Here is a 72089-nt window from a genome sequence, read left to right on the forward strand (position 1 = left end):
AAAAGTCACGTTTGGTAAAAAAAAGCAGACTACGCAGCTTCTTTCTTTATTTGGATCGTTGGTTCGCTTAGAACTTATACTTTATTCGCATACCTACGTGCTTATCTCTGCTTATTCTTCTACCATTTTATCGCTCTTACCTACAATCATTTCGATTATCGGAAAAATATGTGTCCACGCTTTGTAGTATGCAGTCGCATACAAACACAAACATATACAAGCAGGAGCGATAACTACGAAGCGTAGCATAAAGAGGAGACAGAGAATAGGAAATACTGTATACCTATATTCCGTTTCATTCTCAAAAGAGGCAGGCTAAATCCTACATAATTATCTCTATTTCTCTTTTCATTTAGTATTGTAGCTATTTCGTAGCTTCGTTACGTAGCGCTTAAATGATCCCTTCCCCATAAAAAATACACAAATGCTGGCGATTCTAAGAATAAACCTAAAAGAATAGAAAAACAATTTTGACTGTATATAAAAAAATATTTTAAGGAACATTTTAAATGTAAGAAGACAAAACAAAATTTATGATTTTGTCTGCACATTAAAGAATCTTTTGATTATTTTGAGTACTCTTGAATGAATTTGCTTCTTCTTAACGCGCTCTTACATTCATTCCTAGACCCCTTTTTCACTACACACAAACAAACAAAAACGCGATGCTAGAAATTGAATTTAAAAAAAAGGAAAAAAAAATCTTAAACTTAAGTTAGAAAAATATTTCTTTATAAAAGTAAACTTTAATTTAAAAAAATTTTTTTTAAATAATCTCCTTTGTAAATTTTAGAAATAAATATCTTGTTATTCACCCTGCTTTTTAGACGAAAAATCGTATATTTACAGGTGTTGTAAAAAGAAACTTAAGAATTTTTAGGAATTGGAATATCTCTTTTGATTATTCGTATTTATTTTGAATTTCCCCGTATAACCTTAGCGCGTTCAGATACACCCTTCTTTCTCGCAAATACAAAAAAACCGCGATGCAAGAAATAAATTTAAAAAAATAGAAAAACATGTTGGACTGAAGATGGATAAATATTTTATGGTACATTATTCATGTAAAAAGACAAAGAGAAATTTAAGGCTTCGTCCTTATGTTAAATAATCTTTGGATTATACGTTAAAGGGATTAAGGTTTAATAAATTTAAAATATCTTTTTAATTGCAAAAAGAAATAAGGATAACCTTTAACTGATCCAAAAATATGAGAATATTCTTATGATTAAGGGTTCTACTACAAAATCTAAGACAACTCTCAATATACGCTATAGCTATAAGAGTAAAGAATATGTGGTAAAAATTATAGAGGGATCGGACTAGTAGTTTCAGAGATTTTATCAACAAGGCATTGGAAAGCGTCGTTTTGAGAAAAACGCGTTTAAAGTTTTTTCAAGGAAAAATCGAGAAAAAATTTTACCTGTTCTTAGTCAGCGATACTTGCATTATACATTATACCTTCTTCTTCTTCATAACGTTCATTTTCATCCAAAATAGTGTTTCTGCGTTGCGTCTTGGCTTCTTTAGAGGCATTAGTGCTACGGCGGTTTGCTATTCGTATGCGTTCTCTGTCACGTTCAGAAGCAAAGTGCATAGCGCTCGGGCCATATTTTGACTCCCATTACGAACATAATTTTCAAAACTGTTTGAAATCCTTCATTGAAAATACAAGCAGCTGTTTGACAAGCGATTTGAACAAGAATATTTCCGCTAAAGACGTGTTTAGGAGCCATTGCCCAAAAGCAGTTGTTGAACGACTCATTGTTGTTCTGCGTGTTTCCATCAAGGCACCTTTCCAATAATTCTTGCTTTGCTAAATCTTCGTAGATTGGTTTTAGAATGTCTTGAACATCTTTTGAAAGAGCAGGAGGATGTTTGAAACTTTTAACTATCTTGTCTCTCACAGCTTTCTTGTACTTGCACCAAGAGTCAGAACAGTACGAATGCTGAGGGTTGCTATCAGTTGAGATCTTATGATAATATCCCTCCCAGATCTCTCTGCACATTTCCTTAGAAGAATCGGGATGCCTTTGAATTGCTAAACTATAGCTACCGTTTTATTAGCTGCCGTTTTTCGTGCTAGCGTTCTTTTCTCATTCTTCTTTACAGTTTCTCTCGTCTGAGTGAGAATATTTTTCGCGTAACTAGCACACTTAAAAATTATTTTCGCAATAGCAAGCAACATTCTAAATTTTTCACAACAAAGTCTTCTCAATAAGGTGTTGTACTGAGCAAAAACTTGAAGGCTTTAGAGTCACTATCTCCTATATAAAAGCAATAACGCACAGCGCGCGGTATCAAACCGAGCGGAGTAAGGTAAAGGTCGCAAAAAAGTACAGTTACAATGCTCTGATCTTTATACAATTTTAGTATGATACTTCTAGATATGTGTACATTCGAAAAATGTAAAAAAAAAAATTGATTTTTTGAAAATTCTAATTATAGTAGACACCCTACATATTTTACTTTATAAGGCGTTTTATTTTGCAATAAGATTACTACCTGTAATTATATGATATCTACGTACGCACGTGCGTACGTTAATGCGTTCATATACCTGAATATTTGAATGAGTAAGCATGTATTTAAACAAAAAAAAGGGAAGTTTGAAAAGAAGGAAAGAGAATTTTAATAAAATCAACTATTTTTAGAATTATTTATGAAAGTTTATTCTAGAGTAAATGCATTGATTAGTAAGCTACATCAAATTTTTTAATTACTTCCTGTTTGTTCTTATACATGTAGTCTTTTTTATGGTATCGTTTTTGACGCAAATCTTTTTGTTGTAGTTGGAATTGCTTGGACGAGAAAAATCTTTATAATTCAATCTGATTTAGTACAGAAAAGTCCAGGTATAGACCAGTTAGTATGTGTTTACTAAATTAAAATCGAAGTTGAGGATGAGATACAAATGCTAAAATCGTTTAAAAACTTCTATTTTTGTTCTAGTATTTGCTGTTGGACAGATCTAAAAGGGTGTTTTGTTGTAAAATAATTTTATGAGACTACTGTAATCCATGATCAACTAGTTTGTCAAAGGGCAAATACAAGAAAATGATAGAATTTTTACCATAATTAATAAAATTCTTTTGTTCGCAGGTCAAAGTTATCAAATCGTCTAAGGCCTTATTACATGGTTTTATTAGATCTATGATAGCATTATGATCAATCGGATATCCTAAAAGAAATTGACCGTTAATACAGGATACATATTGAATAAATCGATAATACTCTATTTGGTGATCTTGTAGATGTTGTTGAACCTGTTGTTGTTTAGACGTAATTACCATTGCACTCTTTTGTTCCAATCTTTTCCTCTTTAATGCCGGTCCTTCCTCTTCGCTTATCGATTGTAAAGATTCAATAGCTCCCAAAATAGTATTACCGTTTTGAAATTGGGATGACCCGTATCTGCTAAAAAGCAAGCAACTATTTGCGGAATTAGCAGCAGTATCCGCTGCTTGTTTAATCGCTCATAGCTTTTCTTGGTTTTTGAACCAGCCTCTAAACGTCGACTCTGGTATTTGCAGATCTCGTCTTACTGCCGCCTTGCTTTCACCATCGTTAATTCTTTTAATTGCATAAAGTTTCTCTTCTGTTAGATATTTCTGCTTCGTACTTTTCAATGGTTTCGATGTTGTACCCCTGTTTGAGGGGCTCCTTTCGTTATTCGTACTCATCTTAATTGTTTGCGAAAACATTGTTTAAAAAAAATATCTTTTACTGTTAACTATATATAAATAAATATATAAGTATATAGATTTATTTATTTACTAACTGAAGGACAATGTAAAAAACTAAATAACTAGCAGTTATTTTCTATTGAAACTGCTTGACTGTGTTTTAGTCTTAGTTTCTGTCTTTCTCTTTCTTCAATTTGTTCCTTTTCTGCCTTAAGATCACAAAAAAAAATTACAATTCACCGATAATGGAAGAAAATGTTCTCAGCAGAACAAAAAAACTCAATTTATATAGACTTCTTGAATTTAAACGAAATAAAAACTCGATAACAGATGTCTCTTAGACTAGTGATCGTTAAGAAATCATTGACCACGAAATTTCTTTGTCGACTGTTTGGCTAAAACTATATTGCTCGCGTTGTTCAACTTGAATCTTTATACCAAATATTTTTACCAGGGTTTGTCCCCATCTTTACTACTCTATTTTCTATTGGTCAAGTATCCCAACTACATAACACTCTAACCCTATTACAAGTGTAAGTTCTCCCACCAGCTTCAAAGAAATACTCTTACCCTATCGCGAGTCTCAGTAGCTTAGCTCCCACCTATTATCATCGATGAATACAATCTTTTATCTCACTCTATCTTATTCAGCCGCAAGGTTCACGCCCACTTTCCCTTTACGACACCGCCCTATTCTAGCACATTAACTCTCCTTTCCTTTTCCTTTTTTTTCTCATCATCTCTTACTCTCTCAAACTCTTTCTTCGTCTTTCTCTACAAATACTGCTCTTAAAATACCACCGTATTGTCGTCTTTGTAATTAAAATATCAAATCTTAACTTTTTTAACAGCCCCTGAATACGATAGGCTCAGTTGTCCATTCACGTGCCTCTCTATATACATTTGCATCTGTTAATTTCTGCTTTTTTTGCGAAATCTCTTCCAAACTTTTAATTTTTTCTTTTAAAGCTTAATTTCCTAATTTTTTTTACTGGCTTTATACTTTACACCTTTGAACCTGTTGACGAATTACGATGATATTGATAAGATTGATAAACATATCACAACAATGGTCTTAATAACTTTATTTTCCTCGAGTAGGTATCTGTTATTTTTTTTTTTAAGAGCAAGTATTTTTAATAAAATTGGAAAAGGTTTAAATCGTTTGTTTTCTAACAAATTTTTGAGATAATATTATTAGTAGTTTCTATTTTTAAATAATCGATTGTATGTTCGACAACTGTTTTTTTTTAACTTTGAATTTACAGGTAATTTTTAAATAATAAACATTTGAATTAATACGACTTTCTTAGTTTCTTTTCATTTTTAGAAATATGTGGATTAATTTACCGTCGAAGAAGATCGTTTAAAAGTATCTAAGTTCTGTATAAAAGAAATATTATTTTAATTTTATTAAAAATTTATTATTATATATATTAAATAATTTTAAATTTATTAATAAAGAATACATTGTATTTTTCCATGTCATGTCCAACAAATATGTTTGTCTTTATTGCTTTTGAACACGCATTTCTAGACACAGTTCTCTCTTCACATATATAAACATAGTTGCGATTTGACAAATTGTTTAGAAATAAAAAGTAAAAATCTAAATGTGAAGAAATATAAAAAAAATTTTATTGTACCTTATCCGTTTGAAAGGAAAAAGAGAAATTTAAGACCTCGTCAGTATATTAAAGAATCTTTTAAAGATTCTGAGTATGCTTAAAAGATTTTGATTTTTCTTAATACGTTCTAACATACATTCTTAGATCCCTTTTTCACTACACACACATTTAAAAAAAAACAAGATTCTAGAAATTGATTTTTAAAAAAAGATAAATAAATCCTACGCCTAAGCTAGCAAAATATTTCATTATAAAAATCAATACATTAAGAAATTAATTTTTTTCCTTTAAATACTCTCCTAATTATAATTTATAAAGAAATATTCAGGTTCTCACAACGCTTAATAGACGGAAAGATCAAAGAAATAAACAGCTTTTTTTCAAATAAATAAAAGAAAGTAATATTATCTTGGAATTTAAGAACATCCTTTGATGATTTTTAGTTTTTTTTTAATTACCGCGTTTAAACTTGACGCGTTCATATACAAAAATACACCAACTCTTCTGAAAATATTAAAAGAGCCGCGATTCAAAAATAGATCTAAAAGAATAAAGAACCATCTTTCAATGAAAATAGACAAATACTTTAGGGAACATTTTTCATGTCAGAAAAAAAGAGAAATTTATGACATCGTCCGACAATTAAATAATCTATTCATGATTCTGAATAATCTCTATTAAATTCGTTTATGCTTAAAACGTTCGTACACGCATTACAAAAGCACTTTCACCAGCACACATATGAAAATGAGCCGCGATGCTAATAAGTGATTAAAAAAAAAAAGAAAAAAAACGTGGAACTTAATGTAGAAAAATATTTTTTTTGAAACAAATATCCTTTCTGGTAATAAACTTGTTTGTCTAGAATAATATATTCTTTCATATAATATACATTAAAAAAGTAAAATTTTCAGAATGTGTTTAGACAGGAAGAGTCTTTTTAAAACTTTAATAAATAAGAAAAGCAAATGAAATATTTTGGCCAAATAATAAAGAATATATTTTATTTTTCCGTGTAATCTGCAAAAGATATGTTCTTCTTTATTGCATTTTAACAAGCATTTCTAGACACAGTTCTATCTTAACACATACAAAAGTAGCTGCGATTCTACAAATTGTTTAGAAATAAAAAGTAAAAATCTATGAAGAAATATAAAAAATATTCTATTGTACATTATCCGTTTAAAAGAAAAAAGAGTAATTTGAGACCTCGTCGGCATATTAAAGAATCTTTTGATAATTCTGAGTATGCTTGAAAGATTTTTATTCTTCTTAACACGTTCTAAAATGCATTCCTAGATCCCTTTTTTACTACACACACATTAAAAAAAAACAAGATTCTAGAAATTGATTTTTAAAAAAATATAAATAAATCCTACGCCTAAGCTAGCAGAATATTTCATTATAAAAATCAATACATTAGGTAATTAATTTTTTTCCTTTAAATACTCTCCTAATTATAATTTATAAAGAAATATTCAGGTCCTCACAACGCTTAATGGACGTAAAAATCAAAGAAATAAACAGCTTTTTTTCAAATAAATAAAAGAAAGTAATATTATCTTGGAATTTAAGAACATCCTTTGATGATTTTTAGTTATTTCAAATTAACGCGTTTAAACTTGACGTGTTCAGATACAAAAATACAATAACTTTTCTGAAAATATTAAAAGAGCCGCGATTCAATAAATACATCTAAAAGATTGGAAAACCATCTTTGAATGAATATAGACAAATACTTTAGGGAACATTTTTCATGTCAGAAAAAAGAGAGATTTAAGACATCGTCCGACTATTAAATAGTCTATTCATGATTCTGAATAATCTCTATTAAATTCGTTTATGCTTAAAACGTTCGTACACGCATTACAAAAGCGCTTTCACCATCACAAATAAAAGAGCCGCGATGCTAATAAGTGATTAAAAAAAAAAAAAGAAAAAAACGTTGAACTTAAGGGGACCTGCTACTCTGCAATTTAAAAAAATTTTTTTTTTTTTTTTTTACATTTTTCGAATGTATATATATGTAGAAATATTGTGTTAAAATTTCAAAAAGATCCGATGTCACTAACTACATTTTTGGTGCCTGAACGTAACTACCTCGGACCGCTTTCCTGAGCGTTCGGCGCGCACGGACGACTCTTATCTTGTTCAATCCCTTTCTCTTTCATTGTTTATTCAAGCAGTTTTTTTTATTGTAATCTGTATAATCCTTCGTATTGTCAGGTATATTTTTCGGGGATCAGACATAGAGAAATATATAACTGTCTGAAGATGATGATATATAGATTATTAAATTATGATGATGTTAATGGGCTAATAATTTGAATAATACGTGGCCCATTGCTGGGCCCATTAATCGGCCAATGATCAACTACCATTAATGGGCCGATGATAACTACCATTAATGGGCCGATGATAACTACCATTAATAGGCCGATGATAACTGCCATTAATGGGCCGATAATAACTGCCATTAATAGGCCGATGATAACTGCCATTAATGGGCCGATAATAAATGCCGGTAATGGGCCGATAATAACTGCCATTAATGGGCCGATAATAACTGCCGGTAATGGGCCGATAATAAATGCCGGTAATGGGCCGATAATAAATGCAGGTAATGGGCCGATAATAAATGCCGGTAATGGGCCGATAATAAATGCCGGTAATGGGCCGATAATAAATGCTGGTAATGGGCCGATAATAAATGCCGGTAATGGGCCGATAATAAATGCCGGTAATGGGCCGATAATAACTGCCGGTAATGGGCCGATGATCAACTATTATTAATCGGCCAATGATCAATTACCATTAATGGGCCGGGGTTATCATTTGGATATTGAGCCCTCTATGGGCTATAAGAAAACGTCAATGATCGGCCGTTAGTTGTCATCCTTTGCCCGGCGATTGGCCATCCAAGGGCCTGTTTTCAAACTTTGTATGGGGAATTATTAATATCACTCGACTTGAAAAAAAAATAAATAAATAAAAGAATAACTCCACCCCAACTTTTCACCTTTACCAACCCCTACCTTAACTTCTTCTTCATATTCTTCTTCTTCCTCTTCCTTTTCCGCGTTGTGTTTGCACTTCCCTTATTATTTTCATTTCAATTCTCATTCTAATATCTTCGACAAGGAAACATTTTTATTTCATAAAAAGAAAAAGAAATGAGAAATGTTTCATTGATCATTGAAGTTGAATTTTATAAAATAACAGATTCCCATGTTCTCAACCCTTTTCAAAGTTTGTTTGCATTTTAATTTATTTTCAATTCAATTTGTTCGTACACTTTCGACGGAGACTGTATCTTTCCTTACAAATAGAAAGGTATCATAATATCTCACGATTCATAAAAAAAAAAAAAAAGATAATAATAATTACCATACGTGTTCCATCGACTGGTGTAAGTACCTCAAAACTAAGGCACTGAAGCAAAAATACAAGCATCCTCCGGCACTTTCTAAAGATGTACAGAAAGTGCTAAAGCCTATTTATGAGAATCTGACTAAGACAGAACTGCTGGAAAGATGTTTAGGTGGACATACGCAGAATAATAATGAAAGCTTTAATAACTGTGTATGGAACATGGCACCTAAACACCTGTTTAATGGCAAAAAAGTTGTTGAAATTGCGTGCAAAGTTTCAGCATGTATCTTTAACGAAGGATTTCAAACAGTGATGAAGATAATGGAAACGATGGGCATGAAACTTGGGCCAGGAGCGATCGACTTTGCTAAAAGACGCGACGACCGACGTATCGAATCTGCGAACCGTCGAAGCTCTGAGTGCTCAAAAGATACCAGATCAAAGTGGAAGAAGGCAAGACTGGAAGAAATTGAAGAATATGAACAAGAAGAAGGTCTATTGTACGGTCCAGGCATCGCAGATTAAGTTTAGGTAAGAATTTTTAACGATTTTGAGTAGAAAAAAACTTTAAACGCGTTTATCTCGAAACTATGTTTTGAAATACTAGCTCCATCGTATCTCACGAACCAGTAAACCGATTCTTATAAAATTTAATCCACATATTCTACACATGAGCTGTAACAAAGTGACGGAGAGTTTTTTTCTTATATTTTAATTTTTACTATTTATTTTTAGTCAAAAACAATAAAAAAAAGGTCAAATTTACGTTTTTTTTGTAATTTGTCCACCATTTTTTTATTTATTGATAAAATTTTTATATAAAACTGTCACTTTGTAGCTGAAGTCATACAGAATATAAAACCATTTTACTTTCATGTTTCAGGTAAGCCATTCTCAAGTTCTGATGGAGCTACCAAAGCACTAAAGTTTTAAGGTGTTTTTTATACTACTGTTTTTGCAATAAAAAATTAATTAAAATGAAAAAATAAAAATTCATTTATATAGTTTAAGACTCAATTTAACAAACCCAACAACTTTTAGATCGATATCTTTTATAGTTTTCTTGGAAAAAATTCGCGAAAATAGCCTTTTTTTTAGGTGCTCAGAGTAGAAGGTCCCCTTAACGTAGAAAAATTTTTTAGGAAACATATATCCTTTTTGGTAATAAACTTGCTTGTCTAGAATAATATATTCTTTCATATAATATACATTAAAAAAGTAAAATTTCCGGAATGTGGTCTAGACAGAAAGAGTCTGTTTAAAACTTTAATAAATAAGAAAAGCAAATGAAATATTTTGGCCGAATAATAAAGAATATATTGTATTTTTCCGTGTAATCTGCAGAAAATATGTTCTTCTTTATTGCATTTGAACAAGCATTTCTAGACCAGTTCTATCTTAACACATACAAAAGTAGCTGCGATTCTACAAATTGTTTAGAAATAAAAAGTAAAAATCTATGAAGAAATATAAAAAATATTCTATTGTACATTATCCGTTTAAAAGAAAAAAGAGTAATTTGAGACCTCGTCGGCATATTAAAGAATCTTTTGATAATTCTGAGTATGCTTGAAAGATTTTTATTCTTCTTAACACGTTCTAAAATGCATTCCTAGATCCCTTTTTTACTTCACACAAGCAAACAAAAACGCGATGTTAGAAATTGTATTTAAAAAAAAGTAAAAACAAACTTTAACCTAAGGGGACACGATACCTTCAAGTGTAAAAAACAAAGCGGTTTTTTGTGAATTTTTTTTGCAGCAAGTTTTTTTCATTTCAATACAAATTCTTGGTATATTTAAGTTACATATCTTAACTATATTCACAATTTTTTGTGTGTAAAAATATTGTAAAGTTTGTTGTCTGTGGCCACTTATCTAAGAGTCCAAAAAAATGGTTGTTTTGTGTGGCATTCACTGGGAAATGTTCGGTAATCAGAAACGAAAAAAACCGAGTGTTATAATTCAGTAGAGATGTTAGCGCAGGATATTAACGAAAGACAATTTTAATTTTTTTATTTTTTATTAAAATAGTCGACTTGTTGCGAAAAAATTGACATTTTTGCAGAAAAATCGCTGAGTTTTTTACGAAAAAAAGGCAGTTTTTCGAAAAATCCTTTTGTTCATTCCCTAGATACGTGTATCTAGTATTACTGTACAAAATTTTGTAAGGATCGGATAAACGGTCTGGACGCAGCGTGGGTCACCGTTGTAAAAACGCGAATAGGAGAAATTAACGTTTAAAGTTTTGGTAACTTATTAGAAGCGCTACGGCGCGCTCCGTTTAAAATACTACAGTTTCGTAAATAAGGCGCGGATCTTTACCAAAATTTAAAGAGATATTTTTGAAATAATATTCTTTCAGAATATCGAAAAAAAAATCGATTTTTTAATTGACGTGTCCCCTTTAGCTAGAAATATATTTCTTTATAAAAGTAAACTTTATAGAAAAAATATTTTTTTTTTTTAATAATCTCCTTAGAAATTTTTAGGAATAAATATCTTGGTTTTCACCCTGCTTTTTAGACGAAAAATCGTATATTTACAGGTGTTGTAAAAAACAACTTAAGAATTTCTTGGAATTTAAAAATATCTTTTGATTTGTGGAAGTTGAAGGTGTTCCGTCCAAAGGCCGCGCAGCGTGGCTAGTTATTGACCACTGCAACTGACCAATCACCGTCGCCGGACTAGGGCCAATGGAAACTTCCTTTTTTACACTAGTGATCCACACAGAGAACAGAAGTGACCAATAGAAATAATTGAACAAGCACACGAACGAAAGAGACACAGAGAATTTTAACGGTTAAAGCGAGATATCTTCAAATTCACGGGAGTGAAGAGAATATCGACTGACTGGAATAATGTGCCGCACACGAATGGACGAAATCGATCCAGCTTTCGCTGAATCCTAGATCATCGGGGCGCGGAGGACGACGCGCCGAGATCACGCCACGTTGATCCGCCAATCAAGGCCTCGGGTCGAGATCCCGCCACAAGCTCCGGCCAATCCGGCGCTGCCACCCTCTGGACCGGCTACGTGGCCGAGCGGATTTTTCCCCAACCGGAAGCGCGCATTTCCGGCGGTTGCTAGTGACCTGAAGGTTGGTGCCGGTATACAGAGAGGTGTCAGCACCGTCCTGGTGAGAAGCGCCGCAACCTGATGAGTCGACCGAGAGGTGTCAGCACCGAGGAGGTGTGGGACGCCACAGTCACTCCCCCCCTCTGGACCGGACGCCCTAGGCGAACGGAAGACTATGTTCTTCGTAGAATGTTCGGTCGATGACGTCTTCGAAGTTGGCCGCTGCTGGAGGTCGCAGGAGGTGATCGAGTGGTGGCGGTAGAAGTTGTTGGTGGCGAGTTGATGACAGGTCTGGAGGTCGAAGGCGAAGTCTGCACCGTAGGTGGAGGTCCGGAAGCAGCCGTAGGACGAGGATACGACGACGAAGCCGGAGCCGATGTCTGTGCTGGCGCGTTGAAGGTGTCGAGGTACGCTGGTTTTAGCGCGTCCGTTGAGACAGTCCGTCCCGAGCCGTTGACCTCGATGACGTAGACCTTGTCATCTATGCGTCGAAGGACCCGATGAGGTCCGCTGTAAGGCTGTTCTAGGGGTCTTCTGACGGTGTCTACTCGAAGAAAGACGTGCGTACATGTCCGCAGGTCTTTGTAGAAGAAAGGACGACGTCGAGAGTGGTCAGAAGCCGAAGTGGCACTCAGGGCTCCCTTCAGGGACCGAAGACGGCCGATGAAGGAGGTGTGGTCGACAGGCGAGCTGCACGGCGCGAAGAAGGCGCCGGGGATCCTCAGCGGCGTGCCGAAAACCATCTCCGCTGGCGAAGCCTGCAGATCCTCTTTGTAGGCGTTCCGGAGGCCGAGAAGCACGAGTGGGAGTGCGTCAGGCCAAGGAGCCGGGGCGCACATAAGCGCCTATTTGAGCGTGCGATGAAATCTCTCAATCATGCCGTTAGCTTGCGGATGGTGTGGCGTCGTCCTGATCCTCGTGGTTCCCGAGACTTGAGCAAGCGCAGCAAAGAGAGAAGACTCGAACTGAGTGCCCTGGTCGGATGTGATGGTGAGCAGGCATCCTTTGTCCGCGATCCATGCCGACGTAAAAGCCTTAGCGACGGTCTCTGCCCGTATGTCCTCGAGCGGAACAGCTGCTGGCCATCTGGTGAAACGGTCGATGATAGTAAGGCAATATCGGTAATTCTTTACCTGAGGCAGCGTGACGATGTCGACGTGGACATGCTCGAAACGGCTCTCCGTAGCCTGGAAGCGGGAGAGCGCGGCACGATTGTGCCTGGAGACTTTCGAGCGCTGGCACGGAAGACAGGAACGTGCCCAGACGGTGACGTCCTTGCGAAGACCGGGCCAGACAAACTGCTGTGAGATGTCCCGTACCGTGGCACGGACACCGGGATGGGCGAGACCGTGGATGGCCTCAAAGGCGGTTTGCCGAAGAGTCCGAGGCAGGTAAGGCCGGACTCGACCGCCGTGTGAATCGCAGGCCACCTTGATTCCCCCAAGGATGAGGCGTTGGATGTTGAGGGAGGTGCGTGCTGCGAGCGATGGGAGCTCGTCGTCGCGAGCTTGTGCATCCGCGATGGCCTCGAGACTGAGCGCTGAAGGCAAGCTGACCGTGGCGCAGACAGGAGCCGCTGCTGGAGGCGATGAGTTGTCCGAAGGCCGATCCGGGACGGGAGTGTCCTCCAAGGTCCGGGAGAGGGCGTCGGCAACGACGTTGTCTGGGCCGCTGATATGCTCGAACTTGACGTCCAACTGGAGCAGGAAGTCGAGCTGCCGTTGTTGACGTGGAGAGGCCTTATCCGAGGGCTGGCGGGCTGCGTAGATGAGCGGCCGATGATCCGTCACCACCGTGAACGGACGACCCTCCAGGATTCGCCATAAATGACGCACAGCGAGGAAGACGGCCAGGAGCTCCCGATCGTAGGTGCTGTAGCGGGCCTGCGTTGAGGACAGCGTCTGGGAGAAGAAGCCGATGGGCCGCCAGACTTCGTTGACACGCTGCAGCAACGCAGCGCCGACGGCCGAGTTGGAGGCGTCGGTGGCGAGACGAAGCGGGGCGGACGGCGAGAGGAAGGCTGTCTCCGTGGCTGTCGCGAGGCTGCGGCGGGCGTCTTCGAAGGCACGGTCAGCTTCATCGTTACAGATGAGCGGTCGACGACTGCCGACTGGAAGATTTCGGAGGAGCTTGTTGAGCGGAGCCTGGGTGTGTGCGGCATGAGGCAGGCTCCGCCTGAAGAAGTTAAGCATCCCCAGAAAACGCCGCAAGCTCCTTGGCGTTGCGGGTTTTTGGAAGTTCCGAATCGCAAGGACCTTTCGCTCCGGAGGACGAATACCACTTGAAGAGATCCGATAGCCCAAGAAAACGACGCTCGGAAGTCCCAGCTGCAGTTTTTCGACCTTGAATGAAAGTCCGGCCTCCCGCAAGCGAGCGAAGAGGACCCGAAGATGGTGAAGGTGCTCTTCGTGCGAGGAGGATCGGACGCAGAGGTCGTCGATATAACAACGGACGAAAGGGAGATCTCGAAGCAGCGAGTCCATAAACCGCTGAAAGGTTTGGGAGGAGTTGCGAAGGCCGAGCGGCATTCAGAGGAACTCGAATAAGCCAAAAGGCGTGGTTACAGCCGTTTTTTTTATGTCTGACTCCGCCATAGGAACCTGGAAGTAGGCCTCCTGAAGGTCGATGACCGAGAAGACCGAGCTACTGAAACTGTCCTCGAGCAAGTCCTCAATGACGGGAAGAGGGTAGCGGTCAGGCAGCGTGATAGCGTTCAGACGACGGTAGTCGCCTGTCGCACGAAAACCGCCGGTGGCTTTTGCCACGAGGTGGAGGGGCTTGCCCACGGGCTGGAAGACGGTCGAATAACTCCTTGAAGGAGCAGGCGGTCGAAGGTGGACTTAGCCTCGGACAAGCGATCGCCGGCAAGGCGACGCGGACGTTCAAAAACGGGCGGTCCAGCCGTAACAATGCGGTGCACCAAACTGCAGCCCTGAAGCAGAGCCCCGGACTTCGATGGCTGAGCGAGATCAGCGAACTCGGCGAGAAGCGAGTCGTAGGCGGCTCGGTGGCGTAAGTCAGACGAGACTGCGACAGAAGCAACCCCGTGGAGGGCGACTTTCCGGAAGTGCAAGGCCGATTCTTCGGCCGAAGATGGATCAACGAGGCGTCGGCGACGAATGTCGACCAAAAGGCCGGAATGGTTCAAAAAGTCAGCCCCGAGGATGGGCTCGGGCACGTCGGCCACCACGAAGAGCCACTGAAACTCTCGCGAGAGACCAAGCGAAAGCGTCAGCAGGTGGCGACCGCAGGTGCGAATAGGGGTGCCGTTGGCAGCGACAAGACGAAGCTCGTCGGAGGAGAGCGATTCCGAGACGAGACGGCGGGGTAGGAGCGAGACTACCGAGCCGCAGTCGATTAACATAGGCAGCCGTAGCGAGCCCTCGAAAATATGAAGGCGGTAATCCGAAGAGATGGATAATCGGCCACCGATTACCGCCGAATTGTTTGGTGGCGAAGTTAGTTTTTTCCACGTGTGTCCTCTCGGAAACTGCATGGTGGCTTGCAGTTCGCCGCTCGTTCCCTGTAGTGTATATGATAGTGGCACCAACGGTGCGACGGAGGGAGAGTCCTTATAGTCAGAGGCGGTCTCGAAGATTGTAATGGCTTGACAGCTGGCGACGATGCAGACGCCGATCCCGCCGAAGGTGGAGGAGGCGCGATCGACGGTCGTCGCGGAGGCGGTGACGAGCAGGAGATCGTTACTCGGCTGAAAGCCGCTAGAATCTCCTGCTGTTGGTCAATAGACCGATTGATCGCCGAAGTTAAGTTAGACAGCTCGGCACACACTGCATCCAGCTTTTGCTCCGACGTGCCTGGCCAAGCACAGGGATCTCGCGAGGAAGCAGCAGGTTTCGTGTCGGGCGAGGCGCTGCGGGGAGCACGCCGAACCACACAGATGTCAGGTGGGGCATGCTCCATGAGGCTGTCAGCCGTGGCCGCAAGCTCGTCCAGCTTGGCTGAGCGTAGAAGGTGGAGGAGTTGGGTTATGTGGGGGGGAAGAAGATCTAGCCACCGGACCCGGAGCACGTCGTCACCGACGGAACTCCCGGCGAGGTGTCGCATCCGTCGAAGAAGTTGAGACGGCGTTCGGTCCCCCATTGACAACCCCGAAAATAGGCTGTGGAGACGCTGATGCATGGTGTCCCCAAATCTGGCCAATAAGTGCTTCCGCAGGTTGGCGTATTTCTCGAACCTCGGGGGGCGCTGGAGAACATCAAACATCTCCTCCGCCGTTTCGGGATCAAAAGCTGCTACAGCCGCGTGATAGCGGTTCGCATCGGAGACCACGTCATTGTGATGGAAAAGCGACTCCATCTGCACGAGCCAGACCTCCGGACTGCGACGCGAGAACCGCGGCCACGGATAGCTCGCGGGGCGCCGAGCGTCGGGGGGGGGGGGCGGCAGCAGAGGAGATCGCCGGGGCGGGGGCGGAATGGCCCAAGTGTGCTTGAGAGGTCTCTTCAGGACCGGTCCCCTCCAAAACTGAAGCTCCGACTGGTTCGGAAGCCGTCCCAGGAGCCGGGGGGGCCGGGGGGTGGCCAGCTGACCGCTTGGGTCAGTTACAGGCGAATCACGGCGAGCAGACGCGCCGGGCGTATCGCCGGTGACGCGCTGCGAGGCTTCTGACCGCGTGATCGGCATGCTATCGATGAAGAAAAGAGAAAAAGAAAACGAGAAAGAAAAGAAAAGAAAAAAAAAACGAAAAAAAGGAAAGAGAATCACGAAGTGAACAGACGAAAGAAAATCACGAGAGAGAAAGATTAAGACGAGAAGTAACGGTAGAAACGAAAAATAGCGAACGAAAGACGATGGGTACCGAAGATAGCCGAGAGGTACCGAAGACAGCCGGGTTCGTACGAACGATAGGTCGCACACGAGAGGGATCCTGCGATGACGTGGCAGGCCGAGTGTACGAGAGGGGACAAGAGACGAGAGACGAAGGTACAAGAAGACAAGATGGCTGCAGAATTCAAGACCTCGGTCGAAAATGGCCGTTAGCCGTTGCCACAAATCAAAATGGCCGTTATAACGGGCGAGTCAGAAATAGCGATAAGATAGCGTTTTTTTCGGCCGATCACGGGCGAAACCGTAAAGAAAAAAATTTGAGACAGAGAAAAGAAGAAAAAAAAAGAGAGAGACCAATCAGACCTGTTTCTGCTAGATCACGTCGGGGTCACCAATGTGGAAGTTGGAGGTGTTCCGTCCAAAGGCCGCGCAGCGTGGCTAGTTATTGACCACTGCAACTGACCAATCACCGTCGCCGGACTAGGGCCAATGGAAACTTCCTTTTTTACACTAGTGATCCACACAGAGAACAGAAGTGACCAATAGAAATAATTAAACAAGCACACGAACGAAAGAGACACAGAGAATTTTAACGGTTAAAGCGAGATATCTTCAAATTCACGGGAGTGAAGAGAATATCGACTGACTGGAATAATGTGCCGCACACGAATGGACGAAATCGATCCAGCTTTCGCTGAATCCTAGATCATCGGGGCGCGGAGGACGACGCGCCGAGATCACGCCACGTTGATCCGCCAATCAAGGCCTCGGGTCGAGATCCCGCCACAAGCTCCGGCCAAATCCGGCGCTGCCACCCTCTGGACCGGCTACGTGGCCGAGCGGATTTTCCCCAACCGGAAGCGCGCATTTCCGGCGGTTGCTAGTGACCTGAAGGTTGGTGCCGGTATACAGAGAGGTGTCAGCACCGTCCTGGTGAGAAGCGCCGCAACCTGATGAGTCGACCGAGAGGTGTCAGCACCGAGGAGGTGTGGGACGCCACAGATTATTCGTATTTATTTTGAATTTCCCCGTATAACCTTAGCGCGTTCAGATACACCCTTCTTTCTCGTAAATACAAAAAAAACCGCGATGCAAGAAATAAATTTAAAAAAATAGAAAAACATATTGCACTAAAGATAGATAAATATTCTATGGTACATTATCCATGTAAAAAGACAAAGAGAAATTTAAGGCTTCGTCCTTATGTTAAATAATCTTTGGATTATACGTTAAAAGGAATAAGGTTTAATAAATTCAAAATATCTTTTTATTTGCAAAAATAAAAAAGGATAAACTTTAACTGATTCAAAAATAATAGAATATTCTTATGATTAAATATTTTACTTTATAAGGCGTTTTATTTTGCAATAGAATTACTACCTGTAATTATACTTATACTAGGTATGTAATTATACTACCTCGTTCATATACTTGCCTATTTAAATGAGTAAGCAAGTATTTAAAAAATAATAAGGGAATTTTGAAAAGAAGGAAAGAGTATTTTAATAAAATCAACTATTTTTAGAATTATTTATGAAAGTTTATTCTAGAGTAAATGCATTGATTAGAAAGCTACATCAAATTTGTTAATTACGTCCTGTTTGTTTTTATACATGTAGTATTTTTTATGGTATCGTTTTTGACGCAAATCCTTTTGTTGTAGTTGGAATTGCTTGGACGAGAAAAATCTTTATAATTCAATCTGATTTAGTACAGAAAAGTCCAGGTATAGACGAGTTAGTATGTGTTTACTAAATTAAAATCGAAGTTGAGGATGAGATACAATGGCTAAAATCGTTTAAAAACTTCTATTTTTTTCTGGTATTTGCTGTTGGACAGATTTAAAGGGGTATTTTGTTGTTAAATAATTTTATGAGACTACTGTAATCCATGATCAACTAGTTTGTCAAAGGGCAAATACAAGAAAATGATAGAATTTTTAACATAATTAATAAAATTCTTTTGTTCGCAGGTCAAAGTTATCAAATCGTGTAAGGCCTTATTACATCGTTTTATCAAATCTATGATAGCATTATGATCAATCGGATATCCTAAAAGAAATTGACCGTAAATACAGGATACATGTTGAATAAATCGATAATACTCTATTTGGTGATCTTGTAGATGTTGTTGAACCTGTTGTTGTTTAGACGTAATTACCATTGCACTCTTTTGTTCCAATCTTTTCCTCTTTAATGCCGGTCCTTCTTCTTCGCTTATCGATTGTAAAGATCCAATAGCTTTCAAAATAGTATAACCGTTTTGAAATTGGGATGACCCGTATCTGCTAAAAGGCAAGCAACCATTTGCGGAATTAGCAGCAGTATCTGCTGCTTGCTTAATCGCTCGTAGCTTTTCTTTGTTTTTGAAGCAGCCTCTTTACGTCGACTCTGGTATTTGCAGATCTCGTCCTACTGCCGCCTTGCTTTCACCATCGTTCATTCTTTTAATTGCATAAAGTTTTTCTTCTGTTAGATATTTCCGCTTCGTACTTTTCAATGGTTTCGATGTTGTACCCCTGTTTGAGGGGCTCCTTTCGTTATTCGTACTCTTCTTAATTGTTTGCGAAAACATTGTTTAAAAAAAATATCTTTTACTGTTAACTATATATAAATAAATATATAAGTATATAGATTTATTTATTTACCAACTGGAGGACAATGTAAAAAACTAAATAACTAGCAGTTGTTTTCTATTGAAACTGCTTGACTGTGTTTTAGTCTTAGTTTCTGTCTTTCTCTTTCTTCAATTTGTTCCTTTTCTGCCTTAAGATCACAAAAAACAATTACAATTCACCGATAATGGAAGAAAATGTTCTCAGCAGAACAAAAAAACTCAATTTATATAGACTTCTTGAATTTAAACGAAATAAAAACTCGATAACAGATGTCTCTTAGACTAGTGATCGTTAAGAAATCATTGACCACGAAATTTCTTTGTCGACTGTTTGGCTAATACTATATTGCTCGCGGTGTTCAACTTGAATCTTTATACTAAATATTTCTCAGCAGGGTTTGTCCCCATCTTTACTACTCTATTTTCTATTGGTCAAGTATCCCAACTACATAACACTCTAAACCTATTACAAGTGTAAGTTCTCCCACCAGCTTCAAAGAAATACTTTTACCCTATCGCGAGTATCAGTAGCTTAGCCCCCACCTATTATCATCGATAAATACAATCTTTTATCTCACTCTATCTTATTCCGCCGCAAGGTTCAGGCCCTCTTTCCCTTTACGACACCGCCCTATTCTAGCACATTAACTCTCCTTTCCTTTTCTTTTTTTTTTCGCATCATCTCTTACTCTCTCAAACTATTTCTTCGTCTTTCTCTGCAAATACTGCTCTTTAAAAACCACCGTATTGTCGTCTTTGTAATTACAATATCAAATCTTAACTTTTTTTAACAGCCCCTGAATACGATAGGCCCAGTAGTCCATTAACGTGTCTCTCTATATACATTTGCATCTGTTAATTTCTGCTTTTTTTGCGAAATCTCTTTCAAACTTTTAATTCTTTCTTTTAAAGCTTAATTTCCTAATTTTTTTTTACTGGCTTTATACTTTACACTTTTTAACCTGTTGACGAATTACGATAATATTAATAAGATTGATAAACATATCACAACAATGGTCTTAATAACTTTATTTTCCTCGAGTAGGTATCTGTTATTTTTTTTTTTAAGAGCAAGTATTTTTAATAAAATTGGAAAAGGTTTAAATCGTTTGTTTTCTAACAAATTTTTGAGATAATATTATTAGTAGTTTCTATTTTCAAATAATCGATTTTATGTTCGACAACTGTTTTTTTTTAACTTTGAATTTACAGGTAATTTTTAAATAATAAACATTTGAATTAATACGACTTTCTTAGTTTCTTTTCATTTTTAGAAATATGTGGATTAATTTACCGTCGAAGAAGATCGTTTAAAAGTATCTAAGTTCTGTATAAAAGAAATATTATTTTAATTTTATTAAAAATTATCATTAAATATATTAAATAATTTTAAATTTATTAATAAAGAATACATTGTATTTTTCCATGTCATGTCCAACAAATATGTTTGTCTTTATTGCTTTTGAACACGCATTTCTAGACACAGTTCTCTCTTCACATATATAAACATAGCTGCGATTTGACAAATTGTTAGAAATAAAACGTAAAAATCTGTGCAGAAATATAAAAAAATTTTTATTGTACCTTATCCGTTTGAAAGGAAAAAGAGAAATTTAAGACCTCGTCAGTATATTAAAGAATCTTTTAAAGATTCTGAGTATGCTTAAAAGATTTTGATTTTTCTTAATACGTTCTTACATACATTCTTAGATCCCTTTTTCACTACACACACATTTAAAAAAAAAACAAGATTCTAGAAATTGATTTTTAAAAAATGATAAATAAATCCTACGCCTAAGCTAGCAAAATATTTCATTATAAAAATCAATACATTAGGGAATTATTTTTTTCCTTTAAATACTCTCCTAATTATGATTTATAAAGAAATATTCAGGTTCTCACAACGCTTAATGGACGGAAAGATCAAAGAAATAAACAGCTTTTTTTCAAATAAATAAAAGAAAGTAATATTATCTTGGAATTTAAGAACATCCTTTGATGATTGTTAGTTATTTCAAATTAACGCGTTTAAACTTGACGCGTTCAGATACAAAAATACACCTACTCTTCTGAAAATATTAATAATTTATAATAAATATTTTATTAATATTATTGGTACCTGAAAGGCCAGTCTGCTATACAGATGGGGCTAAAGCGAGTTCCAACGCGAAATCAGGGGTTTGGTCTGGAGGGCCTCGGACCGAATTGTCCTACACCCTAACCGGTATCGCCTCTGTTCTTCAGACGGAGCTGTTTGCCATTTTGGCCTGCGCCCACAGTATCCTATGGCGCAAATATTTTTTTCTTAAAACATTTATTTTATTTCTAAGTTTATTACATTTAATAAATTTAAATATGTTAGTAAGTTAACGCAATAGTTGAGAGAGCGTTCGCACTTCTACGTGTTACTCGAAGGACGTACCGATGAGAAGAGAGAAAAAAGAATGAACACTAAGACAAAGGGACAGTGGCCCTAATACAAAGGAATGCCTAATCGAGCCAGAAGGGCGCACACGCATCATTACCCTGTCGATAAGTTATAGATGGATCGCATATCGACTTGTGCACCGGCACACCAATTACCGACAGTATAAAAACAAATATTTTAATATAAAATATTTTTTTCTTTAAACATTTAGTTTATTATATTTATTAAATTTAAATAATTATACATTTATTATTCTTATATACTACTTAATATTTATTATCTATACTATTAATTTTACTTTTCTTTTGGTTGTTATTGTTTATTAATATATATTTTATTATTTTATAAAATTCTTTATATGTATAATTTGCGTATTAAAAATTACGTGTTTTCATGGTTACGACTTATGTTTCTAATAAAATCGCATTCTAGGCGGTAGCCATAGATAGCTGAGTGGTCTAAAGTGCTATGCATTTTAACGGCCTCTGAGAGGTCAACTCGTATCGATGGATCGAGTCCAGTCGGCTACGAACTCATAGGTGCTAGGTCCTTAGACATTCTTTCTGCATTAAGGCGAACCGTAAAAATAAATGAAGAAGAACGGACTACCTATTAACTGAAACCTCTTTAAAAAATAATAAATAGACCGCGAATAAATAATAAATAAATAGTAGAACCTATTAGGGTGCTACATAATTTTTTCTTCCTGAATTTGAAAAAAAAAACTGCACCTAATTAAAGTCTCTTATTAGTACTATTTCTTATATTTTTATTGTAATTAAATAATATATTTAAAAATTATAAATCCCAATATTTTAATATAAAATATTATATTCTCAAAATATTTAATTTTTTTTAATTTTATTATATTTATTATATATTCTTTTTTTAATTTCAAATAATAATACGGGAGTAATCTCAATACAGGGTATGTAAAATACAAGAATCAAAAAAAGAAGACGCAAGGTGGTTAGGTAGCTAGAGCACAATTAATATTTATTGAAGTATTTACGCAGAAGCATTTTCAGCTGATGCTTAGAGCTAATATCATTAACTGATTCAGGCAAAGAATTAAGAAGCCTAATAATCCGAGGAATAATTGGAATTACATTTTTTTACAGAAAGGCAACTTATTGTTTATAGCTCATTTGGTAGCATTTTATATCTGTACGATTCAAAAGGATCATACGGTAATTAGCAGTATTCAAAATTCGCGCGCATCCACCTCCATCGATTAAAGGTCTCGATCGATACTCATGGTGAGCATCGATCAACTACTAGTAACTACCGAAGCGCCCCTCTAGTCACCCCCACCTCACTCCTCCCCACTTCTTACACCCAGTCCGTACGCCCTGCGGGGCAAGTACAAAGGACCTCCGCCCAGTCCATTCTAGAAAGCCTGTGAATACATATCGAAATCAAAGGAGTTAAGTTAAGTTAAGGAACATAAGCGAAGCGAGCGAGAGGTGAGATCTTTCCATTATATACATTTTATATCGACGGTATTTTCCCGCGTGGTAATACCACGCGGTGGACTCTCATTTTTATAATTAAAATACATCCAGGGTTTTTATGCCGCAAGGCTTTTCCCTGACGAGCCAATAAAAAAAGGCATTGTTTCTTTGTTTGGCTCAACCACGTGTTTTATTTTATACCTTAATCTAATCCTTTATTCTCCACTTCATAGCATATAAGTAATGATCAGAGGAATTTTCATTGAAGAATCTTTGGTCAGAACATTTTGGTGCAATCCTGTAAGGTGCGAGTTCCCGACTTCTGATTTACGAAGCAGTGAATAGACTATCACCACGCCGAGCAAACCGATTAGAGAACAACGAAGTCGAGAAAGTCCGCCATCTCGCGAACATCTTCATCGCCCAGCTCAACCATCGTCACGAAAGATCTAGAAACGAGATAAGTAGTTTCAATTATCCGTGTGTGCGCCTATGCGTACACACCTTTGTTCATTAACATATATTTCAAGTGAAACTGCGCCTTCGAATCCAGTAGAAGTTTGCAATTTCGAATATCATTATTCATTTATTGATCTTTTGTAAGAAATTTCACATGAAGCTTTGAATCGACATATGAATAATTTAATTATTAATATCAACGGTAGAAACGTATAGATTCACGAAATAGTTATTTCTTAATCACGCGGAAATCGCTTTATCCTTGTACAAATAACGATAACATTTTCGGCGGTCCCACCGTCACGCCGTATTTCTTTATTTGAACGATCGACTAGAGAACGAAGACGCCGCGACGTGTAGAGGGTTTCTCTATAGTGAAAAAAGATTAGATTAAAATTTTTGCGACTTGCTTCCCTTCATTGAACATTTATCAACGGCTACGTAAACTAATAACTACTTCCGGTTAGCGTGATTCCCTAGTCTTCTAGTAACTTAAGAGGGCGCGATCTTCGGTCGTACCGCCATAGTCGTCTCGCCGGTCACTCCATCTATCGGCATACAGCTAGCGACGATCGCATACCCCCTCCATCGGGCTACCACTGACAATAAACGGACACCCCCTCCAACGATTTACGGCAGCAGGACCGTACTCGCGTGATCAAGAACCCAACGCACGGCCATATACTCGTGCAAAGGAAATTTTTATAATATCATAAATTCATTTGAGTAGATTTCGAAGAGTAGAATAGTTAATAACGGTTCGTGATTGCATCGCAAAAACAGCTCGGACAGCTCGAACAAAAACGGCTAGTTTTAGAATTGGGTTTAACGCACGTCGAAAATCTAATCAATGAAGGAAATCTAAATAAGCAGGAATTAAGAAGGCGCTACGAACGACTTGCACCACTAGTAGAGAAATACGAAACCTTGTATGAAAAGTGCGTTACTGCTATCAACGAAGCAGGAGGAGTCGATAGTTTAACTCCAATCATAGAGAGATATTGCGCGATCGGAGACAAACTTCATTCAAACGATACCGCCACAGTTAACAACCCGAATAACGCTGACGAAAGCAACGATATCATGAAAACCCGCGATCAACAAATACCATTACGGCGTATTGAGATCCCGCAATTCGACGGGAATATAGGGAAATGGATCCCATTTAAATCTAGCTTTTTAACCCTCGTAGACACGCGTAGTGATATATCGGATTTAGAAAAACACGTATACCTTCGCGACTCCCTTCGCGGCGAAGCCCTTCAAACGATCGAGCATTATCAATTAACTGGGGAAAAATATAAGGACGCGTGGGGAGCTTTACTGAAGGCGTTCGATGTGCCACGGATACTATTAGCTCGGGTAATCGACGCGTTAATCGACATATCCCGACCGAAGGCCGGATCAGCAAAGGACGTAACGGCATTCTTGAACGAACTGCGTTCTCACATCTCCACACTCGAGACATATAATGTAAGTTCGGTGGTCTGGCCAGTACACCTGGCTAAACGCGAGTTACCCCCCGAGATGCTGCAAGAATGGAATAAACCGATAGATTCCGACGAATATCCGACTATCGAGCAATTCTTTAATTTTTTAACCCGATATGCGCGTGCGTGTGCTCCGCTGGAAACGTCATCAACATCCGCGAACCTCGAACCCCACGCGAAACGTGGATATCCCGAGAAGGTGAATTTACGACCGCGAAAACGACAGGACACACGTCCGACATGCACATTTCTCACTCGTACCATGACGAAGTGTATTCTTTGTAGACGAGCTGAACACCCTTTATATTGCTGCCCTCGATACAATAATATGACGGAACAAAATAGACTGACAGTGGTCAAACGTCATAGATTATGTCAGAATTGCTTACGGACGCATCGAGGTCCATGCAACGCTTCTCATTGCCAAATATGTGAACGACCCCATCATACATCACTACATAGGAATACTATCCAACGGAAGGCCGCGATAAAGAAGACCCCGACCTCCGCGAAGCAGGAGACCACGTCAACCTCCCAAACTGAACCCACCCCCACGTGACTCACTCCGATCTTTAATAGCAACGCGCGCGGTGTACCGAATCAACTCCTTATGAGCGCGATGTGCCGCGTAAGAAAGGGAGACGGAACTTTCAGACTATGTCGGGCGCTATTAGATACGTGTGCCGCTGCGCACTTCATCACCGAGAAGGTCGCGAGAGACCTACGTTTGCCGATCAAACCATATTCGATCCCTATTTACGCTATCAACGACACCACCACTCAAACGACGGGCATTATCGAGATAAACATTCGATCACTAGATAACGAATATAGTCGAAACCTTTCACTACTCATCGTTTCAAAGATAGCCGATCCGATACCCAGCGAAATCTTCCCGCGAGAACTCATCAAAATCCCGTCCGATCGAAAACTTGCAGATCCCCAGTTCCATTTACCACGACCGGTCGATATCTTGATAGGTTCTGGAGTAACACTAGCGCTCATGACAATAGGACAAGTTTCTTTATCACCAGGACGCGGCGATCTGATACTCCAGAAAACACGATTAGGTTGGGTAGTCGCCGGGGGAATCGAATCTGACGATCGTAAGAGAAATCAAACGTTTTTGGCGACAACCGAATTGAAAGAACAGTTAGAAAAATTTTGGTTATGGGAGGAAGCGAATATAACGCGATCGAACCCGGTAAACGAAATAGACTGTGAAAATCATTATGTCCAAAACACCAAGCGCGATGAGTCAGGACGATATATTGTGCGTTTACCTTTTCGCGAAGAAGGACACGATTACAGTTACCTACGCGGTATAGCTCTACGTCGATTCCATAACCTCCGGAAGAAATTGTACGCGAATACTGAACTTCGGAAGGAATACGAACGAATTATGCAGGAATATATCAATTTAGGACATATGTCGATCGTCGAAGATGAATCCAGAGGGGGTTGCTATCTTCCCCACCACGCCGTTATCAAATCAGCTATAACGACGACAAAAGTACGGGTCGTATTCGACGCTTCCGCGAAAAATGATAAGAGACTTTCTCTCAACGACACCTTATTAGTCGGACCTACAATACAAGACACATTAGTAGAACATTTATTACGATTCCGGACATATCGGTACGTATTAACAGCGGATATTGAGAAAATGTATCGGCAAATATGGATTCATCCAGACTATCGCCAATATCAACGGATATTTTGGTGGCATAACGAACAGATTCGCACGTTCGAACTTAATACGGTAACATTCGGAATAGCGTCAGCACCGTTTCTTGCCATACGAACCATCAAACAACTCGCGAAGGATGAAGGTGCTAATTATCCACTCGGAGCCGAAATACTTAACCGCGATCTATACGTAGACGACCTTATTACGGGAACTGATAATGTCGAAACCCTCGGAAAGATACGCGATCAAACTATTGAAATATTAAAACGAGGCGGTTTTAATACACGACAGTGGGCGTCTAACTTCCGACCGGTACTCGAAAATTTGGACATAAAAAACATCGATGTCGAGCTCTGCTCTGAGGAAAATCCTATTTTAAAGACACTCGGTATTTCATGGAACGCACATCATGATTGTTTAATTTACTCCCTCGCGCCAGTAGATATTCGCGAAAGAATTACCAAGCGACGAATTTTATCCGAAGTCGCAAAGATCTTTGATCCACTCGGACTTCTAGGACCCGTCATTCTAACAGCCAAAATCTTCATCCAAGATTGCTGGAAAATACACATCGACTGGGATGAATCGGTACCCAATACGTTACACACCTCGTGGATAAAGTTCGCAGAACAATGGACATTAATTGACAGTTTAACGATAGAAAGACGCATCACACTCGACGACCCGATTGACGTGCAGGTGCATGGTTTTTGCGACGCGAGTCAATCTGGTTACGGCGGCTGCTTATATGTAAGATCGCGAGATAAATTCGGTAACACATATGTACGTCTACTTTGCGCGAAAGGTCGTGTCGCTCCCCTTAAGAATACCACTATACCACGTTTAGAGCTATGCGGAGCATTAACACTCGCGCGATTACATAGAGAAGTCTGAACTGCCGGCGGATTGAAACCCGACAAGATAACCTTTTGGTCCGATTCGATGATTGTACTGGGTTGGCTGAAAAGAGACTCCAACACGTTAAAATTATACACGGCGAATCGCGTGCGCGAAATACATGAAATCTGTGAAAATATCATATGGCGACATGTGCGATCCGAAGACAACCCAGCGGACGCTTTATCTAGGGGACAACTTCCGCGCGATTTTTTGAGGAACGAGGCATGGTTCCGTGGACCACCCTGGCTCGCGCGACCAGAGACTGAGTGGCCCAACCCGACGGAAGGGGAAATTCTCGAATTACCGGACGTAAAGGAATTGTCGGTATTAACGACGCGAATCGAATCCGGAAATGTATTTCAGCGATTCTCCAACTACGCGCGATTATTGAAAATTATGGCTCGATGCCGACGATGGCTCAAAACTAACTCGTATAAGGGAGAATTGTCGACGGCGAAAATAACAGAAACAGAACGACACGTTTTAAAGATCGTACAAGGCGAACAATTCCACGCCGAAAGGGAAAGATTAGAAACAGCGGGGGAGTCAAGAGCACAAGACTAGCCGCGTTAGATCCGATCCTCGACGAAGAAGGCTTAATTCGAGTGGGGGGCCGACTTCGAAACGCGAATTTAAGTTTCTATGAGAGATGTCCGATATTATTGCCCACACATCATCACGTCACTGATCTCCTTATCCGAAAATTTCACGAACAAAATTTTCACGCTGGCATACAGACTACCCTCTATGCTCTTCGACAACGGTTTTGGCTTCTCGACGGTAAGAATGAAGTGCGAAGAATCGTACGTCATTGCGTGCGTTGCATTCGATTTCGTGCATCCGGCATCCGATATAAAATGGGGGATTTGCCATGCTCTCGAGTGCAGGAAACCACTGCATTCTCCCATGTCGGAGTAGATTTTTTCGGGCCGATCTACGCGAAGGAAAAGAAATACTGTAATAAGGGTCGCGTTAAAATATACGGGTGTATCTTCATTTGTATGACTATAAAAGCGGTACACATTGAATTAGTCAGCGATCTGACTACGGATGCTTTCTTGGCCGCGTTCAGGCGATTTGTGGGTCGAAGAGCTGTTCCAACTCACGTTTATTCTGATAACGGAACCAACTTCGTCGGGGCTAATAACCAGTTAAGGGAGCTATACGCCCTAATGGAATCGAACGAATATAAAAATAAGGTCCGTGATTTCGCGATAGATCATAGGATATCGTGGCATTTCAATCCACCCTTCTCACCTCACTTTGGCGGTTTATGGGAAGCAGCGGTCAAATCTTTCAAACATCACTTTAAACGGGTCGTCGGTGAACTTCTCTTCACGTATGAAGAACTAACTACCTTCGCGATCGAAATCGAAGCTATTTAAATTCACGCCCATTATGCCCCATCTCGTCAGATCCGAATGACGTGACAGCACTAACACCCGCACATTTTTTAGTTGGAAGACCTATTACGACATTACCGGAGGAAGATTATGTTCAAACTCCAGCCAATCGACTGTCCTCCTGGAAACATATCACGAAAGTGCGACAAGATTTCTGGCGACGCTGGCATATTGAGTATCTACGAGAACTGCAGAAACGACAAAGGTGGATACAACCCAAGCAGAAAATCGAAAAGGATACCGTCGTCGTTCTCATCGACAAGAATCAACCTTACATGAGATGGCCGTTAGGCCGGATCGTGAACATACATCCAGGAGAAGACGATGTAGTACGAGTGGTCACCGTGAAGACGGTCCACGGAATTGTCAAGTACAATGTAACAACTATTTTTTCATTGTTAAATCATTGTCTTTAAGACCCAACGGTTCCCTTGTACGTACAAGAAAGTCGCCTGGCCAGCGATAATTCGAGAATGCTGACTAAGTCAGCAAAAATACGCTGAGCGATTCAGCGAATACGTCTAGCGTTATATCATAAGCAATCGAATGAACATGTTCAATAACTTATACAACTAGCGATGTACTTAACTGATTCAATGACCTAGGTTGAAAGTATTGTAAATCGATGATAATAAGCGCACAACACAACACATGTATTAAGAATATCATTGATCGTTACACTCTCAACGGGGGAGTATGTACGATCCAAAAGGATCATACGGTAATTAGCAGTATTCAAAATTCGCGCGCATCCACCTCCATCGATTAAAGGTCTCGATCGATACTCATGGTGAGCATCGATCAACTACTAGTAACTACCGAAGCGCCCCTCTAGTCACTTCCACCTCTCGCCTCCCCACTTCTTACACCCAGTCCGTACGCCCTGCGGGGCCAGTACAAAAGGACCTCCGCCCAGTCCATTCTAGAAAGCCTGTGAATACATATCGAAATCAAAGGAGTTAAGTTAAGTTAAGGAACGTAAGCGAAGCGAGCGAGAGGTGAGATCTTTCCATTAAATACATTTTATATCGACGGTATTTTCCCGCGTGGTAATACCACGCGGTGGACTCTCATTTTTATAATTAAAATACATCCAGGGTTTTTATGCCGCAAGGCTTTTCCCTGACGAGCCAATAAAAAAAGGCATTGTTTCTTTGTTTGGCTCAACCACGTGTTTTATTTTATACCTTAATCTAATCCTTTATTCTCCACTTCATAGCATATAAGTAATGATCAGAGGAATTTTCATTGAAGAATCTTTGGTCAGAACAATATCGTTTTCTGCTATTTTACGTTATATATTTGCGCGTTATAGTTATTATTTATAAGAAGAAAAAAACAAAATATATACGAATAGATTAGAGAAAAACAAGACAGAAAAGAAGATACAAAAAAAAAATAATGAAAAGGTAAATTAATGATAATTTTTTAATCATCTTAATCTCTTCTTTACGAAATTGAATCGAATAAATTGATGAATCACTGAAATTGATTGTACTACTGAAACTGTATCATATTACGTGTATATAATAAACTAAAAAGATATTAGAATATATTTAACATAATGATAATATTTAAAAGGTGTTCCGGTAGAACAAATTTTGTTAAAAAAAAAAGAAAAAAAGGAAAAAAAAACAAATGGATAATAACTCTCAAGTGTCTAATAATATCGTTACATGTGATGTTCAAATTTTTCTACTGTATTACACGATTGATTAAATATAATTGAATACTGAGTAAATATATAAAGTCTTATTAACTTATATATAATATTAAAATTATATATATTATAGTTTGACACACAAATTATGTTTTGTTGTTTCTTCTGTTTTTTTTTTATTTATTTTATTTTTTTTATAAAAAAATTTATAACCTGAGGCATGCATATTAATAAATTTGGATATATATATTCATAAATATAGGTATAAAAACATAAACCAAGGATAACGAAGAATGTTTTATATATATAATTATAATAAAATATAAGTGTGTGTATCAAGAAATAATCTTTTTTTTTTATAGGTGCAATAACTTTTCAATTGTTTTTTTAATTAAAATAACGTTCATAAAATTTGCATATGCATTTGGGAACGTATATACTAATTAATCATTCATTCTCATTTAACAGACATCGTTTGAAAAGTTAGGAAGAAATTTAATTATTTCCTAAATTGTCAAAAAATGGAAAGAATTGTAACGAACGTTAACGAATATGTTTCTCATAGGATGTTTTGTTTTCTATTACACCTTTATACTGTTTTTTATTTATTCATTAATTTTGTATTAAATATTTGCTATACGAAATACGATAACGAAGTGTTGATTTTATAATCGTGTATAGATATCTTTTTTTCAAAATCAACAATAGAAGGAATATTTCTAATGTATTTCATACTCCAAAGATTATTATGATGAGCTTGGTTGTGTGAATTGATAGATTCTAAAACACCATGTAGTTCCTCCTGTTGCTTCCTTGTTTTGTCAGTAGATGCCATGATACCATCAAGCAATTTGGAACCATTGGCTAAGACAGCAAATACATATATATATTTATAGTATGTATAAAGTAAACGTGGTAGTATAACCTCAAAACTTTACCCACGAATATATGAAAAATCACACTTGTCCCAATTAAAATTTATATATCAATTGAAAGAGTCGATTCAACTGTAGACATAGATAAGAGTATTTTTCAATTTCACACAAAAAGTAATTTATAAAGTTTAAGCAAACTAAGGACGATGTGAAGCTAGAGTGTAAAATATATACATAATTATTATTTTATTATTCTTATTTACTATTAATATTTATTATTAATATTATTATTTCCACTTTTTTTTGATGCTATTGTTTATTAATATATATTTGGTGTTCGAGAATGTGAGTGAGAACACTGAAGCATAAGTGGACCAGAGAGTATTGGGTATAATCAAGTTGAAGATAAACAATGTAAAATAAATAGTTGAATATCGATAGCAAGAGCGTCGCACAAAGAAGTAGATTAAGTAATTAAAAAAGGGAAACCAAGAGGCAGTCATCGTTTAGTAGCCGAGCAAAGAAGGCGTTTTATCATCTCGTTGTATTTTTACTTTTTTATATTGAATATATAGCATATCCGTGAAGAGAGGTTTTTCTTTCTAAATCAACCTATTATTAACACCGCGGAAATCGTTTCTTTTTACTTGTTAGATATCCTTTACGAAGACTAATAGGAGAAGGGGAATCCCACATTTGGGGGCCCCTCCGGGATTGTAGAAAGAAAATAGATCTCACGATTGCAATATCAAGTCGTATAAAGCTGTTTTAAGTTGTAAAGTCGCTTTACGGTTACCAACAGTGTGAATCTGATTGAAAAGTTGAAGAAGGGCGCTGCGCGTAAAAGTGGACCACGCGTGAATGCTAGATTATAAGTTGCATAGTAATCGGTAGTGTTGGTGTAACAGTAAGATAGTAAGACGGTAGTAAGTTTTAAAAGTAAGTAAAGAGGCTAGGACGATGGCTCTAGTTAAGGTAAAATATGAAACAAAGGAGAGAGAAGAGGAGAGTGGATGTGAAGAGTGGGACGAAACGATCGTCGAATGCACATCACGAGGAAGACGAAAGCCGGAACAGAAAGGCAAAGGCAAAAATAAAGCAGCTGAAGAAGAAGAAGAAGAAGAAGAAAAAATAATTATATACACAATTGAACAGATTGATTCCATGAAGTTGATAGAGGTAAAGAATGCAGTAAAGAAATTAGGATTATCTACAGTGGGTAACAAGCAGACGCTAAGAGATCGCTTAAAGAACGCGATTGGAATTAAATAAAGTGAAGACGAGGAAGAAGAATCCGAATTCAAAAGCGAACGAGAAGAAGGATCGCATAGAAATTCACAAAACAACAGAAGAAGAGCGGTTGAGGCCACTACGCAGCAATTAGCTTCGTTCAACTTAAGGGATGTAAAAGACAGTCTATCAAACTTCAGCGGAGACAATATGATAACAGTAGATCAGTAGATCAACGACTTTGAAGATACCAGTGCAGTATTGGGTTGAAACGAGTTGCAAAAGATTGTGTACGGAAAGCGTATGCTGAAGGGATCGGCAAGGCAGTTCATCACCTTCGAAAAAGAAATAAAGTCATGGAGCAGTTTGAGGCGTAGTTTAATTAAAGAATTTAAAACCGAGATAAATCAGGCAACGATTCATTCGCAATTATTTAAGCGCAGGCAACAACCAAACGAAAGTAGGTGTAAGTACATTTACAGTATGCGAGAAATCGCGAATCAAGGCAATGTCGATGAAATAGCTCTTATAGAATATATAGCCAACGGTTTACAAGGCGATCGTCGCGATAAGGCGGTTTCGTATGGGTCATGAACACTCACGGAGCTAAAAATCAATATCGAAATATTCGAGAAAAAAAAGAAGGTATTGAACAAGGGATGCGAGATAGAAAGAGATTTCAAAGAAACGTGGCAACGGCGCGCGTTAATTCGTCACCAAAGGTAAAAAGAGATGGTTTGCTACGCATGTAGCCCGATAGAACATAGGTTTCGTGCATGCCCAGATAGAAACAAGGGACTCCAGAGTTTTAAATGTAATGACTACGGATACATAGAACCTTATTGTAATAAGTCGAGCCAACCAGCGGAAAATGTAACGAGCGTCAATTGTCTCCACACTTTTACGGATAGAATTGCGATTAAAATAATTGGTTTATTTGCATATGCGTTATTAGATACGAGAAGCGAAGTAAACTTAATCAATTCAGAGATATAAAATAAGATAGGGAAACCAGCGTTATGTGAAACCGCTCGACGATTTACAGTATTAGGTAACGCGATAACAAAGCTGATAGGGAAATTTGAAGCAAATATCGATATCGAAGGCGATAAGTATGCGACGGATGTATTTTTAGTAGGCCCTTTAGATATGCTTGACGAAGTTTTTCTAGAAAAAGAGCTATTAGGAGAGTTGGACGTTCGTATAAATAAAGGGCGGATAAAAACACAGCGATCTGACGAATGATCCAGCGATACGACTAAGAATGAATCGATTAAGCCAAGCAAATATGGTAGCTGCAACAAAAGTGAGAATGCAACATGTACAGGCGATAAGAGCGCAGACAAGGAAATCGAAAGCATTAGTGCAATGATGAGAATAAGTTATGCACAGCAGATAGATGAGTATTTAAACGAAGGGATAATTCGACCAAGTACGAGCGAATATATAGTCCGGTAGTGGTAGTACCCAAAAAAGACGGAATGTATAGAGTTTGTGTTGATTTTCGTAGATTAAACGCAAAGATAATAAGGGATCGATTTCCAATGCCATTGATCGAGGATTGTATCCATGCGTTGACATGGGCGAAGGTGTTCTCTATAATTGATCTTAAGAATGGATTTTTTCATGTTAGAATAGCGGAAGATAGTCGTAAGTTCACTTTATTTCTTACTAAAAAAAGGTCAATTTGAATTCCTTAAAACACCTTTTTGATTACGCAATAGCCCTACTAGTTTTCTAAGATTTGTTGATGAGGTCTTTGGCGATTTAGTAAAAAGAAAAGTAGTGACAACGTATATGGATGATCTTATTATCCCTGGTGTTGATAACGAGGAGGCCTATGAAAGGTTAGAAAAAACATTTAAAATTGCAGCGCATAGCATTATAAGTTAACTATGTTTATCTTTATGTATAAATATTGTAACTCAAATTAGCTTGATGGTAACTTACATCTTAATATATATGTGGCGTCCCGCACCTGCTCGGTGCTGACACCCAATGGTTAATTATTAGTAGCTCCGTTGTCTTGCACCAGGACGGTGCCGACATCTCGCGGCTGCCAGCGCCATTTTCGGCAGACAAACCCAAAAACTACTAGAGGTGCGCGTGTCTAGCAGCGATACTTTCTGCCTCGGCTTTGTAACCAGACCATAATGTAAAGGCAGCCGATTGGTCAGAACTTCTTACGTTGAACTGCAGTATCTGTTGATATTTTAGGAAAGACATGATTGGTATCATTAAAATATTATGCAAAAAAATCCAACTAAACGTACAACTTATAGATTATTTTACAATTTTTTTTTTGAACCAATAATTTCTTTTTATCTCATACATATTTTTTTACAGGAGAAGAACTAATCAAGAAAGTTATTGCGATAAGCTTCTAGGCATACCGGCTAATGACTCGTGCTAATGAAGATATTAATATTTTCCGATGCAGACAGCTATATAATCATTACATTGATCAATAAATTGAGTATTTAAAAATCAAAAGTGACAGATTAGAATATATAAAATTTATTCAGATAACTTCGTTCTGAGGTGTACAAACATTTGAACGACGCTATAATCTTTAACATAGATGCTGCGAAATACGCTTGCAATAAAGAAGCAGTTTTTTCGTTAAAAAAGCCACCGCAACGCGGGCTTGAGGCACCCCTAGTACGAATAAAATTATAAATTTCCTAATGTTTTCTACTTCTTTTCCTCCTCTCTTCTAATTAGTCCTGGTATATTTTTAAGTTTATAGACAATTTCAAAAAGATTGATATTCTTGCTACACCGAAGTCTATCTTTCATAAAATTATTTTAAAAGTCTTTTCGACGTTCTCGATTTTCGTACCTTTCCTATTTCTGCCACATTTAACAGACTTCGACTCTTCATTCTGTCTACAAGGTAACTCATTTCTCCTTCTTCTTATAAACCTTACAAGGTCTTAGGTTTAAAATTCTTTTCGAATTACTTTATTACTTCTTCTGTTTTTTTTTAAGATCTATATTATGAAACGTAGCGTTTTCATTTCTTTAGTTCTATAGATACGTTTAGTTATCGCGGACTCGGCTATTTGTCTATGCCACGTAGGTCGTTATTGGTCCGATGCAATCTTATATATTAGTGTCTTGCTTTAGATACTCAAATGTTTGCCATTCCTTCGCAAAGGATTTTTGTCATAAACTTCTTTACTGCACTTAGAATGCTAATTCCGCGGTTCTTCTTTATGTCGTTCTTTGAAACTTTTTTGAATATAGGTATTGTTATACTCTCTTTTCACTGCACTGGTACTTTTTTCATTTATAATTTTTTTGATGGGAATAACTATTCCTTTTGTGACGTTCCGCAACGATTCGCAACCCAAATTTTTCACTTCAGTGATTCAAATCCAGATACGCGAGACATTATTCCAGTAGTTCGCCCAATAACAATAGAAACAATTATAGGTAGTAAACATAATTGAATAACTATTACTTGCATTTCTCGCATATTCATTCTTTTTACTGAAATAAACTTTTGGAATGAATGTCCCGTGCAGGATACAATCCTGAACCATAAATTATCCCATAAAGAACCTTTCCCTAGTATAAAGAACACCATTCTACCTCCTGCAGCACACATGCCTTTCCCCACTCCAATTTCATACTTTAAAATCTGATACTACTCTAAGACTTTTCGTTGCACCAGTATCCATCATCACAGTAATATTTCTTGCTGAGTAGAGACCTTTCTTTTAACCAGCATTGAATGGCAATCAATGATTAGATAAATGTCGAGGGAAAAGAGTCAAATTCGAGACTCGTAATGTAACAGTCTAAAAGGTTTTCAATAGCCACTAACATTCTCCCATTTCCTTACATGGACCCTCTTCCTAACTCACATATTTTACTGACGCATAGACGTAGAAGCACTACTAATAAAAAAAATACATCTTCAGAGATTTCCTTCACATTCACAATGTCCAGAACCTCCGCGTATGTTCTAAATAAGAAACCTAACATAAAAATGAAAACTATGACGCAGGGAGAAAACCCTTACCGAATCCTGGAAAATGACAATACCTCGTTGCAACTGAATATTAATTTATTAACCATAAATCTTTTCCCACGACTGAGTGTCGCCAGGTTAAGGCACTGGTAAAGGTCACGTAGGCTTAACGGAAATATTAATCACTAGATCTTTCTGAAACCAAGGATAATAATTCACAATTCTCGCTTGACGACAATGTAACTCGCAAACCTACGTGTATGATCGAATGCATGACTTATATGTGAACTTATGAATAAATGGTCTCCATATTGAATCGTGTTAAGTATATAGCTTATCAAAGGATGATAAAATTGTTATTAATAATTGGTAATTGTTCGAGAATAATAAGAAGTTATTGATTAAAAATTCACGATGTAATCGAGTAATAAGAGACAAAATATTATGAATATGATGAAGGTAGAAATCTACAATCGTTAAGCTGCGAGAATATATAGATATATATAGAATACGTAAAAATATATTAGATTTGTAAATGTATTAGTTGTCCACAAGGACAAAAGAGTTTTCTCGAACGAGGATCCTCAGGACGCTTGGTCCAGCTAAAGATTAAGAGTGGGGGTACCAGAGCTACCCCTTCCACGAAGGACTTTCGAGGGCTATATAAGCCAGAGTTTATCGCCCCCACACTCACTTACAGTTTCAACCTTACTTACGGATTTTCACTAAACATATAGTTCAACTTGCAGTTTTCATTTTTAACTTACAGTTTCACTTTCAACTTACGTTTTTCATTTCAATAGTCACTTATAGTTCCAGTCATTTTAATACTTATAGTTTAACTTATAGTTCAACTCCAATTTATATTTTTAACGTTACTACTAGCTATCAGCTATATAATATTTAAATATTATTTGATCGATCAGTTATAATAAATAATTAATTTCGGGTCCTTGAGTTTTTCGACCCCTTTGGAAAGAAACCAGCCCAAGCCTCCTGTGCAATCTCGAAAGCAACTAGCAACTGTACCTAAATACTGTAAGTCACCAATCATTTATTTATCATTAAATTGTTTTTAAATCAGAGCTGCGGTCCACATATCTACTCCTTGCTTTAAAACCTTCCCCCAGCCACCCTCTTATCGTACGCTTTTTGCCAGACTATATCACTATTTTAAACGAGAAACGAACTAGCCTGGTCCCGGTTAAACTCGGTGAAAGCAGAGTGACCACAAAAAGGCATTAATTATATCAATCAACTAACTTCGTCCTCTAGGACGTAACACTTTGCTAGTGCAATTCTTCTATATATGATTAGTTCGTTTGTAATATAGTCTGTTCTTAGAGTTTTGCGGTTTTTCAGTTTCTGTGCTCTTCTTTGGACTATTTTTGTGCTGATGCTATAGTCATCTAATTTTTCTACTTGATCGTCTTCGCGTATATTATTAAATTTCCTGAAACTTATCTCTTTAATCTCTTTGAAATATAATTCCTATTTAGCTGTTGTAATTCTGGGAATCTGTATGTATTCGTTTAAATGTTTCCTTTGGTTTCTTAGCATGTTCCATACTTTGTTTTGTCCTACGTGTAGATCCTTTGTTATGTCACTGAAAAATTTAACCAGTAATCGCGTATGAACTTCTTATTGCTTCTTTACCTTATTTCTAGTTTGTCGTTAAACGTCATATGTTATTGTCCTTATTCAGTACTGTAAGTAGGTGTACATTTTTCTTTCGCTAGGGTCCTTACTATTGCTTGGAACCATAAAGTAATATTTCGTTTTGATTTGATGTAGCACTTTCTTCTACAAAGGTATCTTGAGCGGCACCAATGATGTTTGATTTATCTTTTACTATGCCGTATCTAAGTTATCTCTTTCTAGGATTCTGTTTCTCTCTATTTATTATTCTAGTCGTTTTTTGTAACAGCTTCTTGTTTTTGGAGTGGAAACTTTTTTAGAATGGGAGTTATCAAAAATTTAAATTAACAGAAACGGAGCTATAAGACGGCTGCTATACTAAATAACGAGAGAAAAAGAGACAAACGTATAGGATTGAGCCTGCGAGAGAAAGAGAAGGAATCTAGCTATACAGTTTTTCCTATTCTCGGTCTCCTCCTTATGCTATGCTTCGTAGTTATCGCTCCTGGTTGTATGGGAGTGTGTTTGTGTTCGACTGCATACTAGAAAGCATGGAAACATATTATGTCGATATTCGAAATTTTTTGTAAATAGGAACGATAGAATTGTAGATTAATAAACAGAGATAAGGTCGTAGGTATTTGACAAATGAATAAAGTTCAAACGAACTGACGTTCGAAATTGTCACGTCCCAGTGACGACTAATTTCGAACTTTGCTGCGCCAATTATGCGAGTGTCCTATTTGTAAGTCGTTAGTCGATTACTATTTAGCTATATTCGTACCTTGTAAAATTTGTACTCCTAATTTTGTCTTATAGCAACTTTCATGAACGACTATCGATATTGGCATTAGTTGATCACACGTAAATGTGATTGCAAGGATCCATTGTCGTTCATGATCGTGAGAAAGTAAGTAAAGGGTAGACTTTTGCAGTGCTACAGTATCCACTTTCTTGCTGACTATTGTTGAGATCACGCTTCAAAGATAGAACGCGTGTGACTTTTTGTAAAATCTACGGGTAACCGTAACTGATATCTACTTAGACGAAAATCGATATTTTTCTAAATTAGCAGAATCCACAGTTGATAGAAACTGATATTTTTCCATTTCGAGGAATCGTAGTCAGCAGCATGTAATATCCCAAAATCTGCAGTTTACCGAATGAAAGTGGGTAGAGAGGGAGGTATTTTGCGCAAGTGGGAGGTGTTCCCACCCTTTCGGATTGGGCCAGACGGGAAAAACTGTGTTCTTCCCTGCCGGCAGTCTACCATATTCTGCAGTAGAGTTCGCATTAAAATTAGCCTTTACCTTGTTAGCGATTTACAGCATCTATCGTTTACTTACTCTTCGCGACTAAACTTAACTTCTAACTTAGCCATATTAGTACTTTATTTTGCTTTACTGTTAATAAAGATCTTGTGTAATTTTACCTTTATTTAGTAATATACTGTTATTTTCGTAAAATTGGAAGTGTTTGGGCAAAGTTGAATTAATTTCCTCATCATACACAAATCCTGTTGCCTACCTACACGGCGCTAGCACTACGGAACCCGAGCAGCTTCAGGGGTCTGACGATCAAACGACCAAGGAAAGGCCATCTTCCAGGAAATCTTAAACATCTTAAGGCAATAGTAACATCGGGTAAAACACTATCATTTACTCGTTTGGTGGGTTACTCTCTCTCTTAGCCCAGATCCCGGGTAAAGTCTGGCTTTACAGACTGACCCAAAACAGGGCACATCTTCTTTTGACCGAGTAAACGCTGGTGGCGTGACTAAATTAAAAAAAAATTATCTTTGAAATTGTTCTTGTTCGTTGACATCCCCTTCTGGGACGTCACAAAATAAAGAAAGAATGTGCGTAGTCTGTTTTTATTTTACCTAAAATAAATGTCATTTCTAGTCTATTAAAAACTGTTTCTATTTTATTGAAAAAGTAGTATTAAATAATTTATTTTGCAGACATTTCAATTAACAATTATGAAATACATACAATATGATAATTGTATTGTTTACAATATTTTACAAAAAAATAGAAATTATTATCAGATACATCAGAGAAAAAAAATTAAACAACATTGTAGAATACTTTTCTTATAAATAACCAAAGACATATTTTTAAATTAAAATATTTGCGTATTTAGGAAATTTATACTAATTTAAAAAAAAAATAGAAAATTTTTAAATAAAAGAAACTTGACACGTGACAAAAACAACTAAGCTTTATTTAATTTATATTTCCTATAAAAATTAAATAATATAACTTATTTTACAAATAAAGAAAACAAAATTATAAAAAAAATTTTTAAAAATATTTAAAAGTATAAAATAAAACAACAAAAAGAGAAATAGATTTTAAAATCGTTTTAACTAAAAATCCGATGAAACGAAAAAAATGATTACAATTGTTTCTTTCTTTAACAACATCAACAGTAACAAGTTGCAACTCAAAAAGAAATACTTGTGTGTGCTAGCCCATGATAAAGATATTTTAAATTGAAATCAAAGGTGAAAAGAGTGAAAGCAAAAATTCATCTACCGGAGTTTCAAAAAAATTATATATTATATTTAATTGGATTAGGACGGTGTATCTTTCTGTCGACAAATATTCTACAATTTTCGTCTCTGTCTATTGCTATTGAATTTAGCATTCCATGTTGATGGATAGAATTTCGAAAATATTAGTTTTTGTCAGCTACCTACACCCCAAGGTCGGTTACTTATCACGAGAAAACAAATATAAAAAACAGTGAAGGTCTGATGAAATTCGTATTAAGGAAAAAGGAATTTAAGAAAAGGTTAATTATTATATATACCAGTGATTTATTAAGATACTTTTAATATCTATCTAATGAAGCGTGTGTGAAACAGGCGATAGCGGAACTCTTACTGCCCAACCAAATCGTCGATCGTCTTTCTCTCGTACGACACTCTCACATACAGACTAGGTGGGGAGTCGTACATGTGAATGTTGAATATCTACGGTCCCAGATATTGCGTACAATATACAATGTATATTCTCAACACGCTTCCATACATTTATATTGTACAACCATTGAATCTTACATTTTATTTAATAGCTCTCGAAATTTTACAAATTTTTCTTTACATAGAGCTTTTGTAAATATATCTGCGACATTATCATTCGTATCTATTTTTACAATTTTAATTTCTTTATTTTTTACACTTTCATGTACATAATTATAATGTATTTCAGTATGTTTCGAATTTTTTCGTAAAGTTACCATAATTTGCAATGTTTATTGCACTAGAATTATCTTCATATATTTTTATTGAATCCTTCATTTCTAAGTAAAACATTTTTAACAATTCTTTTATATATTTCAACTCGCTTACAGTCTCTGATAACGCTACATATTCTGCGTACGTTGAAGCTTTTGTTACACATTTTTGCTTCCTTGAACTCCAATCGATTACATTTCTAAATAATCTAATTACGTATCCTGACGTAGATTTTCTATCAATATTATCCCCGGCCCAATCTGCATTTACAAAGCAATCTATAATTTCACATTTTACATTTTTCTCATAATTCAAACTCAAATTTTTCGTTAAATACAAATATTTCAAGATTCGCAAAGCGAATTTCCAATGTGTCTCATTGTAACAATTTTGGAATCTACTTAGGTAATTCACACTTTGACTTATATCGGGACGTGTGCTTGAACTTATATATAATAAAGCACCTATCAAATTCCTATATGTTAAATTGGGTTTACTATCATCTGCCTTTTCAATTTTAAAGTTTGTTTCCATACGCGTGTTATACAGTTTACTGTTTTCTATCTTATACTTATTTGCTAACGATTCGATATACTTTGTTTGGTTTAATTTCATTCTTCGGTTACTATAATCATAATCTACGTTGATTCCGAGATATTATTTTATTTCTCCCAAGTCTTTAATTTTAAATCTTTTCGCTAATAAGTTCTTTATTTCCCGAATTTTTATTTTATCTTTACCGCAGACTAGTAAATCATCGACATATATTAGTAAATAAACTTCTCCTTCATGAAGCGAGTATAGACATAAATCAACATTATTTCTTTTAAATCCTAGACTTATAATATATTCATCAAAACATTCATACCAGTCTCGAGGACTTTCTCTCAGACCGTATAGCGCTTTATACAATTTATACACTTTATTGGACCCATCTTCATAACCCTTAGGTTGACTGATATATACCTCCGTATTTACTGTGCCATTCAAAAAAGCAGTCTATACGTCCATTTGTTCAATAATCAAGCCATTTTGGCAACAATATGAAAATAATACTTTTAATGTTTGATTCTTTGCTACTGGAGAGTATATATCCTCAGGTACGTCAGTTTGTTGAAAACCTCTTACAACTAAACGAGCTTTATATCTATTATCATTCTTTCTTGTATAGACCCATTTAACATCGAGTACTTTTTTATCTTTTACTCTATCTACCAACTTCCAAGTTTTATTTTTATTTATACATTTTATTTCTTGATCCATAGACTTTTTCCAATTTTCGTGATCTATACTTTCTATCGCCTCCTCAAATGTACAAGGCGTATCTATTTTACTATAATTTACATATATGTTATAACTTTCTGGTTCCGGATACCTTACAGTAGGTTTTCTCTCGCGCACGGGCCTTCGCGGACTATCTTGAACTACATGTTCTTTATCTTTTACTGGTCCATCAGATTCATCGGCGCTTTCAAAAACATTAACGTCGCCTTCGCTACTTACAGAGTTATATCTTTCTCTACCTGACTCGAGTGACGGAAGTGTACACCTGTACTCGTTTTTATTTACATCAAGACCTATACATTTTACATCTTTTTCTATTACATCAACATGTCTAGCAATAACTATCTTATTATTTATCAGTACTCTGTATCCTACTTGACTATAGAATAACAAAATTCTCATATCAGATTTTTTATCCCATTTAGACAAGCGTTATTGTTCCGGTACTCTGACAAAGACTTTACTTCCATACAAATGTAAATGTTTAACGTCCGGTCTTTTGTTGAAAAATATTTCATAAGGCGTTTTATTTTCGATCGTATTTGCTAGAGTTCGATTTTTCAAATAAGTCGCAGCGGTAACAATCTCTGGCTAAAATCTCTTATGAACTTGAGCTTCAGTTAGTAAACATCTCGACATATCCATTATCGTTCGGTTAAATTTTTCTGCCGTGCCGTTTAACTTGTGTACAAACGGTGGGCATTTATTTAGAATTATACCTTTTTCTTTTATAAATTTATATATACGATTATTAATATATTCTTTACCATTATCGCATCTTAATATTTTTACTCTTTTTCCTGTTAAATTTTCACACTCATTTATGAATTTAACTAAGCAATCATGAACTTCATCTTTCGTTTTAATACAATAAACTTTAGCGATTTTACTATAGTCATCAATAAAAGAAACAAAATATTTTTCTCCTGTGAACCCTGTAGTTTTAAATGGACCGCACAAATCCGTATGAACTATTTCTAATATCTCTTTTGCTTTATTTCTATTATTTTCCAAATTTAAATTTCTCATTTTATTTTCAATACACGTCTTATATTTCATAAATTCTGTTTCAAGTTCATTAGGAATACCCGTTAACAACTTCTGTTTACATAATATATTCAAATATTTGAAGTTCACGTATCCTAATATTCTATGCTACTTTTCTTTCTGGCTCATACCATTTCTGTTTGCATAGTTAGTTGAGTTTTTACCAAGTTTACAAGAATTTTCTAATTCGCTTTTAAGTTTAAATGTATCATTCTCTCTAAATGCGACTGCTGCTAATTCATTATTTTCATTAAATATTTTTGTTACATTTCCATGAGATACAATTTTATTTTTAATCATTAATTTTCCATAACTAATCAAATTTGCATTCATTTCTTTCGCAAAGTATACATATTTATTATCTACTTTATTTCTCTTTCCGAATGCTTGAAAATAACTAATTACATTTCCGATTTTAGTCGCTTTAATCGATCTACCATCTCCGAGGTAGATATTTACCGGCTCTCTTAAAGTAATACATTTTTCAAAATATTCATCATTATTTATTATGTAGTCTGTACAACCGCTGTCTAGCAGTTACTTTATTTCGCATTTACTTATCTTATTTAAATTTACGCCGTGCGCTGTATGAGCCACCGTCGCTAACTAAGCGTCCATTCTTCCGCTGCTTTGCTGGCTCGTGCTGGCTGCCTGTTGCGGAGTTCCACGCCATCTTCCACAATGGCTACTTCCGCCTCTGCCTCTGCCTCGACTACGTGTCGAATCTTGCGAAGTTTCTTTGTTGCGTCCGTCTTGTCCGCCATTTTCGCAATTACGTGAATAATGTCCAATTTTTCCACATTTATAGCACGCTCCTTTTTTATTTACAGCAAACACATTTGATTTATTACCTCCTTGGTCACTGTTTTTTATCTCTGCTAACTTAATTTTATTTTTAATATAATCAGTTGTTAGATCTTCAACTTTCAATGTATCTATCAAATCACCTATATAACTATAAGATTCCGGCAATGTATTCAGCATATAGTTCAACTTTTCTTTCTCACCAATTTTAGCACCCGCGGCTTTCAATTCGTTTATCGACTTTTCAAAATCACTAAAGAATGATGACGAATCACTATAATTGTTCAATTTCATTTTTTCCAACTTGTTTCTGCACACTATCTGTAAAGCCGTTGATTCTCTCAAATACATGCTATCAAATTTCTGCATAATTTTATACGTGGTATCCTCTTCGCATACAAATTCCAACTGCTTATTTGAAATAGCACTGTATATATGATTAATTGCTTTTAAGTCTTTTTCATCCCAGTCATCTCTATCTGTAGCGGCCTTTTCTCTTTCAACCACTTCATGACACTTTTTAAATTTCAAGTACATCATTATTCGTTTTTTCCACATACCGTAGTCTTCTCCATCAAATACTGGAATTGTTATTTCACATTTGCCTGCCATTTTGTCTTCGTATTTCTCGAACGTTCCTTCGTGTTCAGAATTCTCACGCACAGGCTTGGTTTCTTTCTTGACTACCGGCTTAACGGTTTCTTCCATATAACCACGTGTTTTAAAGTCCGGAATTTTAATCTATTAACATCACAGTTTTATCACTATTTTTCCACAAAACTTTTCTAGTTTTTGATTACTTTTTTTCGATAACTCTGCGATATTTTAACTCTCACCGTGGCTCCTTTTTCATGAGCGGAACTAAGAACTCTTTCTACATTCCTCGAACGGTAACGAAGACAAAAAACTTTTAGCAACCACGCTCTGCTACCACATTAAGGAAAAAGGAATTTAAGAAAAGGTTAATGAATATATATACCAGTGATTTATTAAGACACTTTTAATATTGTGAGAGTGAGAGAAAGACAAAGAGTGCGAGTGTATGGTGTGTGTAAAAACAATTGATGAATGTGAAAGATGTGTAAGAGTATGCAGCGATATCGGTATAAGTGTGAGTGTACGCAGCGAAATCGATATAAGTGTGAGTGCGCGCAGCGATATGGACATGAGTGTGAGTGCGCGCAGCGATATAAGTATAAGTGTGAGTGCATGCTGCAGTATGAATATGAGTGTGTCCAGTAAGAAAGAAGAGCGGGCGTGCACCCCGAAGTCTCTCGAATATTCCCTCGAATATTTTTAAAAATAAAATTAAGTTAGCAGAGATAAAAAACAGTGACCAAGGAGGTAATAAATCAAATGTGTTTGCTGTAAATAAAAAAGGAGCGTGCTATAAATGTGGAAAAATTAGACATTATTCACGTAATTGCGAAAATGGCGGACAAGACGGACGCAACAAAGAAACTTCGCAAGATTCGACACGTAGTCGAGGCAGAGGCAGAGGCGGAAGTAGCCATTGTGGAAGATGGCGTGGAACTCCGCAACAGGCAGCCAGCACGAGCCAGCAAAGCAGCGGAAGAATGGACGCTTAGTTAGCGACGGTGGCTCATACAGCGCACGGCGTAAATTTAAATAAGATAAGTAAATGCGAAATAAAGTAACTGCTAGACAGCGGTTGTACAGACTACATAATAAATAATGATGAATATTTTGAAAAATGTATTACTTTAAGAGAGCCGGTAAATATCTACCTCGGAGATGGTAGATCGATTAGAACGACTAAAATCGGAAATGTAATTAGTTATTTTCAAGCATTCGGAAAGAGAAATAAAGTAGATAATAAATATGTATATTTTGCGAAAGAAATGAATGCAAATTTGATTAGTTATGGAAAATTAATGATTAAAAATAAAATTGTATCTCATGGAAATGTAACAAAAATATTTAATGAAAATAATGAATTAGCAGCAGTCGCATTTAGAGAGAATGATACATGTTCTGACCAAAAGATTCTTCAATGAAAATTCCTCTGATCATTACTTATACGCTATGAAGTGGAGAATAAAGGATTAGATTAAGGTGTAAAATAAAACACGTGGTTGAGCCAAACAAAGAAACAATGCCTTTTTTATTGGCTCGTCAGGGAAAAAGCCTTGCGGCATAAAAACCCTGGATGTATTTTAATTATAACAAGAAAAGTCCACCACGTGGTGTAACCACATGGGAAAAATACCGTTGATAGAAATTATAATAATGGAAAGATCTCACCTCTCGCTCTCCTGAATTATAGCAATCACGACCTTAAGGATTGTGATGTCGAATAGGCTTGCCTTCACAAGACTTAAAGATTAAGGTGATCTTTCGTTGTCCTTTGTGAATTCTTAAAGCCCTTTGTCCACTGTGGCCTCTATAATCCGTGAAGATGTGTATTCGTAAGTGTCCGGTGAAGAAATAGGAAGAATATCCCTTTGTACCGTCCCAGCAGGGCGTACGCACTAGCGGATGGAGAAGTGGGGAGGCGAGAGGTGGGGGTAGCTAGAGGGGCGCTTCAGTAGCTACTGGTGTTTGATCGATGCTCACGATGAGTATCGATCTAGAATTTTGATGGAGGTGGACGCGCGCGAAATTTGAATACTGCTAATTACCGTATGATCCTTTTGGATCGTACATACTCCCCCGTTGAGAGTGTAACGATCAATGATATTCTTAATACATGTGTTGTGTTGTGCGCTTATTATCATCGATTTACAATACTTTCGACCTAGGTCATTGAATCAGTTAAGTACATCGCTAGTTGTATAAGTTATTGAACATGTTCATTCGATTGCTTATGATATAACGCTAGACGTATTCGCTGAATCGCTCAGCGTATTTTTGCTGACTTAGTCAGCATTCTCGAATTATCGCTGGCCAGGCGACTTTCTTGTACGTACAAGGGAACCGTTGGGTCTTAAAGACAATGATTTAACAATGAAAAAATAGTTGTTACATTGTACTTGACAATTCCGTGGACCGTCTTCACGGTGACCACTCGTACTACATCGTCTTCTCCTGGATGTATGTTCACGATCCGGCCTAACGGCCATCTCATGTAAGGTTGATTCTTGTCGATGAGAACGACGACGGTATCCTTTTCGATTTTCTGCTTGGGTTGTATCCACCTTTGTCGTTTCTGCAGTTCTCGTAGATACTCAATATGCCAGCGTCGCCAGAAATCTTGTCGCACTTTCGTGATATGTTTCCAGGAGGACAGTCGATTGGCTGGAGTTTGAACATAATCTTCCTCCGGTAATGTCGTAATAGGTCTTCCAACTAAAAAATGTGCGGGTGTTAGTGCTGTCACGTCATTCGGATCTGACGAGATGGGGCATAATGGGCGTGAATTTAAATAGCTTCGATTTCGATCGCGAAGGTAGTTAGTTCTTCATACGTGAAGAGAAGTTCACCGACGACCCGTTTAAAGTGATGTTTGAAAGATTTGACCGCTGCTTCCCATAAACCGCCAAAGTGAGGTGAGAAGGGTGGATTGAAATGCCACGATATCCTATGATCTATCGCGAAATCACGGACCTTATTTTTATATTCGTTCGATTCCATTAGGGCGTATAGCTCCCTTAACTGGTTATTAGCCCCGACGAAGTTGGTTCCGTTATCAGAATAAACGTGAGTTGGAACAGCTCTTCGACCCACAAATCGCCTGAACGCGGCCAAGAAAGCATCCGTAGTCAGATCGCTGACTAATTCAATGTGTACCGCTTTTATAGTCATACAAATGAAGATACACCCGTATATTTTAACGCGACCCTTATTACAGTATTTCTTTTCCTTCGCGTAGATCGGCCCGAAAAAATCTACTCCGACATGGGAGAATGCAGTGGTTTCCTGCACTCGAGAGCATGGCAAATCCCCCATTTTATATCGGATGCCGGATGCACGAAATCGAATGCAACGCACGCAATGACGTACGATTCTTCGCACTTCATTCTTACCGTCGAGAAGCCAAAACCGTTGTCGAAGAGCATAGAGGGTAGTCTGTATGCCAGCGTGAAAATTTTGTTCGTGGAATTTTCGGATAAGGAGATCAGTGACGTGATGATGTGAGGGCAATAATATCGGACATCTCTCATAGAAACTTAAATTCGCGTTTCGAAGTCGGCCCCCCACTCGAATTAAGACTTCTTCGTCGAGGATCGGATCTAACGCGGCTAGTCTTGTGCTCTTGACTCCCCCCGCTGTTTCTACTCTTTCCCTTTCGGCGTGAAATTGTTCGCCTTGCACGATTTTAAAAACGCGTCGTTCCGTTTCTGTTATTTCTGCGGTAGACAATTCTCCCTTATATGAGTTAGTTTTAAGCCATCGTTAGCATCGAGTTACAATTTTTAATAATCGCGTGTAACTAGAGAATCGCTGAAATATGCCTTTTGATTCAATTCACGTCGTTAATACCGATAATCTCTTTACGTCCAGCAATTAGAAAAATTCCCTTTCCATGCATCGTTCTTTTAAAAAATCGCGCGGAAGTTGTCCCCTAGATAAAGTGTCCGCTGGGTTGTCTTCGGATCGCACATGTCGCCATACGATATTTTCACAGGTTTCATGTATTTCGCGCACGCGATTCGCCGTGTATAATTTTAACGTGTTGGAGTTTCTTTTCAGCCAACCCAGTACAATCATCGAATCGGACCAAAAGGTTATCTTGTCGGGTTTCAATCCGCCGGCAGTTCGGACTTCTCTATGTAATCGCGCGAGTGTTAATGCTCCGCATAGCTCTAAACGTGGTATAGTGGTATTCTTAAGGGGAGCGACACGACCTTTCGCGCAAAGTAGACGTACATATGTGTTACCGAATTTATCTCGCGATCTTACATATATGCAGCCGCCGTACCCAGATTGACTCGCGTCGCAAAAACCATGCATCTGCACGTCAATCGGGTCGTCGGGTGTGATGCGTCTTTCTATCGTTAAACTGTCAATTAATGTCAATTGTTCTGCGAACATTATCCACGAGGTGTGTAACGTATTGGTTACCGATTCGTCCCAGTCGACGTGTGTTTTCCAGCAGTCTTGGATGAAGATTTTAGCCGTTAGAATGACGGGTCCTAGAAGTCCGAGTGGATCAAAGATCCTTGCGACTTCGGATAAAATTCGTCGCTTGGTAATTCTTTCGCGAATATCTACTGGCGCGACGGAGTAAATTAAACAATCATGATGTGCGTTCCATGAAATACCGAGTGTCTTTAAAATAGGATTTTCCCCAGAGCAGAGCTCGACATCGATGTTTTTTATGTCTAAATTTTCGAGTACCGGTCGGAAGTTAGACGCCCACTGTCATATATTAAGACCGCCTCGTTTTAACATTTCAATAGTCTGATCGCGTATCCTTCCGAGGGTTTCGATATTATTAGTTCCCGTAATGAGGTCGTCTACGTATAGATCGCGGTTAAGTATTTCGGCTTCGAGTGGATAATTAGCCCCTTTATCCTTCGCGAGTTGTTTGATGGTTCGTATGGCAAGAAACGGTGCTGATGCTATTCCGAATGTTACCGTATTAAGTTCGAACGTGCGAATCTGTTCGTTATGTCACCAAAATATCCGTTGATATTGACGATCGTCTGGATGAATCCATATTTGCCGATACATTTTCTCAATATCCGCTGTTAATACGTACCGATATGTCCGGAATCGTAATAAATGTTCTACTAATGTGTCTTGTATTGTAGGTCCGACTAATAAGGTGTCGTTGAGAGAAAGTCTCTTATCATTTTTCGAGGAGGCGTCGAATACGACCCGTACCTTTGTTGTCGTGCTAGCTGATTTGATAACCGCGTGGTGGGGAAGATAGCAACTTCCTATAGGTTCGTTTTTGACGATCGACATATATCCTAAATCGATGTATTTATGTGTAATTTGTTCATATTCCTTCCGGAGTTCGATATTCGCGTGTAATTTCTTCCGGAGATTACGGAACTGACTATACCGCGTAGGTGACTGTAATCGTGGCTTTCTTCGCCGAAGGGAACACGCACGATATATCTTTGCGATTCATAGTGTTTCGCAACTTAGACATAATGACTTTGCCTTCTATTTTGTTTACTAAATTCGATCGCGTTATCTTAGGAACGATGAGTAGCGAAAAGTTCCGCCTATATTTATCGTCTAATGATCGAATGGTTATCTCGATAACGTCTTTTGATCGAGTTCCGGTATAGTTGATAGCGTGCATGGAACTCGAATATGATTTGATCAGTAAGTGTGACTCTTTCGCGAAATTCTCAGTAATGAAGTGTGCAGCGGCACGCGTATCTAATACCGCCCGACGTTGTCTGAGAGTTCCGTCTTCCTTTCTTACACGATACATGATACTCAGGAGAAATTGATTCGGTGCACCGTGCGAATTGACATGAGACTCGGTGTTAGCCGCGTGAGGGTGGGTTCATTGCGATGTCGAGGCGGTCTCCTTCTTCGCGAGAGTGTGGATCTCCTGTTTCGTGATCTCATGCTCGTCATTATCTATATGTAATGACGTGTGATGGGCCTGGTGACATATCCGACAACGCGAGGCTCTACATGGTTCCCGGTGCTTCCGTAAGCAATTCTGACATAATTCGTACTGCTGAATCGTTGTCAGTCAGTCCTGTATCGTCATGTCATAATATCGGGGGCACCGGTATACAAAATGTTCATCTCTTTTGCAAAGAACACAATTAGCCAGAGTCTGAGTATAGAACGTACGCGTTGTATAGGTATCCTGTCACTTTCGCGGTCGTAAAGTCATCGTCTCGGGATATCCACGTTTTGCGCGGGGCTCGAGGTTCGCGGACGTTGATGACGTTTTCAGCGGAGCACACGCACGCGCATATCGGGTTAAAAAATTAAAGAATTGCTCGATAGTCGGATATTCGTCGGAATCTATCTGTTTATTCCATTCTTGTAGCATTTCGGGGGGTAACGCGCGTTCAGCGAGGCGTACTGGCGAGACCACCGAACTTACATTATATGTCTCGAGTGTGGAGATGTGAGAACGCAGTTCGTTCAAGAATGCCGTTACGTCCTTTGCTGATCCGGCCTTCGGTCGGGATATGTCGATTAACGCGTCGATTACCCGAGCTAATAGTATCCGTGGCACATCGAACGCCTTCAGTAAAGCTCCCCACGCGTCCTTATATTTTTCCCCAGTTAATTGATAATGCTCGATCGTTTGAAGGGCTTCGCCGCGAAGGGAGTCGCGAAGGTATACGTGTTTTTCTAAATCCGATATATCACTACGCGTGTCTACGAGGGTTAAAAAGCTGGATTTAAATGGGATCCATTTCCCTATATTCCCGTCGAATTGCGGGATCTCAATGCGCCGTAATGGTATTTGTTGATCGCGGGTTTTCGTGATATCGTTGCTTTCGTCAGCGTTATTCGGGTTGTTAACTGTGGCGGTATCGTTTAAATGAAGTTTGTCTCCGATCGCGCAATATCTCTCTATGATTGAAGTTAAACTATCGACTCCTCCTGCTTCGTTGATAGCAGTAACGCACTTTTCATACAAGATTTCGTATTTCTCTACTAGTGGTGCAAGTCGTTCGTAACGCCTTCTTATTTCCTGCTTATTTAGATTTCCTTCATTGATTAGATTTTCGACGTGCGTTAAACCCAATTCTAAAACTAGCCGTTTTTGTTCGAGCTGTCCGAGCTGTTTTTGCGATGCCATCACGAACCGTTATTAATTATTCTACTTTTCGAAATCCACTCAAATTAATTTACGGTAATATATAAAAATCCCCTTTATATGAATGAATGACCGCGCGTTGAGTTCTCGATCGCGTGGTGCGGCCCTGAGGCTAGATTTTTGGAGGGGGTATACCTATGTATAGTATAAGAGGCCGTTGGAGGGGGTATACGATTGTCGCTAGCTATATGCCGATAGATGGGATGTCCGGCGATGACGTCATGGCGTCTTCGTTCTAGTCGACCTTTCAAATAAAGGAAGGTGGCGTGGCGGTGAAGCCGCCGAAATCTTATCGTTCTTTGTACGAGAATAAAGCGTTTTCCGAGATGGAGAATAACATTCGATTATATATCGTGTATCCGTTCAAATTTAGAAATTAAGTTCTTTTCGATATTGAGATGTGAATTTTACAGAGAAAATGAGCGTAATGCATAGATATATAAGAAATTGCGAACTTCTACGGGGTTCGAAGACGCAATTTCCCTTGAGATATATATTAGTAAATGAGGGTGTGTACGCATAGGCGTACGCACGGGTAATTAAAACTACTCCTCTCGCTTCTAGATTTTTCGTGATGCTGCCTCCGCTGAACGGTGTAGACGTTCACAAGATGGCGGACTCCCTCGACTTCGTTGTTCTTTAATCGGTTTGCCCGGTGTGGTGATAGTCTATTCACTGCTTCGTAGATCAGAAGTCGGGAACTCGCACCTTACAGGATTGCACCAAAATGTTCTGACCAAAAGATTCTTCAATGAAAATTCCTCTGATCATTACTTATACGCTATGAAGTGGAGAATAAAGGATTAGATTAAGGTGTAAAATAAAACACGTGGTTGAGCCAAACAAAGAAACAATGCCTTTTTTATTGGCTCGTCAGGGAAAAGCCTTGCGGCATAAAAACCCTGGATGTATTTTAATTATAACAAGAAAAGTCTACCACGTGGTGTAACCACATGGGAAAAATACCGTTGATAGAAGTTATAATAATGGAAAGATCTCACCTCTCGCTCTCCTGAATTATAGCAATCACGACCTTAAGGGTTGTGATGTCGAATAGGCTTGCCTTCACAAGACTTAAAGATTAAGGTGATCTTTCGTTGTCCTTTGTGAATTCTTAAAGCCCTTTGTCCACTGTGGCCTCTATAATCAGTGAAGATGTGTATTCGTAAGTGTCCGGTGAAGAAATAGGAAGAATATCCCTTTGTACCATCCCAGCAGGGCGTACGCACTAGCGGATGGAGAAGTGGGGAGGCGAGAGGTGGGGGTAGCTAGAGGGGCGCTTCGGTAGCTACTGGTGGTTGATCGATGCTCACGATGAGTATCGATCTAGAATTTTGATGGAGGTGGACGCGCGCGAAATTTGAATACTGCTAATTACCGTATGATCCTTTTGGATCGTACAATACATTTAAACTTAAAAGCGAATTAGAAAATTCTTGTAAACTTGGTAAAAACTCAACTAACTATGCAAACAGAAATGGTATGAGCCAGAAAGAAAAGTAGCATAGAATATTAGGATACGTGAACTTCAAATATTTGAATATATTATGTAAACAGAAGTTGTTAACGGGTATTCCTAATGAACTTGAAACAGAATTTATGAAATATAAGACGTGTATTGAAAATAAAATGAGAAATTTAAATTTGGAAAATAATAGAAATAAAGCAAAAGAGATATTAGAAATAGTTCATACGGATTTGTGCGGTCCATTTAAAACTACAGGGTTCACAGGAGAAAAATATTTTGTTTCTTTTATTGATGACTATAGTAAAATCGCTAAAGTTTATTGTATTAAAACGAAAGATGAAGTTCATGATTGCTTAGTTAAATTCATAAATGAGTGTGAAAATTTAACAGGAAAAAGAGTAAAAATATTAAGATGCGATAATGGTAAAGAATATATTAATAATCGTATATATAAATTTATAAAAGAAAAAGGTATAATTCTAAATAAATGCCCACCGTTTGTACACAAGTTAAACGGCACGGCAGAAAAATTTAACCGAACGATAATGGATATGTCGAGATGTTTACTAACTGAAGCTCAAGTTCATAAGAGATTTTAGCCAGAGATTGTTACCGCTGCGACTTATTTGAAAAATCGAACTCTAGCAAATACGATCGAAAATAAAACGCCTTATGAAATATTTTTCAACAAAAGACCGGACGTTAAACATTTACATTTGTATGGAAGTAAAGTCTTTGTCAGAGTACCGGAACAATAACGCTTGTCTAAATGGGATAAAAAATCTGATATGAGAATTTTGTTATTCTATAGTCAAGTAGGATACAGAGTACTGATAAATAATAAGATAGTTATTGCTAGACATGTTGATGTAATAGAAAAAGATGTAAAATGTATAGGTCTTGATGTAAATAAAAACGAGTACAGGTGTACACTTCCGTCACTCGAGTCAGGTAGAGAAAGATATAACTCTGTAAGTAGCGAAGGCGACGTTAATGTTTTTGAAAGCGCCGATGAATCTGATGGACCAGTAAAAGATAAAGAACATGTAGTTCAAGATAGTCCGCGAAGGCCCGTGCGCGAGAGAAAACCTACTGTAAGGTATCCGGAACCAGAAAGTTATAACATATATGTAAATTATAGTAAAATAGATACGCCTTGTACATTTGAGGAGGCGATAGAAAGTATAGATCACGAAAATTGGAAAAAGTCTATGGATCAAGAAATAAAATGTATAAATAAAAATAAAACTTGGAAGTTGGTAGATAGAGTAAAAGATAAAAAAGTACTCGATGTTAAATGGGTCTATACAAGAAAGAATGATAATAGATATAAAGCTCGTTTAGTTGTAAGAGGTTTTCAACAAACTGACGTACCTGAGGATATATACTCTCCAGTAGCAAAGAATCAAACATTAAAAGTATTATTTTCATATTGTTGCCAAAATGGCTTGATTATTGAACAAATGGACGTATAGACTGCTTTTTTGAATGGCACAGTAAATACGGAGGTATATATCAGTCAACCTAAGGGTTATGAAGATGGGTCCAATAAAGTGTATAAATTGTATAAAGCGCTATACGGTCTGAGAGAAAGTCCTCGAGACTGGTATGAATGTTTTGATGAATATATTATAAGTCTAGGATTTAAAAGAAATAATGTTGATTTATGTCTATACTCGCTTCATGAAGGAGAAGTTTATTTACTAATATATGTCGATGATTTACTAGTCTGCGGTAAAGATAAAATAAAAATTCGGGAAATAAAGAACTTATTAGCGAAAAGATTTAAAATTAAAGACTTGGGAGAAATAAAATAATATCTCGGAATCAACGTAGATTATGATTATAGTAACCGAAGAATGAAATTAAACCAAACAAAGTATATCGAATCGTTAGCAAATAAGTATAAGATAGAAAACAGTAAACTGTATAACACGCGTATGGAAACAAACTTTAAAATTGAAAAGGCAGATGATAGTAAACCCAATTTAACATATAGGAATTTGATAGGTGCTTTATTATATATAAGTTCAAGCACACGTCCCGATATAAGTCAAAGTGTGAATTACCTAAGTAGATTCCAAAATTGTTACAATGAGACACATTGGAAATTCGCTTTGCGAATCTTGAAATATTTGTATTTAACGAAAAATTTGAGTTTGAATTATGAGAAAAATGTAAAATGTGAAATTATAGATTGCTTTGTAAATGCAGATTGGGCCGGGGATAATATTGATAGAAAATCTACGTCAGGATACGTAATTAGATTATTTAGAAATGTAATCGATTGGAGTTCAAGGAAGCAAAAATGTGTAACAAAAAGCTTCAACGTACGCAGAATATGTAGCGTTATCAGAGACTGTAAGCGAGTTGAAATATATAAAAGAATTGTTAAAAATGTTTTACTTAGAAATGAAGGATTCAATAAAAATATATGAAGATAATTCTAGTGCAATAAACATTGCAAATTATGGTAACTTTACGAAAAATTCGAAACATACTGAAATACATTATAATTATGTACATGAAAGTGTAAAAAATAAAGAAATTAAAATTGTAAAAATAGATACGAATGATAATGTCGCAGATATATTTACAAAAGCTCTATGTAAAGAAAAATTTGTAAAATTTCGAGAGCTATTAAATAAAATGTAAGATTCAATGGTTGTACAATATAAATGTATGGAAGCGTGTTGAGAATATACATTGTATATTGTACGCAATATCTGGGACCGTAGATATTCAACATTCACATGTACGACTCCCCACCTAGTCTGTATGTGAGAGTGTCGTACGAGAGAAAGACGATCGACGATTTGGTTGGGCAGTAAGAGTTCCGCTATCGCCTGTTTCACACACGCTTCATTAGATAGATATTAAAAGTATCTTAATAAATCACTGGTATATATAATAATTAACCTTTTCTTAAATTCCTTTTTCCTTAATACGAATTTCATCAGACCTTCACTGTTTTTTATATTTGTTTTCTCGTGATAAGTAACCGACCTTGGGGTGTAGGTAGCTGACAAAAACTAATATTTTCGAAATTCTATCCATCAACATGGAATGCTAAATTCAATAGCAATAGACAGAGACGAAAATTGTAGAATATTTGTCGACAGAAAGATACACCGTCCTAATCCAATTAAATATAATATATAATTTTTTTGAAACTCCGGTAGATGAATTTTTGCTTTCACTTTTTTCACCTTTGATTTCAATTTAAAATATCTTTATCATGGGCTAGCACACACAAGTATTTCTTTTTGAGTTGCAACTTGTTACTGTTGATGTTGTTAAAGAAAGAAACAATTGTAATCATTTTTTTCGTTTCATCGGATTTTTAGTTAAAACGATTTTAAAATCTATTTCTCTTTTTGTTGTTTTATTTTATACTTTTAAATATTTTTAAAAATTTTTTTTTATAATTTTGTTTTCTTTATTTGTAAAATAAGTTATATTATTTAATTTTTATAGGAAATATAAATTAAATAAAGCTTAGTTGTTTTTGTCACGTGTCAAGTTTCTTTTTATTTAAAAATTTTCTATTTTTTTTTTAAATTAGTATAAATTTCCTAAATACGCAAATATTTTAATTTAAAAATATGTCTTTGGTTATTTATAAGAAAAGTATTCTACAATGTTGTTTAATTTTTTTCTCTGATGTATCTGATAATAATTTCTATTTTTTTGTAAAATATTGTAAACAATACAATTATCATATTGTATGTATTTCATAATTGTTAATTGAAATGTCTGCAAAATAAATTATTTAATACTACTTTTTCAATAAAATAGAAACAGTTTTTAATAGACTAGAAATGACATTTATTTTAGGTAAAATAAAAACAGACTACGCACATTCTTTCTTTATTTTGTGACGTCCCAGAAGGGGATGTCAACGAACAAGAACAATTTCAAAGATAATTTTTTTTTAATTTAGTCACGCCACCAGCGTTTACTCGGTCAAAAGAAGATGTGCCCTGTTTTGGGTCAGTCTGTAAAGCCAGACTTTACCCGGGATCTGGGCTAAGAGAGAGAGTAACCCACCAAACGAGTAAATGATAGTGTTTTACCCGATGTTACTATTGCCTTAAGATGTTTAAGATTTCCTGGAAGATGGCCTTTCCTTGGTCGTTTGATCGTCAGACCCCTGAAGCTGCTCGGGTTCCGTAGTGCTAGCGCCGTGTAGGTAGGCAACAGGATTTGTGTATGATGAGGAAATTAATTCAACTTTGCCCAAACACTTCCAATTTTACGAAAATAACAGTATATTACTAAATAAAGGTAAAATTACACAAGATCTTTATTAACAGTAAAGCAAAATAAAGTACTAATATGGCTAAGTTAGAAGTTAAGTTTAGTCGCGAAGAGTAAGTAAACGATAGATGCTGTAAATCGCTAACAAGGTAAAGGCTAATTTTAATGCGAACTCTACTGCAGAATATGGTAGACTGCCGGCAGGGAAGAACACAGTTTTTCCCGTCTGGCCCAATCCGAAAGGGTGGGAACACCTCCCACTTGCGCAAAATACCTCCCTCTCTACCCACTTTCATTCGGTAAACTGCAGATTTTGGGATATTACATGCTGCTGACTACGATTCCTCGAAATGGAAAAATATCAGTTTCTATCAACTGTGGATTCTGCTAATTTAGAAAAATATCGATTTTCGTCTAAGTAGATATCAGTTACGGTTACCCGTAGATTTTACAAAAAGTCACACGCGTTCTATCTTTGAAGCGTGATCTCAACAATAGTCAGCAAGAAAGTGGATACTGTAGCACTGCAAAAGTCTACCCTTTACTTACTTTCTCACGATCATGAACGACAATGGATCCTTGCAATCACATTTACGTGTGATCAACTAATGCCAATATCGATAGTCGTTCATGAAAGTGGCTATAAGACAAAATTAGGAGTACAAATTTTACAAGGTACGAATATAGCTAAATAGTAATCGACTAACGACTTACAAATAGGACACTCGCATAATTGGCGCAGCAAAGTTCGAAATTAGTCGTCACTGGGACGTGACAATTTCGAACGTCAGTTCGTTTGAACTTTATTCATTTGTCAAATACCTACGACCTTATCTCTGTTTATTAATCTACAATTCTATCGTTCCTATTTACAAAAAATTTCGAATATCGACATAATATGTTTCCATGCTTTCTAGTATGCAGTCGAACACAAACACACTCCCATACAACCAGGAGCGATAACTACGAAGCATAGCATAAGGAGGAGACCGAGAATAGGAAAAACTGTATAGCTAGATTCCTTCTCTTTCTCTCGCAGGCTCAATCCTATACGTTTGTCTCTTTTTCTCTCGTTATTTAGTATAGCAGCCGTCTTATAGCTCCGTTTCTGTTAATTTAAATTTTTGATAACTCCCATTCTAAAAAAAGTTTCCACTCCAAAAACAAGAAGCTGTTACAAAAAACGACTAGAATAATAAATAGAGAGAAACAGAATCCTAGAAAGAGATAACTTAGATACGGCATAGTAAAAGATAAATCAAACATCATTGGTGCCGCTCAAGATACCTTTGTAGAAGAAAGTGCTACATCAAATCAAAACGAAATATTACTTTATGGTTCCAAGCAATAGTAAGGACCCTAGCGAAAGAAAAATGTACACCTACTTACAGTACTGAATAAGGACAATAACATATGACGTTTAACGACAAACTAGAAATAAGGTAAAGAAGCAATAAGAAGTTCATACGCGATTACTGGTTAAATTTTTCAGTGACATAACAAAGGATCTACACGTAGGACAAAACAAAGTATGGAACATGCTAAGAAACCAAAGGAAACATTTAAACGAATACATACAGATTCCCAGAATTACAACAGCTAAATAGGAATTATATTTCAAAGAGATTAAAGAGATAAGTTTCAGGAAATTTAATAATATACGCGAAGACGATCAAGTAGAAAAATTAGATGACTATAGCATCAGCACAAAAATAGTCCAAAGAAGAGCACAGAAACTGAAAAACCGCAAAACTCTAAGAACAGACTATATTACAAACGAACTAATCATATATAGAAGAATTGCACTAGCAAAGTGTTACGTCCTAGAGGACGAAGTTAGTTGATTGATATAATTAATGCCTTTTTGTGGTCACTCTGCTTTCACCGAGTTTAACCGGGACCAGGCTAGTTCGTTTCTCGTTTAAAATAGTGATATAGTCTGGCAAAAAGCGTACGATAAGAGGGTGGCTGGGGGAAGGTTTTAAAGCAAGGGAGTAGATATGTGGACCGCAGCTCTGATTTAAAAACAATTTAATGATAAATAAATGATTGGTGACTTACAGTATTTAGGTACAGTTGCTAGTTGCTTTCGAGATTGCACAGGAGGCTTGGGCTGGTTTCTTTCCAAAGGGGTCGAAAAACTCAAGGACCCGAAATTAATTATTTATTATAACTGATCGATCAAATAATATTTAAATATTATATAGCTGATAGCTAGTAGTAACGTTAAAAATATAAATTGGAGTTGAACTATAAGTTAAACTATAAGTATTAAAATGACTGGAACTATAAGTGACTATTGAAATGAAAAACGTAAGTTGAAAGTGAAACTGTAAGTTAAAAATGAAAACTGCAAGTTGAACTATATGTTTAGTGAAAATCCGTAAGTAAGGTTGAAACTGTAAGTGAGTGTGGGGGCGATAAACTCTGGCTTATATAGCCCTCGAAAGTCCTTCGTGGAAGGGGTAGCTCTGGTACCCCCACTCTTAATCTTTAGCTGGACCAAGCGTCCTGAGGATCCTCGTTCGAGAAAACTCTTTTTGTCCTTGTGGACAACTAATACATTTACAAATCTAATATATTTTTACGTATTCTATATATATCTATATATTCTCGCAGCTTAACGATTGTAGATTTCTACCTTCATCATATTCATAATATTTTGTCTCTTATTACTCGATTACATCGTGAATTTTTAATCAATAACTTCTTATTATTCTCGAACAATTACCAATTATTAATAACAATTTTATCATCCTTTGATAAGCTATATACTTAACACGATTCAATATGGAGACCATTTATTCATAAGTTCACATATAAGTCATGCATTCGATCATACACGTAGGTTTGCGAGTTACATTGTCGTCAAGCGAGAATTGTGAATTATTATCCTTGGTTTCAGAAAGATCTAGTGATTAATATTTCCGTTAAGCCTACGTGACCTTTACCAGTGCCTTAACCTGGCGACACTCAGTCGTGGGAAAAGATTTATGGTTAATAAATTAATATTCAGTTGCAACGAGGTATTGTTATTTTCCAGGATTCGGTAAGGGTTTTCTCCCTGCGTCATAGTTTTCATTTTTATGTTAGGTTTCTTATTTAGAACATACGCGGAGGTTCTGGACATTGTGAATGTGAAGGAAATCTCTGAAGATGTATTTTTTTTATTAGTAGTGCTTCTACGCCTATGCGTCAGTAAAATATGTGAGTTAGGAAGAGGGTCCATGTAAGGAAATGGGAGAATGTTAGTGGCTATTGAAAACCTTTTAGACTGTTACATTACGAGTCTCGAATTTGACTCTTTTCCCTCGACATTTATCTAATCATTGATTGCCATTCAATGCTGGTTAAAAGAAAGGTCTCTACTCAGCAAGAAATATTACTGTGATGATGGATACTGGTGCAACGAAAAGTCTTAGAGTAGTATCAGATTTTAAAGTATGAAATTGGAGTGGGGAAAGGCATGTGTGCTGCAGGAGGTAGAATGGTGTTCTTTATACTAGGGAAAGGTTCTTTATGGGATAATTTATGGTTCAGGATTGTATCCTGCACGGGACATTCATTCCAAAAGTTTATTTCAGTAAAAAGAATGAATATGCGAGAAATGCAAGTAATAGTTATTCAATTATGTTTACTACCTATAATTGTTTCTATTGTTATTGGGCGAACTACTGGAATAATGTCTCGCGTATCTGGATTTGAATCACTGAAGTGAAAAATTTGGGTTGCGAATCGTTGCGGAACGTCACAAAAGGAATAGTTATTCCCATCAAAAAAATTATAAATGAAAAAAAGTACCAGTGCAGTGAAAAGAGAGTATAACAATACCTATATTCAAAAAAGTTTCAAAGAACGACATAAAGAAGAACCGCGGAATTAGCATTCTAAGTGCAGTAAAGAAGTTTATGACAAAAATCCTTGCGAAGGAATGGCAAACATTTGAGTATCTAAAGCAAGACACTAATATATAAGATTGCATCGGACCAATAACGACCTACGTGGCATAGACAAATAGCCGAGTCCGCGATAACTAAACGTATCTATAGAACTAAAGAAATGAAAACGCTTACGTTTCATAATATAGATCTTAAAAAAAAAACAGAAGAAGTAATAAAGTAATTCGAAAAGAATTTTAAACCTAAGACCTTGTAAGGTTTATAAGAAGAAGGAGAAATGAGTTACCTTGTAGACAGAATGAAGAGTCGAAGTCTGTTAAATGTGGCAGAAATAGGAAAGGTAATGAAAATCGAGAACGTCGAAAAGACTTTTAAAATAATTTTATGAAAGATAGACTTCGGTGTAGCAAGAATATCAATCTTTTTGAAATTGTCTATAAACTTAAAAATATACCAGGACTAATTAGAAGAGAGGAGGAAAAGAAGTAGAAAACATTAGGAAATTTATAATTTTATTCGTACTAGGGGTGTCTCAAGCCCGCGTTGCGGTGGCTTTTTTAACGAAAAAACTGCTTCTTTATTGCAAGCGTATTTCGCAGCATCTATGTTAAAGATTATAGCGTCGTTCAAATGTTTGTACACCTCAGAACGAAGTTATCTGAATAAATTTTATATATTCTAATCTGTCACTTTTGATTTTTAAATACTCAATTTATTGATCAATGTAATGATTATATAGCTGTCTGCATCGGAAAATATTAATATCTTCATTAGCACGAGTCATTAGCCGGTATGCCTAGAAGCTTATCGCAATAACTTTCTTGATTAGTTCTTCTCCTGTAAAAAAATATGTATGAGATAAAAAGAAATTATTGGTTCAAAAAAAAAAAAAATTGTAAAATAATCTATAAGTTGTACGTTTAGTTGGATTTTTTTGCATAATATTTTAATGATACCAATCATGTCTTTCCTAAAATATCAACAGATACTGCAGTTCAACGTAAGAAGTTCTGACCAATCGGCTGCCTTTACATTATGGTCTGGTTACAAAGCCGAGGCAGAAAGTATCGCTGCTAGACACGCGCACCTCTAGTAGTTTTTGGGTTTGTCTGCCGAAAAATGGCGCTGGCAGCCGCGAGGATGTCGGCACCGTCCTGGTGCAAGACAACGGAGCTACTAATAATTAACCATTGGGTGTCAGCACCGAGCAGGTGCGGGACGCCACATATATATTAAGATGTAAGTTACCATCAAGCTAATTTGAGTTACAATATTTATACATAAAGATAAACATAGTTAACTTATAATGCTATGCGCTGCAATTTTAAATGTTTTTTCTAACCTTTCATAGGCCTCCTCGTTATCAACACCAGGGATAATAAGATCATCCATATACGTTGTCACTACTTTTCTTTTTTACTAAATCGCCAAAGACCTCATCAACAAATCTTAGAAAACTAGTAGGGCTATTGCGTAATCAAAAAGGTGTTTTAAGGAATTCAAATTGACCTTTTTTTAGTAAGAAATAAAGTGAACTTACGACTATCTTCCGCTATTCTAACATGAAAAAATCCATTCTTAAGATCAATTATAGAGAACACCTTCGCCCATGTCAACGCATGGATACAATCCTCGATCAATGGCATTGGAAATCGATCCCTTATTATCTTTGCGTTTAATCTACGAAAATCAACACAAACTCTATACATTCTGTCTTTTTTGGGTACTACCACTACCGGACTATATATTCGCTCGTACTTGGTCGAATTATCCCTTCGTTTAAATACTCATCTATCTGCTGTGCATAACTTATTCTCATCATTGCACTAATGCTTTCGATTTCCTTGTCTGCGCTCTTATCGTCTGTACATGTTACATTCTCACTATTGTTGCAGCTACCATATTTAGCTTGGCTTAATCGATTCATTCTTAGTCGTATCGCTGGATCATTCGTCAGATCGCTGTATTTTTATCCGCCCTTTATTTATACGAACGTCCAACTATCTTAATAGCTCTTTTTCTAGAAAAACTTCGTCAAGCATATCTAAAGGGCCTACTAAAAATACATCCGTCGCATACTTATCGCCTTCGATATCGATATTTGCTTCAAATTTCCCTATCAGCTTTGTTATCGCGTTACCTAATACTGTAAATCGTCGAGCGGTTTCACATAACGCTGGTTTCCCTATCTTATTATATATCTCTAAATTGATTAGGTTTACTTCGCTTCCCGTATCTTATAACGCATATGCAAATAAACCAATTATTTTAATCGCAATTCTATCCATGAAAGTGTGGAGACAATTGACGCTCGTTACATTTTCCGCTGGTTGGCTCGACTTATTACAATAAGGTTCTATGTATCCGTAGTCATTACATTTAAAACTTTGGAGTCCCTTGTTTCTATCTGGGCATGCACGAAACCTATGTTCTATCGGGCTACATGCGTAGCAAACCATCTCTTTTTACCTTTGGTGACGAATTAACGCGCGCCGTTGCCACGTTTCTTTGCCCTCTCTTTCTATCTCGCATCCCTTGTTCAATACCTTTCTTTTTTTCTCGAATATTTCGATATTGTTTTTTAGCTCCGTGAGTGTTCATGACCCATACGAAACCGCCTTATCGCGACGATCGCCTTGTAAACCGTTTGCTATATATTGTATAAGAGCTATTTCATCGACATTGCCTTGATTCGCGATTTCTCGCATACTGTAAATGTACTTACGACTACTTTCGTTTGGTTGTTTCCTGCGCTTAAATAATTGCGAATGAATCGTTGCCTGATTTACCTCGGTTTTAAATTCTTTAATTAAACTACGCTTTAAACTGCTCCATGACTTTATTTCTTTTTCGAAGGTGATGAACTGCCTTGCCGATCCCTTCAGCATACGCTTTCCGTACACAATCTTTTGCAACTCGTTCCAACCCAATACTGCACTGGTATCTTCAAAGTCGTTGATTTACTGATCTACTGGTAGCATATTGTCTCCGCTAAAGTTTGATAGGCTGTCTTCTACACCCCTTAAGTTGAACGAAGCTAATCGCTGCGTATAGGCCTCCTAACCGCTCTTCTTCTGTTGTTTTGTGAATTTCTATTCGATCCTTCTTCTCGTTCGCTTTCGAATTCGGATTCTTCTTCCTCGTCTTCACTTTCTTTAATCCCCATCGCGTTCTTTAAGCGATCTTTTAGCGTCTGCTTGTTACCCACTGTAGATAATCCTAATTTCTTTACTGCATTCTTTACCTCTATCAACTTCATGGAATCAATCTGTTCACTTATGTATATAATTATTTCTTCTTCTTCTTCTGCTTTTTCTTCAGCTACTTTATTTTTGCCTTTGCCTTTCTGTTCCGGCTTTCGTCTTCCTCGTGATGTGCATTCGACGATCGTTTCGTCCCACTCTTCACATCCACTCTCTTCTTCTCTCTTCTTTGTTTCATATTTTACCTTACTAGAGCCATCGTCCTAGCCTCTTTACTTACTTTTAACGCTTGCTACCGTCTTACTATCTTACTGTTACACCAACACTACCGATTACTATGCAACTTATATTCTAGCATTCACGCGTGGTCCACTTTTACGCGCAGCGCCCTTCTCCAACTTTTTAATCAGATTCACACTGTTGGTAACCGTAACACGACTTTACAACTTAAAACAGCTTTATACGACTTGATATTGCAATCGTGAGATCTATTTTCTTTCTACAATCCCGGAGGGGCCCCCAAATGTGGGATTCCCCTTCTCCTATTAGTCTTCGTAAAGGATATCTGACAAGTAAAAAGGAACGATTTCCGCGGTGTTAATAATAGGTTGATTTAGAAAGAAAAACCTCTCTTCACGGATATGCTATATATTTAATATAAAAAAGTAAAAATACAACGTGATGATAAAACGCCTTCTTTGCACGGCTACTAAACGTTGACTGCCTCTTGGTTTCCTCTTTTTAATTACTCAATCTACTTCTTTGTGCGACGCTCTTGATATCGATATTCAACTATTTATTTTACATTGTTTATCTTTAACTTGATTATACCCAATACTCTCTGGTCCACTCATGCTTTAGTGTTCTCACTCACATTCTCGCACACCAAATATATATTAATAAACAATAGCATCCAAAAAAAATTTAAAATAATAATAATAATAATAAATATAATTAGTAAATAAGAATAATAAAATAATAATTATGTATATATTTTACACTCTAGCTTCACATCGTCCTTAGTTTGCTTAAACTTTATAAATTACTTTTTGTTTGAAATTGAAAAATACTCTTATCTACGTCTACAGTTGAATCGACTCTTTCAATTGATATATAAATTTTAATTGGGACAAGTGTGATTTTTCATATATTCGTGGGTAAAGTTTTGAGGTTATACTACCACGTTTACTTTATACATACTATAAATATATATATGTATTTGCTGTCTTAGCCAATGGTTCCAAATTGCTTGATGGTATCATGGCATCTACTGACAAAACAAGGAAGCAACAGGAGGAACTACATGGTGTTTTAGAATCTATCAATTCACACAACCAAGCTCATCATAATAATCTTTGGAGTATGAAATACATTAGAAATATTCCTTCTATTGTTGATTTTGAAAAAAAAAGATATCTATACACGATTATAAAATCAACACTTCGTTATCGTATTTCGTATAGCAAATATTTAATACAAAATTAATGAATAAATAAAAAACAGTATAAAGGTGTAATAGAAAACAAAACATCCTATGAGAAACATATTCGTTAACGTTCGTTACAATTCTTTCCATTTTTTGACAATTTAGGAAATAATTAAATTTCTTCCTAACTTTTCAAACGATATACCATTAATATTTATTAGGATCAAATGTTTTCGTAGCGTGATAATAATTGATTGTGAATGAATTAATGACAAATTTTGACATTAATTAATACATATTACTTACAATAAATGACTCGTTTACATCTTTCATTATTCATTATTGTTAACAATCATTCAATTGATTGAATGTTAAAAAATAATCATCTTTCTATACCTTATCTGTTAAATGAGAATGAATGATTAATTAGTATATACGTTCCCAAATGCATATGCAAATTTTATGAAGGTTATTTTAATTAAAAAACAATTGAAAAGTTATTGCATCTATAAAAAAAAAAGATTATTTCTTGATACACATACTTATATTTTATTATAATTATATATATAAAACATTCTTCGTTATCCTTGGTTTATGTTTTTATACCTATATTTATGAATATATATATCCAAATTTATTAATATGCATGCATCAGGTTATAAATTTTTTTTATAAAAAAAAATAAAATAAATAAAAAAAAACAGAAGAAACAACAAAACATAATTTGTGTGTCAAAATATAATATATAGAATTTTAATATTATATATAAGTTAATAAGACTTTATATATTTACTCAGTATTCAATTATATTTAATCAATCGTGTAATACAGTAGAAAAATTTGAACATCACATGTAACGATATTATTAGACACTTGAGAGTTATTATCCATTTGTTTTTTTCCTTTTTTCTCTTTTTTTTTTTAACAAAATTTGTTCTACCGGAACACCTTTTAAAATATTACCATTATTATAAATATATTCTAATATCTTTTTAGTTTATTATATACACGTAATATGATACAGTTTCAGTAGTACAATCAATTTCAGTGATTCATCAATTCATTCGATTCAATTTCGTAAAGAAGAGATTAAGATGATTAAAAAATTATCATTAATTTACCTTTTCATTATTTTATTTTCTGTATCTTCTTTTCTGTTTTGTTTTTCTCTAATCTATTCGTATATATTTTGTTTTTTTTTCTTATAAATAATAACTATAACGCGCAAATATATAACGTAAAATAGCAGAAAACGATATAAAAATGCTACCAAATGAGCTATAAACAATAAGTTGCCTTTCTGTAAAAAAAATGTAATTCCTATTATTCCTCGGATTATTAGGCTTTTTAATTCTTTGCCTGAATCAGTTAATGATATTATCTCTAAGCATCAGCTGAAAATGCTTTTGCGTAAATACTTCAATAAATATTAATTGTGCTCTAGCTACCTAACAACCTTGCGTCTTCATTTTTTAATTCTTGTAATTTACATATCCTGTATTAAGATTACTCCCGTATTATTATTTGAAAGAAAAAAAGAAAAAATATATAATAAATATAATAAAATTAAAAAAAATTAAATATTTTGAGAATTTAATATTTTATAATAAAATATTAGGATTTACAATTGTTAAATATATTATTTAATTACAATAAAAATGTAAGAAATAGTACTAATAAAAGACTTTTATTAGGTGCAGTTTTTTTTTCAAATTCAGGAAAAAAAATTAGGTGGCACCCTAGTAGGTGCTACTATTTATTTATTATTTTTTTAAAGAGGTCTCGGTTAATAGGTAGTCCTCCGTTCCTCTTCATTTATTTTTATGGTTCGCCTTAATGCAGAAAGAATGTCTAAGGACCTAGCGCACCTATGAGTTCGTAGCCGACTGGACTCGATCCATCGATACGAGTAGACCTCCTAAGAGGCCGTTAAAATGCATAGCACTTTAGACCACTCAGCTATCTATAGCTACCGCTTAGAATGGGATTTTATTAGAAACATAAGTCGTAACCATGAAAACACGTAATTTTTAATACGCAGAATATACATATAAAGAATTTTATAAAATAATAAAATATATATTAATAAACAATAACAACCAAAAGAAAAGTAAAATTAATAATATAGATAATAAATATTAAGTAGTATAGAAGAATAACAAATGAATAATTATTTAAATTTAATAAATATCTTTTAAGCATACTCAGAATCTTTAAAAGATTCTTTAATATGCTGACGAGGTCTTAAATTTCTCTTTTTCCTTTTAAACGGATAAGGTACAATATAATTTTTTTATATTTTTTCACAGATTCTTACTTCTTAATTCTAAACAATTTGTCAAATCGCAGCTATGTTTATATATGTGAAGAGTGAACTGTTTCTAGAAATACTTGTTCAAATGCAATAAAGAAGAACATATTTTTTGCAGATTACACGGAAAAATACAATATATTCTTTATTATTCGGCAAAAATATTTCATTTGCTTTTCTTATTTATTAAAGTTAAAACAGACTCTTCCTGTCTAGACCACATTTCGTAAATTTTACTTTTTTAATGTATATTTTATAAAAGAATATATTATTCTAGACAAGCAAGTTTATTACCAAAAAGGATATATGTTTCAAAAAAATATTTTTCTACGTTAAGTTCAACGTTTCATTTCTTTTCTTTTTTTTAATCACTTATTAGCATCGTTGCTCTTTTCATATGTGTGATGGGGAAAGTGCTTTTGTAATGCGTGTACGAACGCTTTAAGCATAAACGAATTTAATAGAGACTATTCAGAACTATCAATAGAATATTTAATAGTCGGACGATTTCATAAATTTCTCTTTTTTTCTGACATGAAAAATGTTCCCTAAAGTATTTGTCTATATTCATTCAAAGATGGTTTTCTAATCTTTTAGATCTATTTCTTGAATCGCTGCTTTTTTAATATTTTCAGAAGAGTTGGTGTATTCTTGTATCTGAACGCGTCAAGTTTAAACGCGTTAATTTGAAATAACTAACAATCATCAAAGGATGTTCTTAAATTCCAAGATAATATTACTTTCTTTTATTTTTAAAAAAAAAGCTGTTTATTTTTTTGATCTTTCCGTCCATTAAGCGTTGTTAGAACCTGAATATTTCTTTATAAATTATAATTAGGAGAGTATTTAAAGGAAAAAAGTTAATTCCCTAATGTACTGATTTTTATAATGAAATATTATGCTAGCTTAGGCGTAGGATTTATTTTTTCTTTTTTTAAAAATAAATTTCTAGAATCTTGTTTTTTTTTTAATGTGCGTGTAGTGAAAAAGGGATCTATGAATGTATGTTAGAACGTATTAAGAAAAATCAAAATCTTTTAAGCATACTTAGAATCTTTAAAAAATTCTTTAATATGCCGACGATGTCTTAAATTTCTTATTTTCCTTTTAAACGGATAAGGTACAATATAATTTTTTTTATATTTCTTCAGTTATTTTCTAGATTCTTACTTTTTAATTCTAAACAATTTGTCAAATCGCAGCTATGTTTTTATATGTGAAGAGAGAACTGTGTCTAAAAATGCGTGTTCAAAAGAAATAAAGACAAACATATTTGTTGGACATGACATGGAAAAATACAATGTATTCTTTATTAATAACATTAAAATTATTTAATATATATAATAATTAGATATTAATAAAATTAAAATAATATTTCTTTTATACAGAACTTAGATACTTTTAAACGATCTTCTTCGACGGTAACCTAATCCACAGATTTCTACAAATAAAAAAAACTAAGAAAGTCGTATTAATTCAAATGTTTATTAATTTAAATTACCTGTAAATTCGTAGTTAAAAAAAACCTTTGTCGAACATACAATCGATTATTTAAAAATAGAAACTACTAATAATATTGTCTCAAAAATTTTTTAGAAAACAAACGATTTAAACCTTTTGCAATTTTATTAAAAATACTTGCTCCTAAAAAAGAGAATACCAGATACCTACTCGAAGAAAATAAAGTTTTTTAAGACTATTGTTGTGATATGTTTATCAATCTTATTAATATTATCGTAATTCGTCAACAGGTTAAAAAGTGTAAAGTATAAAGCCAGTAAAAAAAAATTAGGAAATTAAGCTTTAAAAGAAAGAATTAAAAGTTTGGAAGAGATTTCGCAAAAAAAGCAGAAATTAACAGATGCAAATGTATATAGAGAGACACGTTAATGGACAACTGGGCCTATCTTATTCAGGGGGCTGTTAAAAAAAGTTAAGATTTGATATTTTAATTACAAAGACGACAATACGGTGGTTTTTAAAGAGCAGTATTTGCAGAGAAAGACGAAGAAATAGTTTGAGAGAGTAAGAGATGATGCGAAAAAAAAAGAAAAGGAAAGGAGAGTTAATGTGCTAGAATAGGGCGGTGTCGTAAAGGGAAAGAGGGCCTGAACCTTGCGGCTGAATAAGATAGAGTGAGATAAAAGATTGTATTCATCGATGATAATAGGTGGGGGCTAAGCTACTGAGACTCGCGATAGGGTAAGAGTATTTCTTTGAAGCTGGTGGGAGAACTTAAACTTGTAATAGGGTTAGAGTGTTATGTAGTGGGGATACTTGACCAATAGAAAATAGAGTAGAAAAGATGGGGACAAACCCTGTTGAGAAATATTTGGTATAAAGATTCAGGTTGAACACCGCGAGCAATATAGTATTAGCCAAACAGTCGACAAAGAAATTTCGTTGTCAATGATTTCTTAACGATCACTAGTCTAAGAGACTTCTATTATCGAGTTTTGATTTCGTTTAAATTCAAGAAGTCTAAATAAAGTGAGTTTTTTTTGATCTGCTGAGAACATTTTCTTCCATCATCGGTGAATTGTAATTGTTTTTTGTGATCTTAAGGCAGAAAATTAACAAATTGAAGAAAGAGAAAGACAGAAACTAAGACTAAAACACAGTCAAGCAGTTTGAATAGAAAATAACTGCTAGTTATTTAGTTTTCTACATTATCCTATAGTGGTTAAATAAATAAATCTATATACTTATACATTTATTTATATATAGTTAACAGTAAAAGATATTTTTTTTAAACAATGTTTTCGCAAACAATTAAGAAGAGTACGAATAACGAAATGAGCCCCTCAAACAGGGGTACAACATCGAGGCCATTGAAAAGTACGAAGCGGAAATATCTAACAGAAGAAAAATTTTATGCAATTAAAAGAATTAACGATGGTGAAAGCAAGGCAGCAGTAGGACGAGATCTGCAAATACCAGAGTCGACGTTAAGAGGCTGGTTCAAAAACCAAGAAAAGCTACGAGCGATTAAACAAGCAGCGGATACTGCTGCTAATTCCGCAAATGGTTGCTTGCCTTTTAGCAGATACGGGTC

General features: G+C 36.4%; 6 protein-coding genes across 6 annotated transcripts; 3 read left to right on the plus strand and 3 right to left on the minus strand.

Moving 5' to 3' along the window:
• The first annotated feature begins 8567 nt into the window (after positions 1-8567).
• On the plus strand, positions 8568-9804 carry LOC149031525 (uncharacterized). Its single transcript, XM_089175725.1, has 2 exons — positions 8568-9217; positions 9570-9804. Exon 1 carries the CDS (start codon positions 8906-8908, stop codon positions 9209-9211), a length of 306 nt encoding a protein of 101 aa, XP_089031851.1. The 5' UTR covers positions 8568-8905; the 3' UTR covers positions 9212-9217; positions 9570-9804.
• A 2133-nt stretch (positions 9805-11937) lies between these two features.
• Positions 11938-12603, minus strand: LOC149031526 (uncharacterized). Its single transcript, XM_089175726.1, has one exon. It carries the CDS (start codon positions 12601-12603, stop codon positions 11938-11940), a length of 666 nt encoding a protein of 221 aa, XP_089031852.1.
• A 1874-nt stretch (positions 12604-14477) lies between these two features.
• Positions 14478-15128, minus strand: LOC149031527 (uncharacterized). The gene has a single exon (XM_089175727.1). The coding sequence runs from the start codon at positions 15126-15128 to the stop codon at positions 14478-14480; it is 651 nt and encodes a 216-aa protein (XP_089031853.1).
• Positions 15129-25618: 10490 nt separating this feature from the next.
• Positions 25619-27583, plus strand: LOC107073522 (uncharacterized). The gene has a single exon (XM_015334211.2). The coding sequence runs from the start codon at positions 25619-25621 to the stop codon at positions 27581-27583; it is 1965 nt and encodes a 654-aa protein (XP_015189697.2).
• A 48-nt stretch (positions 27584-27631) lies between these two features.
• Positions 27632-28153, plus strand: LOC149031528 (uncharacterized). Its single transcript, XM_089175728.1, has one exon. It carries the CDS (start codon positions 27632-27634, stop codon positions 28151-28153), a length of 522 nt encoding a protein of 173 aa, XP_089031854.1.
• Positions 28154-47700: 19547 nt separating this feature from the next.
• LOC149031529 (uncharacterized) lies at positions 47701-50376 on the minus strand. Its single transcript, XM_089175729.1, has 5 exons — positions 50335-50376; positions 49412-50075; positions 48740-49063; positions 48197-48487; positions 47701-48104 (listed from the first exon to the last, which is right to left on the minus strand). The coding sequence occupies exons 1-5, from the start codon at positions 50374-50376 to the stop codon at positions 47701-47703; spliced, it is 1725 nt and encodes a 574-aa protein (XP_089031855.1).
• Between the last annotated feature and the right edge of the window lie 21713 nt (positions 50377-72089).

This window comes from Polistes dominula, unplaced genomic scaffold (genome assembly GCF_049000335.1).
Source record: "Polistes dominula isolate Pdom_NZ unplaced genomic scaffold, Pdom_raw_medaka contig_305, whole genome shotgun sequence".
Classification (NCBI taxonomy): domain Eukaryota; kingdom Metazoa; phylum Arthropoda; class Insecta; order Hymenoptera; family Vespidae; genus Polistes; species Polistes dominula.

Excerpts from the sequence above, each read along its gene's own strand:
- LOC149031525 (XM_089175725.1), top strand. The coding sequence starts at position 8,906 with ATGGCACCTAAACACCTGTTTAATGGCAAAAAAGTTGTTGAAATTGCG.
- LOC149031526 (XM_089175726.1), bottom strand. The coding sequence starts at position 12,603 with ATGTGCGCCCCGGCTCCTTGGCCTGACGCACTCCCACTCGTGCTTCTC.
- LOC149031527 (XM_089175727.1), bottom strand. The coding sequence starts at position 15,128 with ATGTTAATCGACTGCGGCTCGGTAGTCTCGCTCCTACCCCGCCGTCTC.
- LOC107073522 (XM_015334211.2), top strand. The coding sequence starts at position 25,619 with ATGTGCCGCGTAAGAAAGGGAGACGGAACTTTCAGACTATGTCGGGCG.
- LOC149031528 (XM_089175728.1), top strand. The coding sequence starts at position 27,632 with ATGATTGTACTGGGTTGGCTGAAAAGAGACTCCAACACGTTAAAATTA.
- LOC149031529 (XM_089175729.1), bottom strand. The coding sequence starts at position 50,376 with ATGGATTCATCCAGACGATCGTCAATATCAACGGATATTTTG. Across the intron at positions 49,064-49,411 it reads CGATTCGATGATTGTACTGG|AAATAACAGAAACGGAACGA; the intron begins GTTGGCTGAAAA and ends TGTCTACCGCAG. Across the intron at positions 48,488-48,739 it reads ACGGTTTTGGCTTCTCGACG|TCAGCGATCTGACTACGGAT; the intron begins GTAAGAATGAAG and ends ACATTGAATTAG.